This window comes from Thalia democratica, chromosome 5 (genome assembly GCF_965202585.1).
Source record: "Thalia democratica chromosome 5, ktThaDemo2.hap1.1, whole genome shotgun sequence".
NCBI lineage: Eukaryota > Metazoa > Chordata > Thaliacea > Salpida > Salpidae > Thalia > Thalia democratica.
In genome coordinates, this window is record NC_139169.1 from 62,308,529 (window position 1) to 62,369,476 (window position 60,948).

At 23.8% G+C, this 60,948-nt stretch overlaps 4 protein-coding genes and 1 long non-coding RNA gene across 9 annotated transcripts; 3 read left to right on the forward strand and 2 right to left on the reverse strand.

Annotated features, from left to right (window-relative positions):
- Positions 1-10,503: 10,503 nt before the first annotated feature.
- LOC145836209 (uncharacterized) lies at positions 10,504-13,969 on the reverse strand. Its single transcript, XM_082944027.1, has 7 exons — positions 13,784-13,969; positions 13,501-13,683; positions 12,968-13,027; positions 12,670-12,762; positions 11,948-12,076; positions 11,476-11,554; positions 10,504-11,024 (listed from the first exon to the last, which is right to left on the reverse strand). Exons 1-7 carry the CDS (start codon positions 13,922-13,924, stop codon positions 10,852-10,854), a joined length of 858 nt encoding a protein of 285 aa, XP_082800153.1. The 5' UTR covers positions 13,925-13,969; the 3' UTR covers positions 10,504-10,851.
- A 7,479-nt stretch (positions 13,970-21,448) lies between these two features.
- On the reverse strand, positions 21,449-23,093 carry LOC145837198 (uncharacterized). The gene is made up of 4 exons (XM_082944970.1): positions 23,010-23,093; positions 22,670-22,798; positions 21,987-22,065; positions 21,449-21,588 (listed from the first exon to the last, which is right to left on the reverse strand). The coding sequence occupies exons 1-4, from the start codon at positions 23,088-23,090 to the stop codon at positions 21,512-21,514; spliced, it is 366 nt and encodes a 121-aa protein (XP_082801096.1). The 5' UTR covers positions 23,091-23,093; the 3' UTR covers positions 21,449-21,511.
- A 7,255-nt stretch (positions 23,094-30,348) lies between these two features.
- Positions 30,349-37,454, forward strand: LOC145836105 (uncharacterized). 2 transcript variants are annotated; one of them, XM_082943912.1, is made up of 8 exons: positions 30,349-30,462; positions 32,744-32,884; positions 33,146-33,325; positions 34,132-34,191; positions 34,372-34,464; positions 35,445-35,573; positions 36,276-36,360; positions 36,753-37,454. In XM_082943912.1, the coding sequence occupies exons 2-8, from the start codon at positions 32,753-32,755 to the stop codon at positions 37,004-37,006; spliced, it is 933 nt and encodes a 310-aa protein (XP_082800038.1). In that variant the 5' UTR covers positions 30,349-30,462; positions 32,744-32,752; the 3' UTR covers positions 37,007-37,454. The 2 variants fall into 2 exon arrangements, with proteins under 2 accessions (XP_082800038.1, XP_082800037.1); XM_082943911.1 differs by lacking the exon at positions 30,349-30,462 and having other exon boundaries at positions 32,729-32,884.
- Positions 37,455-37,740: 286 nt separating this feature from the next.
- Positions 37,741-45,356, forward strand: LOC145836045 (uncharacterized). 3 transcript variants are annotated; one of them, XM_082943836.1, is made up of 8 exons: positions 37,741-38,079; positions 38,253-38,429; positions 42,836-42,895; positions 43,042-43,134; positions 43,443-43,571; positions 44,056-44,131; positions 44,669-44,885; positions 44,946-45,356. In XM_082943836.1, the coding sequence occupies exons 1-8, from the start codon at positions 37,993-37,995 to the stop codon at positions 45,064-45,066; spliced, it is 960 nt and encodes a 319-aa protein (XP_082799962.1). In that variant the 5' UTR covers positions 37,741-37,992; the 3' UTR covers positions 45,067-45,356. The 3 variants fall into 3 exon arrangements, with proteins under 3 accessions (XP_082799962.1, XP_082799961.1, XP_082799963.1); XM_082943835.1 differs by having other exon boundaries at positions 44,669-45,356; XM_082943837.1 differs by lacking the exon at positions 42,836-42,895 and having other exon boundaries at positions 44,669-45,356.
- Positions 45,357-46,135: 779 nt separating this feature from the next.
- Positions 46,136-50,943, forward strand: LOC145835904 (uncharacterized). 2 transcript variants are annotated; one of them, XR_014369869.1, is made up of 7 exons: positions 46,136-46,321; positions 46,632-46,798; positions 47,659-47,718; positions 47,900-47,992; positions 48,985-49,113; positions 49,447-49,528; positions 50,292-50,943. It is a non-coding gene; the product is annotated as an uncharacterized LOC145835904 (long non-coding RNA). The 2 variants fall into 2 exon arrangements; XR_014369870.1 differs by having other exon boundaries at positions 47,659-47,992.
- The last annotated feature ends 10,005 nt before the right edge of the window (positions 50,944-60,948 follow it).

Here is a 60,948-nt window from a genome sequence, read left to right on the forward strand (position 1 = left end):
AACTTATATTTTATTAAAACAATATTTAACTTAGAAGTAGTTTAATAATTTAGTTTTAAATTCTATAAAACATAATGTATCAAAATCTTAAATAACTAATATAGTTTTTTAGATAGCTAATAGAACTGATTTAGGTAAACAGTCAGTTTTTGTTAGCTTAAAAGTATATTACATGTGTGTTTAAATTGTTACTAAAGTTAATAATGATTGTATCTTTTTAATAGGCAGTAACAAGCTGCTAAATTAACTTTACCGTATTATTTAAATACCACGCAGTACTTTTAATGATGATATTTCAGGAAAAATAAATCAATAGTAAAATATTTATTTAAAACTGAATATAATTACGTTAATCAAGAAGAGGAATGTTAAATCTTTAGATAATTAATTTTTAGTCAAATCTTTAAACATATTAGTTTTGAATTTTTTTAGTTATGTAACTTATGAAAAGTTAAAAACGTATTAATGCCTCCAACAAGTTGTAGTAGTAATTCATACTATTTTAAAATAAATTGTCGTGACTTTTTTTCAGTTTAGTGTAAAATTTATGTTAAAAGAAATTGCTTAATTTTTTTTAAAGTTATATTTGTATTGAGATTTAAACAATAAATTTCTAGAGAGCTTCACACTTAAGAAGCCTTTATTCAATTAAGACAAAAATTATATTGAGCTTATTACTTTACAATTGTTTCACGCTAAAGCGATGATCACAAGTAAACTTACGTGTTTTCTTGTTACTATCGCTTTAGATACTAACAATTGTAAAGTAATAAAATCAATATAACTTTGTTCTTAATTGTAAAGTTATATTTGTACTAAAAAATAATAATTGATCATAACATTTCATCATTGAAACGTAAAAATACAAAATGTAATAAATTTGAAATTTTTGCTATACTATTTGTATAGGGAAATACCTATTTGAAAAGAAAACATACGTATTGTTATTTTTTTTAAATTACTACATAAATACCAACTAATATGTTTTCAAATCCAATAATAATTTCTTTTTTTTTTTTTAATTCAACGCGTTAACAATTTATTCTGAACTAAAATTTTTGCTACAAGAAAAGCTGAAAAGCAGAAAAAAAGTAGTGCTTTTTTTCTTACACTCCAACTATAAGAATTGCTTTCAATTTTACTAAAAAGATAGTTTGTGTATTACTGCTTGAATTTTCAGTTCTAATAAAACTTTTTACCGTTTATGATAAATTTTTTTTAATATAACTTAGTTCGTAAAAATTTTTGATCAATTAATGTAATAACTTTTTTAATGTCTATTATTTCCTTATAAAAAAGATTTTGCGGTGTTTACCAAAAAATATTTTTTCTATATATTAAAAATAACAGAAAATGCAAAATCTTCTTAGTGAATCTACTCGAGAAACATTACCCAACGCTAAAATTCAAATGGCTTCAAATCAAAAAGGTTATGCTACTTCTTCGGTAAAACAAATCAATATGTATTTGAAAAAAACTCTTCATGGTCTTGGGGTGAGAAAAGAATAATATAAATTTGAAACACTTTAAAGCTACCAAGTTTTTTATTCATTTAGATTTTTTACAAAAACTTTTAACATACTATGCAGGTTACAACTATAGTTCTCTCGGTTAATGTGTTTTTTATGAGCATTGCTGAAGTCGTCATTAAAAATTGTGGTGAAGAACGCGAATATGATGGACATGATGATTATTATAGTGGTAAATACTCTGATTATTATGACTCAACAACTCTATGTACTTGTCTTGAGTCTTGGGGGGTTGGTATTTGGTGCTCTGTTCTAGTAAGTTATTTTTAAGTTTTACTGATTTTTAAACGTAATTTAAGACAATATAAAACAACAACAGCAACAGTTTTTTGAACATCAATAAAGTCTATTAGAGTACAGTTTAGAAAATTACCATTTTGGAATCTACAAAAATTCAACCATATAACACACAACAACATTAACTTTGCTCTCTTTTTGACCATTTTAAACTGGGTAAAATAAAAATTTGTTTATAAGACTAGTAAAAAGTTATAACAATGGTTTTTTATTAGGTTTTGAAGAACGTTAGCTCTTTAAAAGTATAATTGGTATATGTTTTAAAGTTTGTTTAAGCATTATAAATATTTTTTTTTTCAAATTAAAGTTACTAAATATCCTAAGAAGTTATATAGATGAAGTTAAAAGTTGTTGCATAGTGATTTTCAAGAGGTTAAAAGTTTTAAGTAAGTATAATATTATTTAAGAAACCTTCATTAATAAATGGACTAAATGATAAAAAACTAAATATGATATGTATAAATAATAATAAATTGAAGTTCAATATTATCTAACGAAGTTTAAAAAAAAAATATATTTAGCCTTTTCTTGCTGGAGTTTTCGGAGTTATTGCTGGGTCTAAGTCATCATCTCACAAAAAAGTAAATTTTCTTAAACTTATTAGTTTTCTTTATTTTTGTTTTTAATCCTGTAATGAAAAAAGGAACAGTGTAATGAAAAGTTTTATTATACAATTTAAACAAATCAAGTTATAACAAAATAAATTTCTAGAATGAATTACTAATGGGATTTAGCATTGCAGGAGTTGTTTTGTCATTCATACTAATTTTTATTCAGTTATACTCGACATTTTATTATCAATGCGTTAGTACTTTGACTAAATTAATAAAAGTAATTAAATAAGCTTTCTACAAAATTCAGTGTTTAAAAAAAATACTTTGTTTTGTGAAGTCATTTTACAGTCAACTTTTACCTATTTATATAAAAGTAACTAATAAATATAATGTATAATAAAGTCAATTTCGTTTTAATAAATTAACTCAAAGTTCTGTAAAATTTTTCAAAAAAGAAAATAATAGTATTTTATATTTTGATTTTAACTATTTTAAAGATTGTAACAGCTTTTGAATTCAATACAATTTTTGCAACAAATAAAACTTGTTTCTGAATAGAATTACCAATCAAATATATAAAATAAATTAAATTATTGTAAAAATTTGAACTTTTTATTTTTTTAGTTTCAAAATAAAAGATAGATAATTTCTAAATCTACACAAAACATTAGATCTAAAACGTATGAAAAGTAAACGCTTGTTTCATGTAAAATATTTTTGCTCTGGTTTCTTTTTTTTTTTAATCGTCTAATTATTAGACTCTAATACAAAATAAGCTTAAACAAGGAAAATACTATTCAAGCTTTTATATAAAAGTTTTTTATGTTATATTCTACAAGTTACTTATTTTTATACTGAATTTAGGTAGTTCATAACTTTTAAATATTATTATATGAATAACTTTTTTAAATAAACTATCAATTTAAATAACTAATAATAACAATAATAAAATAATTTAGTTTCCATCTGAAAAATCGTCAAAATTTAGACTGCAAATAGCAATAGTATGCACAACTGGTATAAGTGTTATTTTATTGATAATTTCTTCTGCTTATAGCTGCTTCCTGTGTAAATCTTTCTTTGGAGAGGTTATTTAAAAAAAAATGTTTTGTTTATTCATCAAATAGAAACATTTTAAAATATTTGATAAAGTAAAGTTGTTCATTTAAAAAAACCAACACAGATTACTAAGTTGATATAGTTTAAAATCTGACAGTACTTTTAGATTTTTCTCGAGTAGAATTACTAGTTTAAATGTTAGTCTTTTCTATTACTTTATTATTATCAACTAGTACAAAAAGTTAAACGTTCTCAAAGTTTTTAATTGTCTTTGTAAATATTTTTTAATATACAGTAATGATTTTTATTGTACAGCTTAGTATAAGTTTCCTGTGTTAAATACTTTCACGTAAATTTAAACCATGGAAATTAAAAAGTTCGAACCCCTTAAACTTTAAAAATAAAAAGCGCTTCAATAAAAGACGATAATTTTTTTACTTTCATGAAAAGGTTATTGAAAATGTTAAGCTTTGTAAATTTTTAATCTTTTTAAAAATAAATGTTGCTCAAGTATCCTTTTTTAAACTACGTTACTTGAGACAACTTTTAGCAAACACGTATTTTAAATGTTGCTTGGGATGCACGTGTGTTTCCTTTTAAATATTCTATTTGATAATACGACAGTGTAACATTTTAAAGTATTTCGACTTTGTGTTTTACTTAAAGACGTTTATAAATAGTTTAATTTTTTTTAAGTTATAAATTTCATTGTAGGTACTTACCTAAAGTGTAAAACATAGTATTAACTGAATATTTGTGAAAATAACTATCTGAAAAAAGTAGTAAGGAATTTATTTAATTTTTGAACAGATAAAGTATTTGATACTTTATTTTTTTCGATTTGCTAGGAAACTAAATAATAAATACTTAGAAATACAGCTGATTAAAAAAACTAAAGAGTTTTTATTACCCAATACATTCAAAAAAAATATACAAATTCCAACAAAAATGTGTAAAACTAAAAACAATTGAACTCGAAGTGAATCTACTATCAAAGTTCAAAGTTAAATAACTTAGATTAATTTGATAAATGCAAAACAAAAATTTGATTATGAAGTTTTACTACTCGATATACTTTAACTTTAAAAAATATCTAAAAGTAAGAATATTATCGATTTATTTCGAAAAAAATGTAAAAGTTATTTGCACCAAAGACTATAAATACGTAAATGTTTTTTTTAACATTTTTAAATGACAGTTTGTTTCCATTTTTATTTTTTAACAATTTTTTGTAACCGCTATTAGTTATATATTACCAGATGTGTAATATATTTATATAAAAATAAAAATTAGTTTGTAATTAATTTTAAACAAGAATATTTCTTATTCTAATTAAAAAATATACGTAAATTAATGAATACAGTCAAGAAATAAAATCAAACAGCGTGTTGTGTATGAAAACAAACGAAGTACAAACAAGTCTGCTCAAGGTATGATGGTTTTGATTGTTTAAGTTGGACTAATTTTTTTTAATCACAGATAGTTACTTTTAAAAGATGTGTAAAGCATAAGCATTTTCAAACGTTTTAATCAAAACGAGTTCATTGATTTTAGTCAAAATATAAAACATTAACTTAATGTTGTTCAGTCGATAAAGGTAAATATTAAGTATTTTAGAGTTTTATATTATGCAACATTTTTGTTTTTGTTTATATTCTTCACGCATGAATAAGTTTTTAAACAACAGTATTATTAACTAACATTGTTATATGCAGTTTCATATTTTATTTTTGCTTGAAAAGGTCGCAATCTCTTGCCACCAAAACCGGTCGCGAATAAAATATACAATTTGCATAAATCTACTTAGAGTTTTATATAAAAATATTTATTGATAAGCATGGCTGTTAAACTTTTGAATTGTTTTTGATATTATTTTAAAACAAAATTTATAAATGTTAAACAAATTATAAGTAAAGTAAGTTAACTTTTTTTTGATCTAAACAATATTATAACATTATTTGTCAATATAAAGCTGTGTGAGCTTAACTAATTGAATTATTCTAATATACGTTTAGTATTACATAACTAGTAAAAACTTTTTGGAAATTTAAAATTGATTAATTTTCAGATAGATATTAATTTCAGGTCCTATTTTTAACCCACAAGGAGACCTCAATTATTAATAAGAATCAGAAACAAGTGTTTATAAAACAAAGTCAGTTTCAGCCAACCAAGTTCACAAAAAAAGAAATATTAAAATAACTTTAAAAATATATTTGTAATTTACTGATATTCAATCACTTTAAATAAGTTAATATAACTCTGCTAATTTAAAAAACTTTAAAGAGCTTCATGTAAACAACTTAGTGATTCTAAATTTATTCTAAAACTAAAGTTCGGCAGTGGTATTACTATCAGTGCTCTTCAGTCAAAATAAACTTGCAAAATCACTACAAACTCCTTTGGAGAATAATTAAAGAAACTCGAAAAACCAGACAAGGAAAAGCCACCTGCAAACTATGTTTTATATAAGCCCTAGCAATTCTAGAGGAGAATATGAGTTGTATCAATAGAAGAAACGAATTCATGAGCACATGTAAACATAAAGCAAAATACCTATCAAAAAACTAGAAAAAGCATTAGCAAAATGCTTTACTTAATTTTCTATATCTTTTGTACTTATTTTTATGTTTTTGTACCAAAAATTTGTTTATGTTATTACGAAATGTAATTTCCGTGAAAGTTTTATAATTAAGTTTTTAACATGAAATTTTGTTTACGTAATCTACTAATCTTTTTTACTTATACCTAATTACAAAAGCAAACTTATTTTCTTTACTTAAAAACAATTAACACGCCCAATTAGTTTTTAGTTTTAAATATATATATATATATATATATATATACAATAAAGCACAAAACAAAACACATAGATGAAAGTTAAAAAATTTAGCATAAAAAGATTATGACACCTTTTTATTTATAAAGCCCTTAAGGTGGGCTCAGTGTGAAAGATTTAATTTATCAAGTTAAATAACTTAATTCTATATATATTACAAGTTTATTTTGACTGAAGAGCATTGGAAGTAAAAACATTGCGAAACTCTAGTTTTAGAAAAAATTAGAATCACTGAGTTGTTCAATTTACTGATATGAATTACTGTTTAGTTGGTGCTAAATAATGTTTGTGTTTGTTAATTAAACTATTAAAGTTTATTGCAAACAAAATACAAATAGAAGTACTTTTCGGACACGCTCTTCAGTATTTTTTCGTGTCAAAACAAGCTGAAATAATGATGTACTGATATAAACTAATAGAACTAAGTATTTAAGAAAACAAATTAAATTTAACACAATAGTAATAATTAACAAATTAAGGCAATCGTTTAATCAGAAATAATATAAATGTAACACAACTTTACTAATCAACTAGTTTAAGTTCAACGAATTAAACAAAATGGTCGAATAAACAAATTTCTTTTGTTTACAGAGATCCGGCTTTAAGCTTAAAATGTATATAGCTTCTAAAGTTTTTAGGTGAAATTCATTACGAGCCACTGATATTATTTTGAAGTTTTCCACTTTATAGTTTTCGACACACTTAGGATTAGTAATCAGGTGTTGGCCAATCGCTGAACTACTATTTAGTTTTTTTAAATCATCAAATTTCTTTTCCTCGTTACATGACTTTATCTTGTTTAAAAGGTTTTTTGGTATATGTTGGTTGATTCTTGAAATCAAATTGTTACTCGTTCTACCCACGTATGTTTTTTTACATAAACATACAAATTTGTAAATTACATTGCTGGTGTTTAGGGTGGGTAATTTATCTTTGTTTTAATCTGAAACAGTTTATTGGTTGAGTATACTATTCGTAAATTAACAGATCTATAGCCATTTTTTACTATTTTCTTCAAATTATTATGCAAAACTGTATTCTGATTGAATGGCAACTTAAGGTATACCGGACACTTTTTTGGACCAAATTTTATTGACTCAAACCTTGTCTTTGTTTTTTGTATTGTGTTCTTTATTATGTCTAGGGGGTAACCTAAAGTCGCAAAGATTCTTTCCACATTTGATAATTCTGTTTCTAAATATTTTTCAGAACAAATTTTCATTGCTCTATATGTAAGGCAACTGATTAGATTTAGTTTTTGTCTCATTGGACTGTATGAATTATAAGGGACATAGTCCCCACTGAAGGTACTTTTTCTAAAAATGTTCGTATAGAACATTTGATTCTCCCTATTGACCATAACATCTAAGAATGCTAATTTGTTTTCAGTTGCCTTTTCCATAGTAAATTCAAGGTTTGCATGCATACTGTTCAATTTTAATAGAAATTCATCTCTGTCTTTATCGTCTGTAAAGATGGCAAACGTGTCATCTACATAACGTTTGTAATAAATGGGAGAGATATCTTTTATGAGTTGTTGTTCATGGAAACCAACAAAAATGTTTGAGAGAATAGGACCAAGTGGCGACCCCATTGATATACCATCAATTTGCTTATACATATGATTATTAAAGCTAAATTCTACTCCACAACATGCTAATGTTAATAATTCTTTGAAGACTGCTGGTTTTAGGTATTTTGGAGCTAATCTGTATTTAAATAGTTCATTCACAACTAAATTAATGCACTCCTTAATCGGTAAGCTGGTAAAAAGAGACTTGATATCGAAGGAACACATACTAATGTTTTCCTGACTGATTTTTAACTGTCTAATATCATCAGCGAAACTGAATGAGTAACACCTGATTACTAATCCTAAGTGTGTCGAAAACTATAAAGTGGAAAACTTCAAAATAATATCAGTGGCTCGAAATGAATTTCACCTAAAAACTTTAGAAGCTATATACATTTTAAGCTTAAAGCCGGATCTCTGTAAACAAAAGAAACTTGTTTATTCGACCATTTTGTTTAATTCGTTGAACTTAAATTAGTTGATTAGTAAAGTTGTGTTACATTTATATTATTTCTGATTAAACGATTGCCTTAATTTGTTAATTATTACTATTGTGTTAAATTTAATTTGTTTTCTTAAATACTTAGTTCTATTAGTTTATATCAGTACATCATTATTTCAGCTTGTTTTGACACGAAAAAATACTGAAGAGCGTGTCCGAAAAGTACTTCTATTTGTATTTTGTTTGCAATAAACTTTAATGTAAAAAATTGTGATTTTTATAATGGAAAAACCATTATTTGAACAAATAAAACTATTGTTAATCATAACAGAATGTTCTTCTAGAAGTACAAAATTATTATTTATATGAGTTCGAATCTAAAAAGTTACATAACTTACATAAAGTTTATTGAAAAATTTAAGATTTTTTTTTCTACACCATTTAAAAATAAAAGAGAAACTTTAAATTTTTCGTGCATAAACGTTAATTATTTAACTAAAACTTTATTTAGCCTTTAATATATCTTAAGTTTATCGACATTTATATTTGCATGCTATATAACAAGTAGTATTTGTTTTGAAAATGTTCTATATTTCAAAAAAATAAAAAGTATTTGATAGATTATAATGTTTTTTTTTTGTAAAAAATAGTAATGCTTTATACAACTTTTAATTTACTGTTTTTTCAAGGTGTATGTTTCGTTATTTATTTAGTTTCTAATTATTTCTTAATTTTTAACAGAAAAATACATGTTATTTTAATTTTGATTTTTAAGTTAACTTCAAATTCCAAATAACAAATTAAATTTATTTTTTATCTTATATCTACAATTTGTGTTTTACTAAACACCTTAGAACGAATACTTCGAAAAAATAGTTTAAATGCCATTTTAAAATGTTACCTATGAACTAAAAAGCAATACGTTGGTTTCACGAGCATAAGTTACTGAACGACACTATAAAAACATACAAGACATCCCCCTAGTTAAAATGAAAAGTCAAATCTATTTGGTGTGCAGAACTTTCAAATACCTATGAAAATTAAAACTAAAAATATGAATTAATAAAAAAAAACTGAATCGAACAAAGAGTTTCAGGACAGTTTAAAGCTTCTGCTCGATAAGTAACCTTAAAAGTCAAGAAAACGCAAACACAGAAAAATCAAATCCTGACATATTGCATTTTGCTTTGTCCTTACTAAAATTCATAAGATTGACATAAACGCAATAAATTGCTGCATCAGTCAACCTAATTGTGCTACAGTACATTAACACTGAAGGGTTCAAGCAAGTGATTAAATCAATTCTCAACTTAAAAAAAAAACTGTTAAATGACAGAAAACAAGACTTTACTCAATACAGCTTTAATTTTCAGTCATACACTTAAAAACAATTTGATTTGTTTTAAGTTAAGCATTTTAAAGTCACCATACGAAAAGTTAAAATGTTAAACAATAAAAAACCTAGTTATTTAAAATATGCTGTAAACTAAAAACTATTTTTTATATTAACCTACCAAAAACCAATTTAAAGAAAATGAATTGGTTAATAAAACTTTATAAAATCATTTAGACTGTTGTAAACTTAAAAAACCAAAGAGATTATAGTTTTTAAAAATGTTAGGAAACAGTTGCATGTGTTAATAACTAACAGTCAAGCTATGATACTTTTTAAATTTTTATTTTTAAGCAGAAAGCTTATAAAAAAATATATAAGTATTTAGTTTTTTAGTTTTAAAACACTTTATAAAGACTGAAAAATATTTTAAGAATAATAATAATAAGTAAATAGTAAAATAAAATAAAAATTTTTAGATGTTTCTTAATTGGGTATTTTAATTGTTTGATTTTAATAGAGTTCAAATTGTATAGCTTGTGTTTTTCTATCTAAATATAAGGTAAGCTTTTAAGAAAGTTTTATTGGTAGCATTAGATTTAACTCGTAAAAAAATTATAACTAGCAATTTCTATTAGCTGAATCATAAATATGTTTAAGTACAATCATATCATTAACTTATCTACTTTTATTAATTACGTCATTTAATAATTGCCACTGTGAACTAAACAGTAATAAAACTCAAGTAATTCTTTTAAATGAACATAGATTTTTTTTTTTGTTATGAAGTTGTAATATTGAAAAACAAAAGCATGCTTTGAAATTAAACATGAAAAGTCACATAAAAAACCATTATAAGCTGTACAAAAAAGCAGTGTTAATTGAAATAATTAAAATGCATAAACTACTGAAAAAATATATTAAAAGTGTTTTTTATCTGTTCTCAGTTATTTTTACTATGTAAGAGTAATTTTTCAACGTGTTATCACAATTGTAGAAAAAAATATAAATTGAAGTCTAAAGCATCTATAAAAAAATTATTATTAACTTTTTTAAACTTTTGTAAAATTTATGTTTATTAATGATACAAAAAATTATTTCAAAAAAAATAATTTTTGTATTGATTTTGTTATTTTTAAGAAACTTATAAGTTCAAACTAAATAATAAAAAAAAAATTCGATGACAATCAAGAATTTCGAAAAAACATCAAACAACAGTTATATATTACATCAATTTCTCGGGATTAAGTTGATTATATTGTGGCTGTACAACATTTGGTGGATTTGTAAAAGTCATAGGTGCTGGAGCTGAAGTTTGTTGGTTTGGTTGAATATTTGTCATTAGTTGTTGCTGATTGGGGAAAACTGTTTGACTTCCTTGAGGAAAACTAATAGTTCCTGTAAATGTTTGAATTGACTTATCACTTTACTGTAATTAAAATTAAGTACAATTAAGCCACCAAACTAACTATGGTATCTTTAAAGTTAATTGATTGTAAGTCAATGTTTTTTTTTTGGTCGAAGCTTTATAGTGACATAATAACACTATGCTTTTTCAGTATCTCACCATCAAAAATATGTTTCAAAACAGTATTCTTGAAGTTATTAAGTATTAATAAACTATATCTTTAAAGTTTTCCTTCAATTAATTTTTAATTATCAATATATATGAAGAGATACAACGCTTAATGTTTTTATTGATTATCTTTTTCTGTAGATTTAATTTATTTGTTATAGTAATCACATTTGTAAAAGTGTTTGCTTTAAAATTTATTTAAACAATGATTTTTGAAAGCAAGTTTATATTAGATAATGAGATATTAAAAAATATAGTTCAATAACATTATACCTTGTGTTGGCTGGTTAAGAACTTGGTGATTTGGATAATAAGGTACATATATAACTCGCTGTTCAAATGGCCTCCTTGACTGTATTTTATATTTCACATGTTCAAGTTTTAGTTAAATATTATATTCCTATTTTTCAACATAAACAAAATAAACACAGCTTAAAAAGCTGTTTTTTGAAATTTTTACAATATTATTTCTTATTAAAATATTATTTCTATCTTCAATATAAGTATGCTTGCACAAAATGTGTTGCACAATTGATAAAATATATTAAAGACTTGTTTGAAAACAATGTTTGCTTTTGAAACGAATAGTAAACTCTGACTATTACATTATCTCTTTAACGATGATTTCTTAATGACGATAAACAAGTATAAACTTCTATAACTGAATGACATTAAAACAACGTAAAAAAACATTTTTGTTTACATTGTTAATAAAATTAAAATTAAACTAATACTGTTAAATAACCTGTCCACAGCAGGAATTACACAGGAAGCAGCTATAAACAGAAGAAATTATCAATAAGACAAAATTTATTCCAGTGGTGCACATTATTGCTATTTGTAATCCATATTTTGCCGGTGTTTCCCAATTTCTCTAACAATATTGTTTTATGGTATAATCAAATCGTAACGTTTTATGACAAAGCTATTTATATAACGAAAATTAGTTTAAAATTGATTTATTGTTTAAATATTTTCCAAAAAAAAAATATTAAAATGATTTTACAAAGATTAATACCTTATTAACTTAATTTTAAATTAACTATTTGAATCAAAAAGTAATAAAATTACTTAAGTAATTAGTTAGCTTGTACATACCGAAGGCTTAAAACCTATTTAAATACTTAATTGGTATTACTACTAATTAATGTATTTTATTTCTTGATGCAGATATAAATAATTTTTCTAAGAAGGTTATGCTAATAATATATTTATGACAGTTTTGTAAAAATTAAATAAGTATTATTACTTTTTAAAAACTGACTTTTGTTTTTAGAAGATTTTATGGAGCTTTTAAAATTATCTTCCAAAAACTTATTAATTAGTTCTTTGTACTATTAAAGCAAAAAAAAAGCTTAATTAAATATAAACAAAACCCTTTAAAAAAAAAAAGCTCTTTTTTTTAAAGAGAAAGATAGTAAAAATTTTAGGCTTAACTTAATTTTTGCCTTATGATAAGCTTCTAACCCATCTCCATCCAGTAGTCAAAATCGATTGAAGTACCATTAAAAGAAATGACATGACAGCTCCTGCAATGCTAAATCCCATTAACAATCCGTTCTAAAAGATTTGTTGTTACATTAATTACGATAAATCTTATATAATGTGCATTTTTCCACAAAAACTTATGATTTATAAACTTTACCACTATAGCAGATTTTTTGCAAAAAACTTAAACAATCTCTCTATACGTTAAAGGTTTTTTATACATTTTTTCTAATAGCATTCAGTTTTTTTTGTATCAATTTTGTATTATCAAACTTACCTTTTTTTGTGATGATGACTTAGACCCAGCAGTAACTCTTAAAATTCCAGCAACAAATGGCTAAAAAGAAAACTAAAAATTGGAAATTAATCATAAAAAAATCATAAGGATTTTCTAAGAAATTGTTGAAATTTAGTCGAGTATTTACTAAAAGTTTTTTTTTTTATGTTAACTTACACATATAGTTTATACCAAACTACTAGTATAATTAATAAAATTTATTATCTTCATAAATCCTTTACTCACTTTTTAATAGCTTTATTGGTAATATAAGATTTTAATTTATTTCACGAATAGCACTAAAAGTTCTAAACTTGCATCTAAGGAGAAATTTACAAGTTTATTGATTTATGAACTTATTTATAAGAAATGTTTTACTCAATTAAAAACAAAAATTATATCCTTTTGTATGATGACTATTTTATTCACAAAAAAATGATACTTTTTAAAAATTTATCTAGTTTTTATTTAAATTTTGTCAAGTGAAGTATCTTATTAATGTATAAAATGTTTTTGTATAAACATTTACTCACTAGAATAGAGCACCAAATTCCAACACCCCAAGAACCATAATAAAAGCATCGTGTAGTTAAATTGTAATGATCATACCAGTTATAAAAACTGTTATCATAAACACGTTCTGTTCTGCATGTTTTAATGGCCACTTCAGCAATGCTCATAAAAAACACAACAACTGATAGAACTATTGTTGTAATCTAAAAAAGTAATATAATTGTTTTTGGTCGAAACTAAGAAAAAGTTAGATACTAGAAATCTCATTAAACTTAGTCTCAGCATATTTTATTTATTTCTAACCCCAAGTCCTTTGACAGTTTTCTTGAAATATTTTGTATTTTTATTTTCTGAAAAAGTAGAACTTTCATTTTGAATTTTAGCCATTTGAACTTGGGCGTCAGGTATGATTTCTTGAGTAGATTCACTAAGATGATTTTTCATTGTCGTTTTTTTTTTATTAAATAAAACTCTCAAACTTTTTTGATAATTACTGTTTGCATAGAAGTTCTACATTTAAACTATACGTACAAACTAAAGCATTGCACATATATAAACGTTTAACAGAAACTAAAGTGTTTATAAAATTAAATAAACCTGTTGACCTTTTTTTTTAAGGAAAATCAATAAGAACTAGTTTTTTAAATAAGGAAGAAGTACTAGATAAATTTTTCTAAAACACTATAATTTTAATGTACAACTAACTACAAACTATGCCTTGTATATATTTTTTTTTACTTTTTCTGAAGCGAAAACTTATGATCAAGTTTGATAAAAAACACAAAAATATTGCACAAGTTGTAAAATTGTGTACAAAGTTGAAAACGTATTGTTATATGCTAATATAATTATTCACATATTTGGTTCAAAATTTATACTACAGTAGTTAAATGCAAGTTTGAATTTTTATGCATATTATCTCTTAACTGAAATAATTATTTTTTTACTGTTTAGTTTTTGTTAGTAGCTATTAATATTAAACTAGAGATTTTTAGGATACCTGTTTTCTATCAAGTTCAAACTTTAAAAATATTTTGCTATTTATAAAATTTATATTTACACTCAACTAAAAAAAATTAAAATATACTGAACTAATCAGCTATAACAACTGTACCCATTTGAACTTTACAATCTCTACAAAAACAGTCTTGATAAAATAATTTTGAAGTTACTTAATATCAGAATAAAAAGTGTTTTTTATTTTCTAAAAGATAAGAATATCAAAGTGCGAAATGTACGTTTGATTATTTTATTTTCTTAAAAAAAAAGATTGAACGCAGTTAAGCAAAAACAATTTTTAAATATCGATCTTTAAGCAAGAATTTGATAAAACGATTTTTTTCTAATGGTTATGTGGTGCTTATTTATACAACTAGAAGTAACTACAATGGAAAAACAATTTCAGCATTTTCATAATTTCTACTCTAAACCATAACATTTAAAAAAAAATTTCTTTCTTACTTTCATTAAAATTAAATTAAAATTTATATTAAAAAACTGAAAACAGTACTACCTACATTTATTCTCTTTATTTTACCTAAATCCGATAATTTTATTCAGGAAAATTTAAAAACACATCATTAAAAACTTTTAGACCCTAAAAGTAAAAACAAGGAGAAGTAGACTACAAAGTTGTTTATGCGTTAGATGTTATTCATACAATCATTGTTTTTTAAACATAATTTTTAAATATATACTTTAAGGCTTAAAAATTGTTAATTTAATCCTTACGTATATACTAAAGACCTTTTTGTTTTGTTTATGTATCAAATTTAGTAATCGATTAGTAAAGGTTTAAAGCTTTTTTTATGATACTACTTTTTATAAAAATATTTTTCTGTTCTTCTCTATAAAGAATTCATACTGAATTATGGAGTATTAGCATTATTAAAGTTTATACTAGGCCTATTTATTGTTACAAGTTATATAAAATTATAAAAAAAACTATTAGAAATTTAATTATCTTTTTAGAAAAAATATAGTGTCTATGTCTTAATAGTAACACTAATAAAAAAGGTTTTCTAAGTTCATGTTCAATTTAGACTCCGAAAGTTTAAAAAGAAGTTAGATAAAACTTAATTTTAACGTATTAATCAAAAAAAATTGAATTTATTTAAATCTAACTAAATCAAAATATAAGTTTTACTAACGTTCAAAACAAAAAATAAGCAGATAAATTAAACTCATGGAACATTTGAACTTAATAAGCAAATTTAAATAAGTGATTATTAGAACACCAAAATAAAGCAAATTACTAACAACTTGCTGTTGCCAATTAAGAAAGTTTAAAGTAAGTTTGTCAAAATTAAAAAAAAAAAAAAAGTTTAAAATAAGTATCGATTTAACTTATAAAATGATAAATTAAACAACATTTTTAAGATGATATGTTTTTAAATCTTAAAGCTAAATATTTAATGACAAAATTTAACTAGGTCTTTTTTTAATCTAACGTACAACAAATAATAGGTTGAACTAAATTAATATTGTCTTTAAAGTTGAAATCATTTTTGTTTTAAAGATAAGGTAAGCAAAACTAAAAATCAAAAAAATAAAAAGTTAGTAAGGTTTTAATTCAAAAATAAAATGTTTATAAGAAAATACAAAAACTGAAATAAACTAAACAACAAACGATTTATACCAACGAACTCAAAAAAATATGTTTTTCTAAGTTTTTTATTTGCGAATTTCAATAAAAGCACTTAGAAAATATAACTTTATCAACTTGTTGATTTTCTAAGCTTTTCTTAAAGTTAAACTAGGTTAAATTTTCTTATATAAGATTAAGTCTCAAAGTAATGAAAACATATACCCTTACTATGACAATGTTTAAAGTTTGCTTATGAATACTTAATAAAATTCTTTTTTCTTACGAAATTTAAGAAATATCTTTTAAATCAATATTTTAACTGAAAACAAAACTATATGAAAAAAATACATTTTATAGAAAACTATTGTTTAAGCTAATTCAGCAAGAATTTTTATAATTTTAACATATGATAAAACAACATTGCTTATTCTGTTCTACTTTGCCTGAAGCAATCGATTTTGGTAAGGAGAATTTAAAAGCACATTGCCGAAAAAATTTCCACAGTCAATTTAACAAAAAGGAGAAGTAATCTACAAAATTTAAAATGGATTAGTTTATTTCTATTTTTGTATTAAAAAAATATTTGTAACTAAAACTGACGTTTTAAAAGTATTTTTTATACATGAAGTTGATAATTTATTGCAAACTTATTTATACCAATTATGATTTAAGTGTTGAGTAGAATATCTTTAGCATAATCACCAAAATGTTTTTCATTGTCGCTTGTTAAATTAATTAGAAATTAATTTTTTTGTAGCAACTATAAAATGAGTTTTTTTAGTTTTTGTAAGTTAAGCCATTTTGTACAAAGTGAATCATTATAATATTTTAAATGTACTTTTTTTTTAGTATATTATTAATAAGAATTACTTTCACTTGTTATGAAGTTTAACTGTGTTTTTATTTGTTCTTTAGAACATTTGATTTTTGTTTTCCACAAAGCTATGGACTTAGGCAACTTTTATATGCCAAAAGAACTTAATACATACTAGAAATTGAACTAGAACTGTAGAAACATTTTTGTAAAGAAAAAACTCATTATCAATTGAAAAGCTAGCAGACTTAATGTTTAAAAACTTAAAACTTTTGATGTGATTTCTTTCTAAATGAAAAATATGTGAAAGTCATTAAAAAAAAATTAACTTCGAAAATAATAAATTAAATTACTTGACTTTAAAAAATTTTGAAGTTTGTGTCTTAAGCTAGCCTGCTAGAATATATTCAACACAGTTTAGATATATTACACGAACATTTTCTGAGAAATTTTGTGCTTATAACTAAAAAAAGAACCTTTTTTTTCATTGAGTAAACTACTTTAATTAACGTTGAAAACAATCTTTATAGTTTTAACTCATAACAGAAAATATTTGCTTAGACTTAATGTTATTGTGTATATTAAAAAGAATCATTAAAAAAAAAATTTAAAAGCAAAAAATAAAAATATTTTTTTTATATAATTGTATACAAAGTTGGAAACAAAAATTGTATTCAATTAACAGATCTTTTAGATTAAAAACTTTTAAAGTAAGTGTTAGGGTCTTAGTTATTTTCATGTATACTTTTAGAAACTCAAAATATAACTTATAACTTTTAAATTTATTATTATTATGTATTAATATTAGAATATAGATGAAAAAAAAATCAATTTTATTACTTCATAATACAACCTTTAAAAAATATCCCTGAATTTTTAAATATAGGAAAGTATATATTATTCCTTTAGCAAAAATTATTTTTGAATTTTCAATTTACTAAAATTTGGGCTAAAGGTTAAAGTGTTCATCTCATTTCATGCACTATTATTATGATAAATAGTACCATGCACTTAACCTTATGCTTACACAAAGAGAAGTTCCAACTTTCTTTTTACTATGAGACTCGTAGAACTGATTTTTTTTACTCTGAATACTTTTTATCCCAAAGTGAATACAAATTTCACTTTCGTTTACGAATTAAAAATATGCTTACATGAATGAAAATGTTTCAGAAAACACTGTACAATGTTTCAAGTATTTAGATTAATTTGTTAGAATAACAAAAATTCAATAATAGAAATTAAGCAATCGTACTTGTAAACTGTTAGAAAAAGTATTCAGGAAAGCGTAACACGTATAAAGAATGAGAAAATTTTTTAAATAGTGTTGCATTTTTTTCAACATTCACAATCTTTAGAAACAACTAAAGTTTTCTTTATGTCCAAAAACCACACTTTTTTTGACATAAAAATGCTTAAAAATGGTTAAAACAAACCATATCATAAATAATTGTCGTAAGTAAAAGTGTATATAGATGACTAAAAATATTTCTTTTAAATTATTTGCTTTTTAAATGACTAAAGTTTACAAAAAGACACATCCTTTGTTTTTATTATACACAACAACTATCTAATATTTTGCTAAGCACAAAATAAAAATTTTAAACTTTTAAAACTACAACAAAGCTTAATATTATAAAATATACTAAAAATTATTTTCTATAGAAAAAAGTATCAACGTTTAAAAACATTATAAACTAAAAATTAGTTAAAATATTCTGATGCTAAACTATTAGATAAAATAAAATTTAGAACTTTATTGTTTTTTACAATATTAAAACTAAACTTATTTGCTACTAAAGTACTATCAGATTAGATGCGACCGAAACGGCACTTAAATTTTTTATTTTCTTCAATAAAATTTCAGGAAACATTTATATTTTCCATAATTATTGGAATTATCATTATAGTTCCAGTAATACTTAAAGAAGCATATTGTAAAGTTTAAAATCGAACTTTATGCTTTACTTTGTATATAAAAATATGATGTATAATATTTTAAATAAAAAGACTTTGTGTGACGTTGCTAAAAATTTATGATAAATCTTATTAAACTAATAATGAATTAATCTTTTTAGTACAATAATGAACAATTTTCAAAAAAAAGATGAATATTTTTATTTGATATTTAGCACATACAGTGCACCACCTACAGTTTAAAGTGTTAAGAAAAATATAAAAAGTTTCGCAATTTTTTTTTAATAAGTTTAAAAACGTTTAAATTGTAAAATATATTTACTTTTTTTTTTAATTAATTTCTCCTAATACTCAAGAGAAGATCTAACTTTCTTTTTGATAACGCGTTTTGTAGAATCGATATTAATTTTTTTTATGAGACAGAATATTTTTTATCTTAAACAAACACAAACGTTACTTAAAGTGATGTTAACTAAAAACTTAAGTATTAAAAAGGAATACACACAATAATACCAGCTTGAGGTTTATTTATAAGCATAACAACAGTTTAACTAAGAAATTATTCAATCGACTTGTAAACCTGTTAATAATGTTTAATTAAAAACGTAACACCGTTATATATAATGAAAATATTTCGTAAAAAAAGGTTTTTGTTTTTAAATTTTATTAATGATATATTAAGATAAACATTGTAAAATTTAAATCGAATAGGTTTGTTTGTTGTAGTACAAACAAATTATGCTTATATTTTTAATAAATAGACTTTAATTCATATTTTTTTAAGTTAAGAACAACCCTTTTAATCAAACAATTAATATTATATTTTTAGTACCAAAGTGAACAATTTTCATTATAATTAGTTTTTGTAAATTATATTATAAATTGAAACTTAGCATACGGTGCACTACCTACAGCTTAAACTACAGTTAAACGGTAGGTATCAGAAAAACAAAATTTTACAAATAAACTACAAAATATTTAAGTTTGGAAAATATCTTTTTAAAGTGTTTGAATTTATATCATGTTTTTATATGATAAAAATTAATAAGTAGTTGTTTTCCAGACCGTTTTCAATACACTTTTTCTGCTAACGAGCCGAAGTTTTTGGACATGCTTAGGGCAGGGTTCAGCAGTCATTTAGTAGCCTAAACTTCAATATAAAACTTTTAGTTTAAGTTAAAACGCCTCCTTTTGAAATCTCCCTTCAATTACACATATGAAATAAGTTTTAATTTGCATGTATAATCCCAGTACAATTATTGTGAGGTTGAAAATTTTTAGAGGCCGCATTTTACTTTTCAAGGGCGGCAGCTTTACCTATTTTTGGACTAAGTGTTGGTCTGTATCAGGCATATTGCTATTTCTATAACTTGAACTGTTATTTTGAATGTTTTGAAAACGCAACTTTATAAAAACTATTCATAATGCAGAGCTTTCCATATTTTTGTAGTATAATAATTTTTAATATTCAAAATCAATCTATTGACAATGGAAAACTAAGTACTTAAAACAAAAACAAATATAGTAGTTTTACTATAATTAACTTTTTTCTTTTCATATTAGTTTTATTTTCTAAGCTTTTAAGATAACAAAACATATTTTTTTTAATTTATAGATTTATGACTAACTTATAGACAATCATCTTTAGCTTGTAATAAAACTATTTATAATAAGTTTTATAATTTTTTCTTAGTTTTCGCACTATATTTAAAAAAAAAATTAAAATAGGATTTTTTTTTTAGTTTAATTTTTTTTAAATGTACTTTTTTATTATAGATTTAATTAGATTTTTTTTAAATGTTGTTTTGACTAACCAAGGAGACTCTAGTTAAAGACTAAAACTAATAAAAAAACAATAATGCCCTCTTTCTTAAAAAGTATTAGGTTTAAATAAAACCAAAGACACTCTCTACTAATGTTAATTTATTAAAGCATGCTCAGAAAAAATAGTATAAATTTAATTGTATTTTAGAAATACGCAACGATGCAAGGACTAAAAAAATAAAATATCCCACTTTTTCTAAAGGCTTTGACACGGAAACAATAAACCAAAACAGAAAAATTATTAATCTATTTTTACATTTAGCTATCAAATTATGTAAAAAAAAACTTTATAAAAAGAAAGCAAAAACCATGTCGAGTTTTGAAATTTTAATTTGTAAAATGACTCGAATTACCCCTTATTTTATATTGATTGTCGTAATTTAGTCTTACTAAAAGTAACCTTTTGTGTCTGTGGTAGAAATTCATAATAAATTTTAACTGCTACTTGTATAAAATTTAATGAAACTTATTTTTGTTATTTTTGGGTTTTTTGTGTGTACATTTAATAAAAGTACTAACACAAATAAAGTTTTTATTACAAATTATTTTTTTTTTTAAAAAACTTGCTTAAAGCTCTTCAAAAATTATGACTTTTTGGTTAGTTATTTAAGTTGCATAATAAAGTTGATAATAAAGAAGTCAAAATAGTATACAGTTTATTTGCTTTAGCACACAAAGCGTTGTTTCTTATAAACAAAGCTATTACTCTTCATAAGTAAGCAGAAAAATTTATTCAGTAAAAAAATAAAAATTTTAAAAACCAAGTTTTGAAAAAAATCTCTATGATAACTTTGCATTAAGTGTACAAAGTGACAGGTATTAAAAAGTATACACTTAATTCGAAATTTGAGTACAATTTTTCAATTTTGTTTATGTCCGTTTATTAGATTCATTCTTGTAAATCTGTCAATACTCGTTGTTGATTGAACAAAATTTCTTCGTTTCCTTGTTGACAAAATAAAGTATCTAAAGTTTATATACCAAGTAACAAAAATTTCGAACTTTGAGTTATTTAAAGAACAATTTTTAGTTTACTAAACAAATTATTCAAAAAATAAAATGTTTTAGTTACTATACAACGACTTTTTTGTATCTAAAGTATAAAAAGTCTATAAAATTTATTTTATTGTATTCATAATTTGTATAAAATATATTTAAAATTTTTTGGTAAGAATAAATTTATATGTAAGAAAGAATAATAAAAAGGTGTTTATATTTTGTTATTTTAACGACTTTAAATAAGCTTAGTTTGATTTTAACAATTTTTAAAAGACTGTGCTTCATAAAAAAACTCTCATACTAATTTGTTATGAACTTAAAAAATAAATGTATAGTTAGCTTTTAAACACACAAAGTCAACATACCTGGCGTAGATTGGGTAGTAATTTGTCGATTTGGATTATAAGGTACATATATAACTCGTTGCTCTACTGACTTTCGTGACTTAGATTATAAAAAAGCTAAGTTATATTAAAATCAACCAAAAAACTATATTAATAAATACGTTTTTATAAAAATTAAACATAAACTTTATAAAAAAATTCTGATTTTTTTTTCTTTAACTTTCAAGCAGTTAAAATTAAATTATCTGTATAGCTTAAATACTATTTAACAAATGAAAAAAATTAAAGAATAATAATTAAGCACTTACACAAAATCACTAGTTAAAGTACAAATTAACTTCATTAGTATTTCTTAAACATTGTTGCTTCAAAAACTGTGTTTTAGTTTTTTAACTTTAAATTTCATACTGTAAAAACTTAATTAAAATAAAATATAGTCATAAAAACGAAGTTTAATATTTTTTTTCAGTAAAACAAAGTTTTAAAAGCTGTTTTATACTTAGAGCTAACTTTTAAAATTTTAATATTAAAATAAAAGAATCAAATCAAATGGTTACACTATTAAAGCACTGTGTTTAAACCTATCAGCTTATCGAAAAGTTTCTAAGTTAGTAGTCAGTACAACTATTATACCTCAATAATGTAAAGTTACTAGTGTAAAAATAATACTTCTGTTAAATAAATTGATAATAAAGTTAGATTACCTGTCCACAGCAGAATTTACACAGGCAGCAGCTATAAGCAGAAGAAATTATCATCAATACGAAATTGATACCAGTCGTGCATAATATTGCTATTTGTAGTCGAAATATAACCGGTGTCTCAAAATTATACTAAATATTTTTTATTATTAAAAATTATAAGTACAATATTATAAAACAAAGCAAAGAAACTAAAACAGTGTTTTAGGATTGTAGTAGTTTAAAGTCTACTTTAGCAAGTTTTAGTGATGAGCGGTAATCAAAAATGTTATTGCCGACCTTTTTATCTATACTTATACAAAATTATTTTTATTCAAAATTAAACTATAATTTGACTACTAACCCATTTCCATCTATCAGTCAAAAGTGATTGAAGAACGATTAATACAAAAGACATACAAGCTCCTGCTATGCTAAATCCCATTAATAATCCATTCTGAAAACATATGTTTTTATTCGTCAAATACAAATGATCATAAATAATAGAAAATACTTGTTATATATCAATTTTGCTTAAGTAAAAAAAAACGATATATTTTTGTGTTTTTTTTTTCTTGTTTTTTTATAATATACGCATAAACAAAACAAAGAAAATAATTTACAGATTCTGGAAACTACCCTATGTTGTGATGATAACTTTGATCCAGCAATAATTCCGAAAACTCCAGTTAGGAAAGGCTTAAAAAATTAGTTCAATTTATAATAAAGTTGTATTTATTTAATAGACTTACGCATAACCACTATATAGTTAAGAAATCAGAATTTTTTATTATAAAAATGTATTTCATTAAATATGGTGAAGTGAAGATTAAAGCTGCAATATAAAAAGACAAATTATTTATTTAAAAACTATAATTTATTTAAATTTTCCATAAAAATTTGAATTATTATTTTATAATTTCTTAAAACTTTTAACTTTCAAAACGTAACTGTCTTCTAAAAAACTTATATTGTTAAATTAATGATGCAAAAAATTACTTTCAAACAAACTCACAATAACAGAGCACCAAATACCAACTCCCAAAGAAATATTATGATAGCATCGAATTACAAATTTATAGTAATCATGATCGCTTAAACTGTAACTTTTATTATCAGGTACTTTTCTGCAAACTTTAATGGCGACTTCGGCAATGCTCATAAAAAACACAACAGCAGAAAGAATTATTGTTGATATCTGAATTTGTTTTGTATTAAACTTAAAAGACTAAAAAATGACTACATAAAAGGAATTTTAAACATAATTACTTTTTTACTTACCCCAAGTCTGCGTACAGTACTTTTAAAATACATGGTGTTTTTATTAACTGAAGAAAATTCCTCTTTTTCAGTCTTATTTAAAGGCATGTGTACTTTTGTGCTTGGTAAAATTTCTTGAGTAGATTCACTGAGATGATTTTCCATTTTTGCCACTTTATAGTGAAAATCAACGCTAAATTTTTACAAATATTCACCATTAGACAGCTTTTTAAAAACAGTTTATGATGCGTTTTATACAGAGTTAAACATTATTTTCTTTTAAATATAGTTTATTTAATATAATTGATTAATAAAATTAACATAAACACGTAAAACTTTTGTTACATTTTTAGTTTTAATCGTGTTTTTCTTTTGTTGATTAGTTGTATAAACTTAATCTGTTAACACTGGTAGTTTATTTTTTATTAATTAGATTTGATTTACTAAGTTAATATATTGTTCAACGTTTTGATAACAATTTATGTATCATGGCAATTGTATACACACTGATGAAAATGTAAAACTTTTCGTGTTATAAAAAACAAAATTCTCTTTTATCAATAGAAAAAAATGCAGACAATACTATGCTGAGCAACTAGAATAACTGTTTTGAAAATATGCTATATAAGAAAAAATATCTTGGAGCAAGTTTTTCAACAAGAAAAATTAAAAGTTTTTATAAGAACAAGAAAGCTTCGAAACTAATAAGTTAAAATATAAACAGGCATTATTATATTTTTTTACTAATATTTAGTTAATCAGATAGTTTAAGCAATTAATATTTTTTTCTTTTGTTTTAAATACTTTTAAACTACATAAATATAAAACCTAACGTATTTTACTCTTATTAAAGCAGGATACTCAATCAATCCTTATTGTTTAAATGTAAAACAATATAAATTGATTTATATTTAACTTATTAGTTTCGAAGTTTTCTTATTCTTATAAAAGCTTTTAATTTTTCTTGATGAGAAATTTCCTCCGAAATATTTTTCTTATATAGCATATTTTCAGAACAGTTCTTCTAGTTGCTCAAAATAGTATAAAAACATACTTGGAAAATTAATTCCTAAAATTGAAATTTAAAGTTGAGAACAAGTTAGAAACAAAGTTAAATGTTTATTGTTAATGTTTTTGTAAATTTTTTTTCAGCTAAACACATTTTATGTATGCATTAAGTTGTTATAGTTTTTACATCCTCGTAAAGATATACTTTTTTTTTTTTACTTGTCTTGTACTTGTATGTATTAAAATAAAATATAGATGCGTAAAATCTTGAATTTTTTCTGAAACTAAATAGTCATCAATAGGTTTTTCTTGTCTGCAGAGTATAAACATAACTAAGATTGCAATAATCGATTTTATAACATAAAATTTAATACCTGAACTATGTCTTTACTAAACTTTATGCTTACCAGAAAACTTTTGTACTCAATTTGTTGACTCTTCTTGTAATAAAACAAGACAATGAACTTTCACCTACTTCTTACGTAAAAGAGAAATCCTATCTCTCTTGGTCATGAAATTCCTAAAATCAATACTTAATACTTCAAACTGAAAATATTTATTATTTCACATTTTTACATACTTCATACAAACTTTCGTTTACACATTATACATAAAAACTACTTACCTATAAAGTTTTTTATATATAAAAGTATTTTAAAAAATGTTTTCTTAATTAAAATTACTAAGAAAAACATAAAAGTTTATTTAAGTTTTTTTTTCGTATTCAAAAAAACTAAAATTTTATTTTAAAAGATACATTAAGTTATTTGTAATGTACCCTAACATTCTAGTAAAACAAAAAAATGAAGTTAAATATTATCTGAAGCAAAAGTGTTATGTATGTATAAAAAGTATACTGGTAAGTGTAGTACTTTTTTTTTGTCAGAACTTAAAAAAATTTACTTGTGAATTTTTTTACTGATTTCGGTATGTATCTGCAAACTCTTTGCAATAAATGACTGTTTTGTGTTTTTCACCTAACATTTAACTATAAAAAAACAACTGTAAAGATATTCAAACTATTTTGTTAACAAAAACAAAAGTATTTACAAGTTAAACGAAATAAAACTTGTTAAAACGCTTTTTTAGTCAAGTGCTAACACTTAATTACTTAGTAAAATAAACTTGAATACTTAAGTTTTTGTACAAAATACCAAAACTAAACTAACAGGTGTAAGTTTAATGTTTGTAAAATATATAAAACTAAAATTTTAGTCAATTAAACGATAACTTGCCAGTCACAAACTGGATTGTTTTCTTTAAAAATAATCTTTTTACGTGAGATGCCACCTTAAGTTTGAAATATTGTAGTATAGTCTGACAGTTTTAATACTTCAACCTAAAAAACTATATTAAAACAGTATCAAAATTAAAGTAAGTCTTTTGAATGGTCTAAACTCCTGATGATTTATTTGTGTTTTATATCAACAAATAATATTCAGCAAAGTTTTAATTTACTGACACAATAACAAAATTTATTATGAATCAAGAATATATATTTAACAAAAAAAAGGAAATCTAACTTTTTTTTTTATAAATAATTTGTTTTAATATCATATTTCTAATGAATTGAAACTTTAAAAAATCCCTTTTAAACCGTTACATTGAAAAATACTATGAAAAAAATCAACAAATAAAAAATTTAAAACAAACTAGACTAAATGTTGTAGAGGAATTTAGAAACTTAGAAAATAAATGCTTTAGTATAATTATAAAATAAGTATTTATAAAGTTTACTTGCATATACCGTAAAGTTAAATAACAGTTTACGAAAAGTATGTGTTATAAATTGTATAACTTAAAACACTGAAGCATAAAAGTTAGATTTTAGTGCAAAGGCAAAATATACTTTACTCATTACATTTGAAATAGTTTTTTTAGTTTCCGTTTTGTAGTAACTTTGACTTTAGAAAACTACACGGTAAAAAATTGTGTATAGTTTAGTTTAGAATTTTCAATGCTCATTTTAAGTTTACTGACGATAACACAAATTATAATAAGATAAAGTAATAAAATAAACTAGTTACACTTTAAATGTATCCTATAAATAAAAAAAATCATCAACAGTTTTAATGTTGTTTTTTTAATATTTAGTTAATATTGTAGTGCGTGTATGTCGTTTTCACTTTAATACCCTTAAAACTATAAAAGACAAAAATCTGCTTGTAAGTGGGTTATACAGTCCACAACTAAACTATTTTTTCATACTTTACTTCAACAAAATTTAAAAAACATACAATTAATCTAAGTTTTGATTGAACAACTTAATTTTATATCTCACTTTCAATTTGTTTTACAGTTTATCTTTCCCTATAAACTTAAGCAGTATACTAAGCTTGCAAAAAACATGTGAAAGCTAGCAAACAAAAAGTATACAGAAAAAATATTACTAAAAAAATTTACACAAGTAATACTATTAAAGTTACTTTAAATATAAAAAAGTCATCGCTTAATCGTTTTGATTTAATATTTTGACTTTTTTTTTACTTTAGCTAAAATGGTTATTTCAATTGTTTTAATCTATACTTGCAACATAAAAAATTAACTTTATGTTTTTAATAATAAAATTAGTTTTACTTAACGAAAACTTATTAAACTAATTAACGAAAACTATTTAAATATCGTAATATAAGCAAAAATTCATTTTTAATTAAAAAAGAAAAGTTTTAGTGCTTTATATTTTATTTGAAACAAATTAAAGTTTGCTTAGTAAAAATTAAGATTTGCCTGTGTTTTATTTATTGTCAAGTGGCTCAGAAGACAGTATAAAACTTTTTAGTATTTTTATTTAAATCGTAGAAACTATTCATTTTTTAAAGTACTTTTGAAATTTTATCAAATTATTATTGACTGCTGTATAGATAAATACCGATCATTCAACAAAAAATTTTTTTTCACTAAACTGTATATTAAAATCAAATATATTTTGACAAAATAAGTGCTTATATTTCATAAAAAATTCATACAAGTTGAAGCTACGAGCTGCGTAAATGAGAGCCGGAGGAAAGAAAGTATTGATTGAATACTGCCTCAGTAGAATTTCAAATTTTCTCTCAAGCTAGTAATAGGTCATAGTAAAATGTATAGTATTGTTTTAAACTGCTTCAATACATTGAGTAAAGCAGTGTGTCAACTTTATAGGTAGTCGATGTTTAGAATATGTTTTATTTTAGATTAGTAAATTTATGATTGATTTTTGTCTTTTTTTGTACTTTGACAGACAAAGTATTGACTAAATTTTAACGTACCAATATATAAATGTAAATGTAGCAGCATCATCGTTAAAATATATAACTTGACAAAACATTATTCAAAACAAGCATCTACTTTTTATCATTAAAGTATATTAGATGAATTACTACAAAAAATTATCAACTATATCAATTGAGCAAAAAAAAAATGTTTATTGTAAAAACCGTTTTTTGTAGTAGAAACAAGTTATTAAAAGTCTCTTTTTCTTTATAAAATATTAATAAAAATGTAATAATATTATTAGTATGTAAATTACACACAAAATATATGAAACTAGTAACATTTTCAAACAAAGTCAACCAGTACACTCTTAAAAAATCGTTCCACTTTTGTTTCTCTATATAATCTCAAAATTCAGCTATAGTTATAGTTATAGAAAAAAAATACTCTTCATTCAAAAAAGAAATTTATTAAACAACCGGTTTACATTTTTTTATCGTTATGTGGCTCAAAGCTAAAGAAAAAATTATATACTAATTTAATGTATACAAGTTATTCATTTTCTAACAAATATTTGTTGTATTATTTACTGCTGTAAAAATATTTTGGCCTGTCGTTCAGAAATAACTGAATATTTTCTATTACAACTAAATATATTTTGACAAAAACCAGTAGGACTTTTTATGGGTACCATTTTATGAGCACTATTATGTGATATAACTTGTTTTTTAATTACGAAATTACACAAAAAATATACAAACACACGTAACGCTGAATAGTAAATTGAACAGTTTTAATATTTTCTTTTTCTTTTCTAATGCTACATTGAACTATTTTTGTCAACTGCAGTTTTTGTTAAATTTAGAAAATAAACTTTTAGCTGAGTTTGTCTATTTTTATTATTGACCATACAGTTAAGAGTAAATTATGGTAACATACTTAACTGCAGATTCTAAAAAATCACGATTCATTTTAGAATTTTTTTTTGTTGATTTCTTTATAATTTTCAAGTAATATTTATACCAATAACTAAAAGTTGCTTATTTTTGAATGCTTGTAATAATATCTGTAACTAGGATTAGTTAATTCTATTTATTTTTGCTACAAAAAAAGTGTATGTTTTAAGCTTGTATACCTGTTTGTACTTCTTTTCTGTTTGACAAATTTTAAAAATGAATTTTTTGTTTTTATATTTAAAAGTTTAAGTTTGAAAAGTATAATAATAAATTTTTCTGCCAAAAACTGTTTTTTTTTCTTAATATATTTAGTTTGTTTTATATACTAAGAAAATTTTATATTATTTTTTATGATAAAGCATGAATCTTATATCTTTAGGTATATATAACGAAAATTTCTTTTAAGTGTAGTGTAGGTGAATAAATAACATAATTTGAAATAATACACTAAAAAATACAAAGTAGTGTTTTATTTATTTGTTTATTTGAAAAAATTGTAGGAGGTATATAGTTTTGTAATAACTATAATTGAAAAATTTTATAGTTTTTCTTAAGCTTTCAAACAACAGCAAATACAAATTTTAGTAAAAAAAAAGTTTTAGAAACCTTATGGCTGGTTTTAGTATAAACAATATAAGCATAATAAACTGCTTACAACAACTTAAAAGTTTACTAAGTTTTTGTTTTTAAACACAATGCGAATAACCTCTTTAAATTTAGTTTAAAACTAAATTATTCAAATATTCCTTATTTCAGTTTACCTAAACAAATATATGCCTTTAATCTATTTATTAAACGGTCAAATATGTTTTAACATGAAAATCATAATATAGATACATTAAATTGTACTTCTTTAAAAGAAACTCAAAAACAAAGTGTATTTCTTATAAACCGAGACGCTATATCTTGTATGTTTACAAAAATAAAGCTCCATAAACTAGCAGTAGAAAATGAAAATTAGAAAAGAAATAGAAAATTTGTAAAATTGTTCAAATTACTATTCAGCATGACGTATTTTTGTAATCGTTTTGAGTATTTTTTTAAATACAAAATAATGACGTCACGTCAAATTAAGGAAAGATTTGATTGCAGCAATTCTACCCAAAAAATATTGCCCATAAAATAGTACTTATAAAAAGTCCTACCCGATAAAAACATGTGCCTTTAATTCGTAAAAATTCCGTACGAGCTACGGAAATGAGAGAGGGAGGAAAGAAAGTACTGCCTCAGTAGTATGGTGTTGTTAGAATTTCAAGTTCTCTCTCAAGTTTGTAGTAGGTCACATAAGAATGTATAGCATTGTTTTAAAGAGCTTCATTAAGTATAGTGACAACATAATAGTTAGTGGATATTTAGTTCATGTTTCACTTTACACTTACACATTTGAGGTTGATTTCTTAGGTTTGTTAAAATTTTTATAGACAAAGTTTTGATTAGTCTTATAACATATAAGCAATAGATAATATATAAACCATGATTATTTATAAAAACAATTTAAAATTAGAATTTTTTAACATCAAAGTATATATAAGCATATAAGTAGAAGAATTAATTTAGTAAAGTAATAAACTAATTAAAACAAGCAAAATGAATAAAAAATTTGTGGTAAAAACTGTTAATTTAGTAAAAACAAAGTTTTAAAATTCTTTTTGTTTAGTTCATTTAGTTTTGTAAAAATGTAATCTAACTAATAGTATATAAAATAAAAACAAAATGTATGAGACTAGTAATACTTTCAGTTAACCTGTATACTTCTAAAGAACCTTTTTTAATTTTGTTTTTCATTGAGATCTCTAAATTTATAAATAATTCAATGGCAAAATGCTTGTTGCAATGTAAATAAGATTAAAATCAAGTAGAAAAAAATTAAAGAACAGCTTGTCATCATAATACATCTTACAAAGTATCATTTTTAATCATATCTTTCACTTAAGAACGTATGTGTTTCTATTACACTATCTTCAAGTTTTAAAAGAATAAATAAATTATTAATAAACAGCAAAACTTGTTGTTTAGTTTCAAGTTTATCGGAGTTTAATCTGATTACTTTATACTAAGTTGTTTTCCAAATGTACTTTCATATTTAATTATGTGGGTTTAAAAGCACAGTCAATAAGCGAGTTTAATCAAGCAAAAAACTGTTTTAATTAAAGCTTACTGTTCTACTATAATATTTTTTGATTTAAGTGTAACATAATCGTTTAGGTTTTTACAAAAACACCAGTCGTTTTTTTTTTTAATAATCAGTTGATAAAGTTTTTCTGTATCAAAAATATTACTTTTTTATTTAGGAAAAGTATTTTAGAAATAAAATTTTAATTTTAGTTTAATAGGCTGAAAAAGAGATTATTTATTGTTACTGTTAGTATTTTTTAGTTAAGTTTTTACTAGTGCAGTAACTTTTCCATAAATAAGCATTCGAATGCATTCCAAACACTTAAACAGTACGCTTCATTAACTTTGAACTTGTAAACTATTTCCTAGAAAAAGCTCTGTACTAACTACACTTTTTTACTTTTATAATTTTACAGATTGATAGCTTTGATGCTTAAAAGCTTCATTTCTATCATTTTTGCAAAAGTTAGATTTAACTTTTAAAAAAATGTTGTTCATAAAATTTAAATAATAATGAAGCCTTCTACAAATAATTAAAATGCTTTCTAGGTAAAATTGTATGAATAAAACGTCAATTTGATGTTTTAGGATACATTAGTTAACAAAGTATGATTGATAGTTTTAACAATATTTTTAAGCGTCGAGTTAGTATTTTCTTATTTCAAGCAAATAAAGCTGGTAGTAATATACTTTAATAGCTAATTTTACAATAAGCACTTATTTACTATTTATTAGCAGCATTTTCTGACTTGTAATGTATATAATATTTTTCATTAGTTTATTTTATTGAGATTACTAAACTGACGAATTGAATCTTACTGAGAGTAACATTAAAGATAGTTTATTTTTGCTTGGTTTTTGCAAAAAAATGCGTGATGTACATTTTTTTTTCTTTTGCTTAAATACATAGTAATGAAATACAAAATAATTTAAATTTTAATGATTTTGCCACCTTTAAAACATTAACTCTCTATGTCTACACGTTAAAACCTACATTTAATAATTGCAACCTAAAATAATGATTATATAAATAGAAAATTATACATTTTCATTTTTTTACACGTTTTTAAATACTTTGCTGAGGAATTTTGTAAATTTAAATTCTAATTCTCCTTACCAAAAGAAGTTACTGTAGGCAAAGTAGAGCAAAGAAAATTTTAAGCAACTACTTTAAATAAAACTGTTATGCTTATGTTGCAATTTTTTTTTTAATTGGAAGTTAATTACAAAATATCAAAGTTTAATCTATATATAAAAATCTAGATATAAAAAAAAACTAAGTTTTTTAGTCATTTGACATCTAACTGACATTTTTTATGTTTTATTAGTAGAAGTTAAAGTCGGTGTGCTTTATTCGAGCTTAGTGTTTTTCATTTTAGCTAAAACTTCTAAAACAATAATTTTTAATAAATAATTATCTATTACATACATTTTTTCAAGCATATGTTTTTAGGAACAACACGTATACAAATATAAACTTAATAATTAACTTTTTTTGTTGAAATGTTATTTTAATGATAACTGACTGTTGGTTACTAAACTGAATAGCTTTTTTGTTTAATTAAAGATAACGAAAATGCAAACTCAAGTAATTCAATCTACTCAACAAAGCTTACCAACAACCCAACTTCAAATACCTACGAATCAAAGCGAAGAAGCAGAAAATAAAATTACAAAGTCTAGAAAAAAAACAATCTTAAACCTTGGGGTAAGTAGTAAAAATAAGAGTGTTTTGTAAAAATTTTTAAATATTGTTTTTTAGATTTGACGAAATTAGTCTGATTATTTTAAAGAAAACTAAAACAGCTTCCTCTGTTGTTGTGTTTATTAAGAATATGTTATCATGATGAGTTTATTTGTGTAATTAAGAGGAAATAAATAACTGTAACTTAACTAACTCTAAGCTGTATATATTCGCATCTTTTTACTTATAAATAAAGATAAAAGTCTAAAATTAAATTAATTACAGAAAATAACTATACTTCTTTCTACCGTCGTTTTTATCTTGAGCATTGTAGAATTCCTCATCAAAGCGTGCAGAAAAAACAAGCATGTGGAATACGACTGGTTCAGCTATAATACCAGTTATTACTACACTACCGAGTGTTTAACTACTTCTTGGGGTGTCGGTATTTGGTGTTCTGTACTTGTAAGTTTATAATAATTTGAATTTTCATAATAATTTGAAAAAAAAATTATATACTGTTTATTTTATGGTCCTTGTTTTTTAACAATATTTTTTAAGTCTTTGATTATTTATCAAACAACAAAAAAGCTTGGTCTATGGACATGGTGGACAAAATTACTTTTTGCTTACTCGTCCAAATTCCACGTATGCAGTTTAATGTCCTGTCCAGGACTTTTAATCAACAGTATGTATAATTGTAAGAGCATACTTTCTTATTTAACATAACAGTTTTTGTAATAAGCAGTATAAACCAATGGAACACTTATAAATTCTAGTCCAAAATATTATTTGGTACAAAGATGATATAATATACGCAAACCAATAAGTTTAATTTCGGTTTATAAAATATTACAAAAAGGATCACTTGTATGAAAAATTAATATCTTAATCAATACTTAGCCGTAGTTTTAATTACCTTTAACATTAGCAGTTTTAGAAAAACTTTGTAATACCTTTGTAGAGATTTGTTCCTAAAATATACATTTTATTTAGTTTTTTTTTTCTTTTTCTAGGTTCTGTATTATGTGATCAATTACAATTTTTTAGCTACATTTACCGCTTTGTATTCAAATGTATAACATTAAATAAATGTTTGATAAACATACTTATTGAATTAGTAAAAAACTTATTTTAGTCATTAAAACTATTTAAGCCTAACTTGAAGTTGTTTTCAAACGGTTTTTTTACAAATAATATTCATAATATTATAGTTTGTTTTAATTATTTATTATTTTTTTCAATAAATAACCTGTAAATCTATCTTTAAGCCTTTCATTGCTGGAATATTAGGGGTGAAAGCCGGTTCAAAATCTTCATCTCAAAAAAAGGTGAGCAGTGAGAAAATTTTAAATCTTTTACCTTTTCAGTTTACTCACACATAAAAAAGTAACAAACTTTACATGAAATCAGTAAAACAAAAGTTTTGATTTAAGTTTAGCTACAGTAGCAGTATCTTCAAGAAAATAATATTTTGTGTTTTATGTATAAAAAGAAATATAATGTTATAGAACGGGTTATTAATGGGATTTAGCATCGCAGGAGCTTTCATGTCGTTTGTTTTAATTGTTATTCAATCTTTTCTAACCCAATCATGGATTTATGTTAGTAGTTTAACTTTTTAAATTATATAACTTTTCGTTTAAAGTTCAAAGTAATTTTTTATAAGTAAAGTGTGAGTTATGTTTGTTTTTAACGTTTTTAAACTTTAAACTTGTTAAATTTTTTAAAACAATTTAACAATTTTTTTAACAGTTAAAGTTTTTATACTGACCTTATAGATTTTGTAGTATAAAACTTATAGTTTATTGTTTTTTAAAGTATCCGAACTAAACGTTTCTTTAGTATAAATGCAGGTCATAGTAAAAAAAAATATTTTGTTAGTTAAGCAGGGTAAAATAATTTCATATGTTAAAGTACTTTTAAAGTTAAAGTATAAGATACACAATATAGTAAACTTAAGTATTAAAGTTCTATTAAATAAAACCGTTTATAATACTTTCTGCTCAGATTTTTGGGAGGTATTAATGTAAATTATACATACAAACAAAAATAAAATATAACATTTCCTTATTAAAAATAGGCTGACTATTTAAACAAAATACTTTTAAGTAAATTAAGTTTTGACCTGTATTATTATTCTAAAAATGATTTTTTTTCTGAAATATATTTTTGATGTAATCAAATAGTGTGAAAACTTTAAAGCTTAGTATTATGAGCTATCTTCTAGTTCTTGAATATATCTTGAACAAAGTGTTTTGAATAATTTAAAATAGTAACTGTTTATTAGTATTTTATACATAAAAAATCGGTAAACAATTGTATATACTAGTTTTAAGCGCTTGGTATATATACAAATTTTCGGCTTAAAATCAACTAATACTAAGTTTAACAGTTTTTTTTGTACTCGATTTTCTTTACAAAAGTGTTATTTTTTAGTATTAATTTCTTTATTTGTAGTTGTCTCTATTTTTCAGATAAAACATTATATTAAGAATAAATATATAAAAACCCTTGTTTAACAATGTTTTATTATATTAAAAAGAATTCTAAAAATTTATTATTATTTTTGAAAACTTTTTAGTACACTTATGAAACGCCTGGAAAATATGGACTGCAAATAGCAATATTGTGCTTTGCTGGTATTAATTTTATTTTATTAGTAACTTCTTCTGCTTATAGTTGCTGCCTCTGTAATTCCTGCTGTGAACAGGTAGTTAAACTTTTGTTTTAATTTTTAGCAACAATACTTGATAATACTATCTTTTTGTTTTTACTTAAATACTGTATACTAACTTTCAAAACTGTAAAAGCAAATAATACTTACTGCAATTATTATTTTTTCTTTAATACTTATTGTAAATACGAGCGTTAACTTAGCTCGATTAGCATTTTTTACAATTTTTAAAAATGTCCAAACTTTTGATCCGATTATTTCTCTTATTTTTAAAGCTAACCAAGATTTTTTTTGTTTTATTTAAGAGAATGCTCCTTTGCCTTTAATTTGAAAAATAAATCTATTGGATTGAGGTTTGACTTTTTGAGTGTGTCCCCTTAGAAAAAAGTTTATTTTTGACTATTTTAATCCAACCTGTGTTTTATACAGAAAATAATTTTTTTTATTCTCTCTTTGCCGTGTTTTCAAAGTCGGTGGTTTTATTTTCGAAATTCCTAATTGATTAATAATATATAAAAATATGCCCGATTGTAAATTTCAAAGACCTCAGTTTTCCCATGGTCACTAAAGCAAAAAAATCGTTTTTTGTTAATTTTTTCTATTACCCTTAATTATGACTATTTTAAATGGTCCACTTGACCATCACGTTGAAAAAATATTGCAAAAAACGCTAATCGAGCAAAGTTAACGATCGTATTGTAAATTGTAAACTTCATTTAATGTGAACAACAAAAACAGCCAAGTAATACGGTTGAGGAGCGAGTTGTATACACATATGCGCCTTGTAACCCGAATCAGCCCGTTCCAAACCATCCTTTACAAGGTATGTATACTTTTTGTGTTTATATTCAGACTAAACTTGTATTAAAAAAAATTTTTTTTTAATATTTATAGATTTTTAGTTATCGACGAACATCGTGACAAAATTAAAATTTAAAATGTAGAGAAAAATGCAAAAAAAAATATTTTAGTCTGACATTTGAATTAAACCCTTTGAAAAAGTCTATAAACTGTATTAGATCTTAGCACAATCGTAAAACAAATTACATTTGATTACAAGGTAATACTTTTAACAAAGTTATAAATAATTAGAAAATAAAAAGCATAACATCAGTATAAATACTTTTATTTACTTAAAGAACAATATGTGCTAAATACTTTTTCAGAAGGTTGACTTTTTCACAGAGAAATATTTAAATAAACTTAACATTACAGGTAATTTGAATTGTCCTCAAGAAAACCAAACACTTCTTTTTAACCAACAACAACAACAACAACAACAACAACAACAACAACAAGTAATGGCAAGTTTTCAACCAAACCAACAAGTGATGACAAATTTCCACCCAAACCAGCAATTAATGACAAATATACAACAAACTCCTACTGCACCTCCCATAACTTACACAACTCAACCGAACATTCCACCACCTCAATATGATCAAGTGGTTTTAAAAGAAGCGATGTAACTTTTTGGACATTTTAATCCGTTTTGTTTTAGACCGATAAAAAATGTTTTTTTTTTGATGTAGCCTTACATACAAATTTTTGATAACAGCTTGAATTATAAAATTAAAAGTATTTTAAGAAATTTAAAGTAAAAGTTTAATTGTAGTTAATTAAAAAAAATATATAAAAGATGTAGTAGTTAAATTAACTTTAGAAAGGTTTTTGTTAAAGTTATTATAAAAAAATGTATTAACTAATAATTTTTGTACTGGTTATATAAAAAAACACATAAAAAAAAATTTTAAATTGTTTATTTTCAATTGTTGTTAAAAAAAAACGAAACTTGATTTGTTAACAATTTCAAATTTTTAAGAATGTCACTTAAACAAAATTGTGTATTTTTTCTGATAAACAACTCTTTTTTTCAATACACAACCTATTTAGTTAAATAATGTGTACCATTTTAGGTTGACCGAATCATGAAATATAAAATTTAACGTAAGAAATAATAAGCTTTTAGTTTTTTTCATTTAGAATAAATTTTCTTTTCTTCTTATTTGGTTTTAGAAGAGTACGTCTTGACAACTTTTACTAGCTAGAAACTTAATATTTTTCATTGTTAAAACTAATAAATCTATTAAAATTAAAACTTTTATTATGCTTCAAATTTTTTAACTTCTAAATTAAAAAATCACAACCTATCATTTTTTTGGGTTATATATTGTTACAACACATCTTAACTTCAATAAGTTCACATTAGAAAAAAATGTTTTTGTGACAAAAAAAGCATTTATTTGTTTCTTATTTTTGATTGTAATTTTTAACTATTAAACAAAAAAGTTAGTGGTTTACAAAATAGTTTAGTTATACTAAATGTAAAAAGTATATATCTTAAACTGATTAATTTATAGATATATAGGTTTTTTGCTTATTAAAGTATTTAGCAACAGTGCTAACCTAGCTAACTCAGTTTGCTCAAGAAAGTTTACCATTTACTTAACTTCAAATGCTTCAAAGCGAAAACGAAGATGCTAACGGTTCTTCAAGACATAAACATAAAAAGTTTTTGAAGAAAACAGTGCGAGTTCTCGGGGTTAGAAATTATTTTACTAGAATTCAAAGAACTTTGAATCTTTTTGTTTTTTATCAAGATAGTACTTGCTATACATAAATCATATCATTTATTTTTATTTAACTTTTGTTTTTTAAAAAACATTGAAGCTAATAACATTTTATTATAGTTTTATTTATTTTTCAATTTCACAGAAAACAACAATATTTCTGTCTGTTGTTATATTTTTCATGAGTATTGCCGAGGTTGCCATCGTAGCTTGCAGGCAGGAACCGTCATACCGTCACATTACTTACTGGTATTATTACAACGCAACAACTATATGTTATCCTTATATTTCATGGGGTGTCGGCATTTGGTGCTCTATCATTGTGAGTTAAATGTTTTTTTACTAAAATAATTATCTTTAAACCATGTGAGATACTTCAAAACAAAGAACAGAAAAAAATGTTTTGCGTAATTTATGAAACAGCTTATGTGTCTTGAATTGTTTTATTTAAAAAAGCTCAGTTTTAGACTTCGTTACAGCAATAAACAAATGATTATGACCTACTCGGTGGGTTAGATTTGGCAGTATTTTATAAGCTACAAAAATATAGATATTATCGCAACCAAAGTTTTGCAATTAGAAATAAATTGTATTGTTTTTCCACTAGAGCAGGGGTCGGCAGGCAGTTGGTACTCACGGGCCAATTTTCAAGTTTCCAAAATCTTCGCGGGCCGCAGTTTTAGTTTTAGTGACACTAATAAAAAACTTTTTTCTTATTCAGTTTATTATTTTTAATTACTTTTAGCTACACATAGAATACCTATTAAAATTATACACATTTAATTGATGAATATTTTCATAGACTAATGTACTCAAGACTTAACAAACTATGTACTGTCTTTAAAAGTTAATAAGAATAACTTGATATGTTTCTTATTTTACTTAAAACCTAACTCTCTATAAAAACCAAGCTTGAAAACCATCTATAAGTCACTTTTATGTATTGTTTATAATGTCAACCACTTTTTCATATTTAAATAAAAATAAACTCTTAAAAATAGTTTTTGAATTTTAAATAATTTGCATTTTTAAAAAAGTTCAGTAAATAGTTTTAATTTAATAAATTTAGAACTTATATGTTATGTAAAGAAGTATTAAAAATATTTAACGCAATTAATGCTTAAATACTTCAGTAAAATACCTAATAAAAATTAATTTGTTTTTTACATGGTTGTCACTTTAAAAGCAAAAAGTCTGAATTACATAAAACCAGCCTGAGTTTATTAAAAGTTAAAAAAGCCAAAAACTTGGTTAGAAAAAACAAAAGCTTTAATACTTAACTAAAGTATCATCATACAAAAGTAGAAAATATTCAAAACGACAAGTAAAAAATTATAGTTAATCAACTTCCATACAGTCATAAACCCTATTCTGAGAATTCAAAATGTTTTAAATAAAAATTGTACACTTGCACCTAAGTTTTCTTAAATGTTTGAATAGGTTTAACCAAGTGTGAGTTTTTAAAATAGTTTGTTTTGCAACCCTGTTTTAAATAAAGCTCACGAAATAACGAAGTTTTTTGACAGCGAAATAAATCTATACAGCAAAAAAAATATTGTTGTAAGTCAGCTTGAATAGACAGTTAATTTTCTTAAATATTGTTGACAAAAGTAAAAATTTATTAAGCTATAAATGAAGTAGAAAAACTTATTTTTTATTAATAATTGTAGCAATTATTTATTGATTTATCTGCAATGAAAATATTGCTTACAAAAAAGAGTAAATTAAAAATATAAGACGATTTATAAGAATCACAAAACGCTAATTAGTAGTTGTTGCGAAAACCGAAAAAAACAAATCGCTCAAGTCAGTTTTAAGAAAACACATGATTATCTTCAGTAACTACATACTAAAGAGAAAAAATTGTCAAGGTAAGTTATTAAGAAGCAAAAGTAAATACTTAAAAGGAGACACAGTTCAGATTTTAAAACTTTTTTAAAGAACTTGTGTTGGTGGTAGTAAAAGTATTTTGTTAATTTCTTCAGTGACAAAAAAAAAACGTTTTTAGGCAATTTCTGATATTTCAAAGTCAAATAAATCAAATTGGGACTTTAATCGATCTATTAAGATGAAAGCAAAACCAAATGCTGCTCATCTGAGAATATTTATTTCTGGTATTTTTACTAAGTCAGGTCCTATTTAAAATTGTGGTTTAAAAATAAGCATCTCTTTACAATGGTGTGGTTAGAAATAAACTTAAAATACACAGAAAACTTCTAAAAAAATCAAAACGTGTGAAACCAAAATGAAATAAACACTATTACTTATTGTTGTTTTATTCTAAATATTTTTGTGTACACTCAAATATAACAAGTAGTGTTAAAACATTTATAACTACATGTCAAACAAAATACTATGGTAATTTCTGTATAAGGTTTACATATCTTTATTAAGAAGGTTAAGAACATTATACTGCGAAATCATATGAATCTGATTACTTACAAGGGGTGTTAAAGATAAGAAAATTGAAACAGTTGGTCATTATACTTAAAATTACCATTATAACATATTTTGTAAAAAAACGTTTTATTATGTTGTTTACAAATTACATATGTCAAACATAAAATATTTGTGCTATTTTTAACTTTTAGAAAGAATGTAAACAGTTTCAGGGTTGCCAAAGGTTTTTAAGATTTCTTTTCCAGGTTTTCTGAATTTCTTCTACCTTTTGAAAAGTGCAAGTTTTGTAATCTAATTTTAGTATGAAATTAAGTTTAAAGTAAAAAAAACTGTCTAAAATAGTACAGCAACATTGAAAAAATACTGTTAGGCGATTTTAAATGTGTTTTTTAATAAATTAAATTGTAAAGAAATCTTTTGTATAAAGTCGAAGTTTCATTACTTTACATGTAAAAATTGTTTAAAACTCAAGGTGTTTTCGAAAATTCTCAAGTTCCAGATTTTTTTGCCTAAACTTTCAAATTTGTTTCAAAATTCAAGACTTTTGGGCAACAATGACTGTTTACATTTATATGTAAATAATAATAAAAATAAAGCTTTCATTTATAGCAGCTGCAAGACTTAAAACTTAACATAAATCATAATTAAAACCAAAAATGTGAAATGAACAAAACATACATCATAAGTTTACTTTGCCAGTCTTCAAAGCAAAAAATCCTGCCTGAGTGATCAAAAAACTATCCTTACATTTAAAAATAAAACAAACAATTTAAGTCAAAAACTGAAATATGTCTAAACTAGCCTGATGTTTGAAAAATTTATAAACTAGTCTGACTTAGTCTGAGTGTGTGGCAATGTTTTGTTTATTTGAATTTAGCTTAAATTTAAACTATTTTGATTGATAATAAACAGACTCAACAAATTTATTATCCCTAAATCTCGTTTGAATTAAATAGTTAAGTCTAAAAAAGAACATCTGTGTATATAAGTTTGCAATGCAAAGAAATTAACTTAAGTTTCCAAAAAGCTTTGTTTGTAAAATAAAAATGTATACTGAACAAAAATAATGTGATTATGTTATATTAATTGTCTTAAATGTGTCTGACACTTTTAGATATTTTATGTAAAAACAATTATAATCGAAAATTATGCTTAAATTGAACTAAATCTAACTTAAATAATGTTTTCAAAGTGGTTTAAAAATGAACTTATCTGTACATTGGTGTGAATAGGAATTAACTTAAAGTACACAGAGAACTTATACAACATTCAAAATGTTTAAAATTTAAATAAAACAAACCTTTTTTTTATTATATTACTTTTAATGTTTTTTTGTACACTTAAATACAGTGATAAAATGTAATAGGTATAAGTTACATATTAAACGATATGTATAAACTTTCAAGAAATGACATTTTTGTCAGTTACTGTGCATTACTTTTGTAAACAAGGGAAAACATTTGCATTTTGTTCACTTACTTAATAAGTGTTATATAAATAACTGAGTCCAAAAATTTTTAAGACTGTTTTTTCACATCATAATTGTTATGGCAAGAAGAAAGTTATTATAAAACACAGCTCGTAGGCTAATCTTTCTTTTTTACTTGTTTAATCCAAAGGAGTGAAGCCTTTTAATTGTTTCAAAACGTTATACAGGGAGTTTAAATGAAACTAATCAAATCTAAACAAACTACAGCATTTTTACTATAAAAAATTATACTTAGAATATATTTTTGCTCAGCGGGCCACATTTACATGCTCGCGGGCCACAGAATTTTCTTTCGCGGGCCGCATCCCATTCAAAAAATAAACGTGCTCGCGGGCCGCAGATATACTCTTCAAGGGCCGCAATTGGCCCGCGGCCCGCAGTTTGCCGACCCCTGCACTAGAGTAAGGTATCTTATAATACCTTGGTTTTATAAAATTAAATAAATTACTTGATAGATACGCTTGATACTTTTGTAAATATTTTTTTGTGCAGTGTATTTTTTATTATACCATATTTATAAATTTAACCGTCAGCGTTAAAATAAAATTTGAAAAGATAAAGTATAAATACTTATACAGTAAATGTTTAAAAAAACAACAATGTTCACTAAAAATATTTTATCTGGTCAAAACATTATAGTCATATATAATCGGTTTAGTTTTGAAAGTTTAAGAAAATTGAGTAACCTTCAACGCCTTTTAAAATCATTGAAAAAAATAGCGAGCTATTAATTAAAATATTTTTAAAAATATTTACATGAGTAATCAGACTTAAATAAAACTGATTATTTAATAACTCGACTAATTTGTGCTAATCTTAAAAAAACAATTTTTTTTTAGCCTTTCTTTGCTGGAATTTTCGGAGTCATGGCTGGATCGGATTCTTCATCACAGAAAAAGGCAAAAGTTTTATTTTAATTTCGCTAACTATCATAAACAAAAAAAAAGTTTTTTGTAAAGCATGTGGATAAGATCGATTCTTAATTATAGCTAGAAAAAATAAATTGTGTTTATTATTTTTTGATAAACAACAAATAATTTTGCAGACTGGATTATTAATGGGATTTAGTATACTGGGAGTTGTTATGTCGTTTGTTTTACTGGTAATTCAATCATTTTTGACCACTATCTATGATTGGGTTAGCAGTTTAATTTTAGACAAAGAATAAAGTTTAACTTTTTTATCTTAAAATTGAAGTACCTGTATTTTCATAAAACAAATTGTTATCAATATCTACATAAAAAGCATAGATTAAAAATACCAACGTTTTCAATTTTGAAAAATAATATTATAGTTTTTCTCTAAGAGCTAGGTTAAAACGATCATTACTCTTACACTAAATAAAAATTGTACTTCTATTTTTTTAAACTGCATTTTAACAAAGAATAGAGTTTTTTAACTTGTTTAAAATTGTTTTTAAAAAAATTTGATTATATTTTTTGTTAGGAAACTCTGGAAACTCCACCAAAGTATAGACTGCAAGTAGCAATATTATGTGCAACTGGTGTAAACATGATTATATTAATAACATCTATTGCTTATAGCGGCTGTTTATGTGAATCTTGCTGTGCACAGGTTATTTAACAGAAAACTTAAACATTTTTAAGAATGTTTTTAAGGTTATTATTTTAGCTAAAGAATATTGATTTGTATAAACTTAATGTCAGCTTTAAGGAGTATTGTTTCTTGTGTTATCGAAAACTATATTATATATACATGGTTCGAAAATCAAAAATGGTTTTTAAATCTTACAAAAGTAGTTTATAAAATTCTACAGTACATTTATATTTCAGAGAAGTTACAGTAAAGAGTATGAACATTAATTAAAATTAATTAAATTTCTACTGTTTAAAAACAATGATTTTTCAACCAGGAGTTACTAACCTATATGTGCAATTCTTTGTTGTTGAAATTTTGAAATTTTAGTTCAATAAACTCAAAATAACTTTTTTTGTTTATTAGCAAGGTTTTGCTAAATGTATGCTAAAATTGCTTTCGCAAAAAATCAATATAGCTTAAATACTTTCAAGTAATTTTTTTGTGGAATATTTCAAAACAGTCAAGAAGACCGGTTGGACAGAGAGTTGTATATAAGTGTGTTCCTCATGATACAAATCAACAGGTTTCTAACCAAGGTATAAAAAACTTTTAGTTTATAAAATCGATTTTAAATCTATCTTTATAAATGATTTGCAACTTTATAAAACAAAATAGACAAAATACTATATTTATTGTTTATAAAATGTAAATAAAAAAAGCAAATCACTTTATACCCACTTATGCGTTAATGAATTTTGTTTAATTATAGCATACTTTTTAATTAAATAACTTATTAAGGATAAACATATAGAATTTGAAACATTCTCAGACTCAAAAATTTACACAAAAACGTATAACTATTTGATTTTGTTATAAAGGCTTATTAACTGAAAAGTAAACTTTTAGTAGATAAAACTAAGCTGTTCATCTCTAATAAAATAAATTTGGAAAACAATCGTTTATGTAGTTAATTTTCTACTCAAGGTGAAAACTGTAGGTAATTCTTAATATTATACTCTGTTATTTAAAAATTAAACTTGTTATAAATATCAGTTAACAGTTTCATCGCTGCTTAATAGTAATAATATAAAGTTATTTTGTAGTATTTTTTTTAGACAAATCAAATATTCTAGGTACTTCAAACTACCGACAAGGAAACCAAACAGTTTTCCCACTAATGACAAGTTTACAACCGAATCAGCAACTAATGACAAAGTTACAGCCGAATCAACAAGTAATCACATATGCTCAACCAAATCAAGAACAAGTGATGTCAAATATATACCCATATCAACAAGCAGTAACGAGTCTGCAATCAATTCATAAAGAAGTAATGACAGCTTTGAATCCAAACCAACAAGTAACGACAAATTTCCAACCAAGTCAACAAGCAACGACAAATTTGCAACAAAACCAACAAGTAACGACAAATATACAACAAACTCCTACTGCACCTCCTATAAATTATACAAATCAACCAAATGTTCCACCACCTAAATATGATCAAGTTGTTTTCAATGAAAAAATATAATTATTTGGATATTTTATATTCCATTTGTTGTAGATCAATAGAAAAGTGTTTGTTATTTAGATGTAAACATTTGTTTTGATGGTAGCATGAGTATAAAAAACGTTTTTAAATAATTTAAAATAGTTAAAAAGCATTAGTTTTTTATTTTCTATTATGTATAAACTTGGTTAAAAAACTAATGATCAAGTTTTTTAATTGATGATTTTGTTCTACTATAAAAAGTTTTCTATATAAATATGTATAATAAAATACAATAGCTTTTTTTCTAATTTATTTTAGAAAAAAATAATTTAAAGTTTATTTTTATATAGTACTTCATATTAAAAACATTGTCTTCATTGTTATTTAACTATAAAAGTTTCCGTTTAAAAGTTTATTTAAATTTTTAAGAACTTTAACAAAACTGAGTTTATTTTAGTTTTTATTACTATATTTTCTAACCAATTCAAAGGATTCATCAATTGCTTTTACACTTCTATGTTTTACAAAATATGTTTTTTCTAATATTAACTTAACTATTAAAGTTATTTTAATCAACATTTAATGTAATTAATAACATAGGAATTTTATAAACAACTTTTTAAGTTCCATTTTTTTAAAGTTAATAATATTGGACATTTAAAAACTTTATTTACTTCTGCCCTCAAAACAAAAAAAGTCCTATTTTTTACCTACATCATACTTGTCTAGTATTCTTTTTAGTTATTTTTTAATTAATGTTATAAAATATTTTGTACTGCTTTCGATTTATAAATTTTGTCAACTTTGCTTAACTTAAAATACCACTATTTTTTTAAACGTTTAACCTAAGAAAGCATGTTGATACATTTTTTAAATTCAAGTATATACCACTTGAGCCTTGACTTTTTTTATACTTTAACTTAGTTTTTTAATAACTGTTTTGGTATATAATAAAAAAAAATTAGTTTGTTGACTTGAATGTAGATTCAATTTTTAAATTTTACACTTGATGTTTTTTTTTGTTAAAATTTATAAAAAAACGAAGTTAAATATCTTACTCTTACGAAAATATTCAGTATTTAAAAATTACACTTTATGTCTAGTTATTACCACTAGAGTATAGTTAAACTTAAAAAAGAATTAGGGTGAAATGCAAACCCAACTAAATCAACACACTCAAAAAAGTTCACCAACCACTCAAATCCAATTGCCTGCAAATCAAAATGAACATGCCGACGATCAATCAGAAAACATAAATACAGAAAACTTGAAAAGTACAGTGCGAAATCTAGGGGTACGTAGTACATTTGTTATAGTTCATCAAGTTTTAAATTGTTTTGAAAGTATACATCGTTTTTTATGATTTGTCAAAACTAATTATCATATAAACTAGTTATCTATATAAAGTGTTTATCCATTGCTACTTGTTAGTTTATTTGCTTGTGATCATCGCATAAGCAAGAAACTGTTGTAAAGCAATAAACTCAATAAAACTTTAGTTTAAACTATAGTTAAGCTAGTTATCATCTAGATTACAATAGTGTATTTATTTTCAAAGTGTTATTATTACTTATTACCATTTCTCGACTAAACTAATCATGCAGATTGCTACTATAACCCTTTCTACTGCTGTGTTTATTATGAGCATCGCTGAGTTTTCCATCAAAGCTTGTAGGAAGGGAGCCAATTAATTTAGAACTTACTTTCCCGAGGATACGTACGATCCGGTGTCGGGACTTCCTTCGGAGTCGGTATCTGGTGCTCCGTCCTGGTGAGTTTTTCTAATTTATACAACATGCAAAATGTTTAAGAAAAATGTTCCTTTAGAAAAATCATCTTATATCACGAAGTAGACATACACGATTAACGGCTTTTTATTAAGTTTGCCCTTCTCAAAAAAGCTTAGACTTTAAGTTATTCACTAAACAAATCTAAACTTAGTAGAAATCTGTGCAATTACTCTAGTCGTTGGGCAAAATGTGAAGTCTTATATTGGACTTAACAGGTCAGATTTGTTATACACTGGTTTTGTTGACCATCAGAGCTTTTATACTTCCAATAATAAATAATGAACTTTGCCGCACGATCATTAACAACAGCGTTCAAAACGGCCTACGACAAGTTTTAATCTTAACTTTGTTAATGATGACCCAAAACATCTTAACTTTGTTAATAATTACCGAGATAAAAACTGTTAATTTTTTTTTTGTGTGACGTTACGATCCGATTCTGACCAACGGGTTGTACGTTTATCAATTCCGCCTTTTTTATAATTTTTTTTAATAAGCTTGAACCACTTTAATTCTCACTAAATTTGAAGAGCAGTACGTTCAACTTACGTTTTAAGTAGATATAGAGATGATCGTTTAACGATTATACCTAATTTTACTAGTTTGTAATTATTAAATAAAAAAGGTTAAGAAGCCATATAGCAATGTTTTAAACTTACTTATCATTTTTAATTGTAATTTTATAAGATATATTCTGATAAAAAAGAGAGTATAAAGATGATTTCTACAGCGAACTACTTTAGTTTAAAATCGACTCAATTGTTTCAATTTCTACTCTAGACCAAAACTTTGGTTTATACTGTCTTTTCTTTGTATAAAAATATTTTTTCTTTTTTTACAGCCTTTTATTGCTGGAGTTTTTGGAGTTATTGCTGGATCAAAACAATCTTCACAGAATACAGTAAGTCTGCACCAATATATTATCATTTGAATTGTTCCTTTATAAATCATACATAGTTTTTAAAATAAGAAAAATTCAATTAATCATGTACCTAAACTAATTTATTAAATAAACATAAAAATTATATGATTAAATCTTTTTTTTTTTTGTAATTAAGTTAGTTTTAATATAACAACAATAGAACAGATTATTAAAGATACTCAGCATCGCAGGAATTCTTTCGTCTCTTGTACTGATTTCATTTATATCATTTATGACACATGCTTGGAAATGGGTAAGCAGTTTATTTTTACAAATCAGCAAGTTTTATTTAAATTCTTAACGCATACTTTTACCAAAAATAAAAACTTAGAGTTTTTGTTATAGTTTTTGGTATTTTTTTATTTGTTTAACTTTTTAAGCTGTTTAGTGAACTTTTTTAGTTTAAAAATTGAAACTGTAATAAAGTTTTAAAACATGAGTGAGCCAAAAGGTTGTGCCTGTAGTCAATGTCATGCACACATGTTTTAATGTGCACAGAAAGCCATTAATTTAATTAAAATACTTGGAAAAATAAAATTTATACACCTATTTTTTCATATCTGTCTGTAGACTTTACAATTTTGTATCTCAATAAAAAAAATAAACATGTAATGGTACTTTTAAGTAAGATAACTATTAAAACTCTCTTTAACTTATATATTTTTTATAAGGGAATTATTTAAATATTCACAATAACGGTTGACTTTTGTTTGTTAAAGATAAGATGAAGCTAATATAGATATCTTGATATAATAAATAAAAAGTTATTTAAAAGAACAATCTGTGCAAAAGTTTCAATCCGTACAAAACTGATCCTTTGTGCACAGCTGTCTTCGTGCAAAAATGCCTCTTCGTGCAAAAATGTCTTCGTGTAAAACTGTCTTCGTGCTAATTTCTTTGCTCATTAAGCCACCTACTTATTCTATAAACGTTATGATGTGTGCAGTTTTTCTAAAGTATAAAAACACTTGTCTACACTACATATGTGAACTTGATATATTTTCTGTCAATTTTCTTGTCGTTTTTCCTGTAAAAAACCGTTTGTTGATCGGTTAATTTTAACATTTTACTAGAGTTGTTTTAAATCTGTATTTTATTTTTAAATATTTGGAATATTCATGTGAAGTAATTTAAAATACTTAACAAAAATAGGCGACAAGTCTAAACTAGTTTTCCACAAATAATTTTTATAAACTAGTTTATTACTTTAAAAAGTATTTTTAAAAATTATCAAAAATTTTTTAGGAAACTATTGAAACGCCGTCAAAATATGGGTTTCAAATAGCAATATTGTGCACCACTAGTATCAATTTTGTTATATTGACAATTTCTTTTTGCAAAAGCTGTCATTCGTCTAACTCTTGCTATGAACCGGTAATTTGAATGTTTAATAAAAAAAACATTGACCACAATATTAACATTATAAAATGTTCAATAACTTCAATGTTATTAGCTCAATTTTGTTAATTATAATTTATTATTAACCTACATCTCCTTATTTTTTGGGTGACTAAACAAGACAGTCCTTAATAAAACCTAAGTTTTAAAAACAAAACAATTTAAATCAAAACATATTTAAACTTTTTTATTATAATCAAAATAGCGAAAAAATTACTTCTTATGCAACAAAACATTAAAATTTGTTTAATTTTTGTCTGCTTAAATGTTTCAAACCAAACATAATTATATTTTTTTAAATAAATACAGGAAAAAACGTCAGTAATATATACAGATGTATCTACTGATTGTAGGCTGATTAATGATCAAAATCCTAACACGTCTACACGAGGTATGTCAATACTTTATATTTCACACTTGAAATAAACAATTTATTTTAGTAATAATCACGTAAAATTTTAATAATTTGTTTTGTTCCTTTGAATATTTATTTTTTATAAATAATTACAGCAGAGTAGTTTCAGCTGTTAGCTAAACTTTTTTTTTTTTAATGAATATTTAATCAGTGTACTTTTTCATGCAACACATACCTGTTAAGATTGCAAAAACAAAAGTATACACAATGTTATGGAATTTTTACAAAAAATATTAGAACTAAACTTAGAATTTAGGTTTTTGTTATTTAATTTTATATTGGTAATAAAAACCATTTAAATATAGCTAGTTATTTTTACTATATAATTTTACTTTTAGTAATCTAGTTAATGCTATTATATCAGTGTTAAAAGTTTATTTTTAGTTGTTATTTATGTAAAAAATAATGTTTCAAACACATAACAGTTTGTATCTTCCCATGAGAATTTATTATTATGCTAAGAATCTATGCTATTTAAACCACATAAATGTCTTAAAACACGTGACTTAAAACAACGAATGTAATCAATAAAAACTTTATCTACTTTTTTTTTTTAAGTTTAAAAAATAAGACATAACGTACAAGTCTACACTTTTACTAGTAAACCTTTATCAAACGTAGGAGTACACTTTTAATATCTATTAGTCAATAATTATTATAAACTGTTTTAGATAGTTTTTACTATCTAAGTTAGAAACAAAAAATTGTATTAAGTACTAAGAAGTATAAAGCATTTCAGGTACTGTTATTTGACATCATTGAGGTTAACCTCGTTTCTTCAATTATAAACGGAAAACTACAACAAATGTTAAACGAAAAATTATAAAAATTCTGCAAATGTTTGCATCTACCCTTTAATTTCATGCAAATCCAACAAAATTTCATCTTTAGAGTTTAGTACCCAGGACAACTATGTGACTTTTCGGATATCTAACAGTCGAGTTTTTGTGAACAATTGCAAAATATCTGTTATGTCATTTTACACGTTATTTTCATTTAAATAATAGCTCGAACGCACATGAAGTTATAAAATTTAAAAAGTGTTTAAATCATTAATTTTCATTAAAATATAAACGAAAATGTTTTTGATTATAGAGAAAACTATTTGAGGTATGGTGCTTTAAATAAAAAAATTATTTAAACTTATATTAAACAACTTATATACTCCTTAGGCTTTAAATTTCAATTTCTGGTATTCTAATTTTTAATTTTAATATTAAATTACTTATTTATTTTTACTACTTTATCTGCTAAAATGCTAGATCAGATAATTTCTTTAATAAAATAAACATAATTCTTTTTTGTTGATAATAACTTTAAAAAAAGTATAACTTTGCAATACAACCTGTTTTTTTTTTACTTTCTACTCTTAAAGCTTTGTTTTTCGAACTTGTTGTGAAATATAAAATTTTATTAAAACTGAATTATGCTTTTACATTCTAAACTTTGTGCTTTTTATTTATTTCAGTAAAATAAATGCTAATTAGTAACATAGATCAAAAAGCTTTTGAAAATCGTTTTTTTTTACGTTGATCAATTTGAGAACTTGATTAGAGTACATGAGTTTGTTTAAGTAACTTTATATTTAAACTAATTATATAAATTTAAACAGTTTTGTGTTTAATGTTTTGACAAATACTATAGATACTTTTGACTAAGAGTTTTTCAATAAAAACCGTTTTAAACTAAGTAATAATAAAATTAAAGAAAAGAGTAAACAATTTTACTTTATAAATTTAAGCAATAATAACGATAGTAATTTTACAAGTAAAGTTTTTTGTAATAACTTAACTCTTTAAGATTTTAAGTTTAAATGTTTTTAAGTAAAAACTAAAAAAATTGTCTCTTACGGATGATTCAAAGCATTTAAAGTTTTAGTTCAAGTTCAACTTCATTTGATAAAAACTTGGTCAAATAAACATTTTTAATACTTCATGTGATCATTGCTGAAGCTTATGCATTGATATTTTATCTATAATTTATAGTTTTTTAATTTTTAAGTTTTGAAATTTTAAAAAACGATAAACTAAAGTTTTGTTTTGCACTCATGGTTACAAAACTATGTTTGTATATAAAACTTAACAGTTATAAATGTAATCTTAAGCTTTTTAAAGTTTGGCTTACTTAAGTCTGTAAAACCCTGATTTTCAGACTTCGATGTATGCTACTTGATTTTTTCTTAAAAAATATACAATTTAGTTTTACAGCTTTATTTTATAGTTTAGTTTTACAACTTTTTTTTATAAATTAGTTTTACAACTTTGTTTTAAATTTAGTTTTACAACTTTGTTTTATAGTTAGTTATACCGAAACGTCTTACGCTAATAAACTTAAACTTATAAAATAATTTTTAGAACAAATTCTACTGTCTATAAGTAGTTTAGCTAGTCTTACTAGCTTGATTATTTTTGTAATTGGAAAGTAGCGTAAATAAATTCGAAAAAGTTTCTTGCTGTTTTAAAGGTATTCAGTAAATACTTAAAAAATAATAATTTTATTAAAAAAAAAAACTAATTTAAAGAGTGTTATAAAGATGATACTAGCAGAACTATAGCAAACTTTAAAAGATAATAATTTTCATGTTAAGTTGATACATTCTTCGAAATTTATTTAAAAGTCCAAATCTTTTACAGCCTTTTTTAGGAGTTATTTCCGGGTTAAAATCATCATCACAAAGAAAAGAAAATTTGTAAAATAAAAGTATTTTGTAAATTATTTGTTACGAAAAATAATAAGGCTTGTTTTACAAAAGCTTGTTGCTAACTAAGAATAATTGTTTAAATTTAATTTATCACCGACCACTGGTATGATACATACGTTTGGTCTTTAAATAAAACTAATTCATTTGGTCGGATTATTGTTGGGATTTAGTATCATAATCCGACCCATCACGGGAGCTGTCATGTCACACGTTTAAAGCCAAATTCAATCTGGTTTAACTATTGCTTGGAGTGGCGTTAGTATTTTATATTGAAAAAAATATTATATCTTGCCTTAAATTTGTTCAATTTTTTATATGAGTAAGTTATACAATTTTTTATTTGTCAAACTTGATCACTTCATATATTTCATTTAAGTTGAGATTTTAGTTTGTAAACTGAGTAAAGCATATTTTTTTAAGGAATATTTCCCACAAAATAAAACAATGATTTATTGTTTTTGATTTCATTAAGATTTACTAAGGACTATGCTTTTACTTATTTGACAAGGAAACTAGTTTAGTTTTGAAAAGCTTTGTGAAATAAAATACAAAATAAATTAAGTAATCTCTATATACTAAGTTGCAAATGGTTTATAAATACGTTTTAAAACCTTTCTATATCAGTACATTATTTATTTAGTTTTAATGTATAGTTAAATTGGTACAAAATTTAGAAAACTTTTGGTTAATTTTTTCAAGTTTTTTATGCTTAACGAAGTTAAAGGAAAAATATTGCGAAATTGTTTATAAGTACTAATAGACAAGTATTAGTTTTTTCTTAAATTAAGAAAAAAATCGTGCGGTTTATTTTTCAAAAAGTAAAAAAATTTAAAAAACCTTTTCAAAAATTTAGATATTTTACAAACAAAAAATTTAAACTTCATAGAATGTTTAACTAATCTTTAACTAAAATTGTATAAATAATTTTACAGAGTTAAAACATTATAAAGTTTTAGATTTAACAAAGTCTTACTTTTTATATAGTACATTATTAATTAATAGTAATAGATTAAAATTTATTTGTTTAGTTTTATTCTAATATTTTCAAACAAACTTTGTAACTTTGATTAAATTATCAAAAATTATTTAAAAGTAAATGTTTTAAAAAAGATTCGAGTTTTAATTGAACTCTCTCCCAGTTTACACTTGAATCACTAATAACTAAAATGTGTTATGCTACTTACAGGTATTAAAGCAATTAAATGCGTTAAAGTAATAAAATAATGTAAAAGAGTTATTTTTTAAGTCATCAGTAGTTATGTTACAAAAAAGTTAATGCCTTTTTATACAACTTTTAATTAAACATTTAAAAGTAAATATTATGTAAATATTATAATAAAATAACAAATATTTGATGACTTTCAATAAAAACCAAAAGCAAATGACATCGAGCATCATTTGAAAGATTAAAAATTTAGCATTATGTTGAAGCTTCTGTTTTTGACTAAAAACTTGATTAATATTTTATCTCTTCTGTCAACCTCTTTTTTTTACATTTACAAAGATTTTACATTAACCAACTAAAGCTTTAATATAAAATCTAGCATTCTTTTGCAATGATAGTCGAAAATTATTAGATAGATAAAAAGCTTTTTAATTTTATTATTTTTTTCTAAAATTTTCCTTTTTCAAAAAGCTACAAAGTTAAAAAATCATTTACATTGATACATACTTTTAAATAAAACTGAACATGTAGTAACTATTTACCTTTTTTAAAAAAATCATTCATTAATAAATGAAGTTTTAACTCAAGTTTAAAATTATAAAAATTATTTTAAATGTTTATAAGTTCTTTTAAATAGACTGCCTTAATCAAAATGCTTATATAAAAGCGAAACTTGCGATTAACCTAAACCAATTAACTATTTTAATGTCTAAAAAGTTTATTTAAGCAATAACCGTGTATTCCTATAAATAAAGTTACAATTAAAAAATATATTAAATTAAAAAAAAAACTCAAACAACACGTAAATAAAAACAATTTCTGTGTTTAAGTAAGATTAACAAATTATATTGATTTATATTTCTGAAATTGCTGTATAATTATAACAAAAAAAATTCGAATAATTTTTAGCTTAGAACTAAACTGTAATGACCATCATACTTGATATTCTGCGACTTGATTTCGTTCTCGTAACACTCATCAGGCAGACCTAGTAACGGTAAACAACAGTGTCAGTTACACAAAGCGTAGTAATTAGTACATTTACACTAAATTAACCTTTTGTATGTAAACCAAGAATAATTTACATAACTAAATGATCATTACTCAACGTCTCTTTTGACCTTGAAATCTATGTGATAGCTTGAGTTTCTAAACTTTTCAGAACGTAAAAATCTTTAAAGAAAACTTATAAGTTTTTGGTAACAAAGTGTTTATAATGGTAGTAAAAATAACAGCTAAAGTTTGTTATTATTATTCTTTTAAAAATATTTGAGTTCAACATAGTTTAAAATATATAGCTTAAATAAGCTTAAACTAATTTGATTTAAACTAACTTTTCAAATAAAATCTTTAACTTAATTATTTTACTAAAACTATTAACCAACTGTAACTGAATATGTGTATTGTTCAAATGATATATTTCACATAAACTTCATAATAAAAATTCTTGTACTCTGATTTTTTTCTTTTTTCATTGGTACCATAAAGCTTGTACAAAGCTTTAAAAAAATTATAGTGAATAAAATACTCAATTTCTTTCTTTGAATAAAGTATACAAATTGATTTCCTGTTTTATAATCATTAAACAACTATACTTATTTTAATCAAATTATAAACATGCTTTAAAATAAATTTACTATTGATAACATTATTAGAAAATGAAATTGACTTTTGTAATTTTTAGTAAAACACTTTGTCTACAATTTTTTAAAGTAATAAAAAATTTAGGAGAGATTATTTTGAAGCGTCTAGAAACAAACATTAAAATCAATAAAAGGCTACAGCATGCGTTTTTAACTACTAAAAGAACAAATCCTTTTAGATTAAATAATTAGAATTTTAAATCTTTATGTTTTTAGAAATTATTTTGAGACACATGTAAAACGTTTATTGATTCAAGCTAAAAAATGATTCGTGCGACTTCGACAATCAAACATTTTGTAAAGACTCATAACGTATGTTTTAATATCTAGTTACAATGGTGTCTTTGAATCAATTAAATTATATTGGGGAGGGTCAGGATTCAGTTGGTTTGTCATTGATGATGAGCTTGAAACTTGTTGACTTGATTGAATATTTGTCATAAGTTGTTGTTGATTTGGTTGAAAGTTTGTCATTAGCTGTTGTTGATTTGGTTGATAGTTTGTCATCAGTTGTTGTTGATTTTGTTGATAATTCGTCAATAGTTGTTGTTGTTGCTGGTTGAGAAAAACTGGTTGGTTTCCTTGCTGGTAATCAAAAGTACCTGCAATAGTAAAATCGTTAAGAAATCTTAGTTTATAAAAAACCAAAAAATCATTGGTTGTTGTCAAGTGAATACCAACTATTTATCAAACAAGATAAAACTTTTAATTATGAAAGCATTAAGTTTTTTTTTAAATAATGCAAACAAAATCAGTTCTGAATTATTAACAACACAAAAAATTATACCTTGTATTGGTTGGTTAGTAAATTGGTGATTTTGGTTGTAAGGTACAGATTTGTACACAATTCGCTGTTCAACTGCTTTTGTCGACTAATTTATATTGTGCTACTTAATATTTAACGTATAACTAAAAAAAATTATTATTAAAATATAAAAAACATGCTGCTTAAACATATGGAGTTTATTAAGTATTTTTTTTTTGTTATAGTTTGAAAGTTTGTATTTAAATAAATTAAAAAACTAAAATTAAAATTTCTGATAAATAAAAAGTAGTTTTGGTATGTAAAACATTTAAATATGAATAAATATATTTATTGTTTTAACAGTTAAATACTTTACACACCATATGAATTTCTCAAACAAGTTTTGTGAATACTCCCTATTATACAACTATACATTAGCTACTTAAAAAAAAACATAACTATAGTAGATATATAAACATGGAGCTTTACTAAAGTTTTAATTTTTTTTAAGTTTAAAGATATCTGTTTGTTTCTTAATATTTACTAAAGTGCATATTTTTTAACACAATTAATATGTTTGACAGCTAATATGTACTTTAAAAACTTTGTTAACAATGAAATCTTTTTAAACATTGCAGTTTGTATTATGATTAATAAGTTGAGATGTATCTAGGTTTTAACTTTAAAATATAAAAAACTAAATATTTAAACTTAAAATATTGAAAACAATTTATTATACAGTATCGTTAAATGTTTGAATTGTGTATAATATAGATTACTTTAATTTTAAAACTCACTGAAATAAAGTATAGAGCTAAATTTTAGAAAATTTAGTTATAATAGCTTGATTCAAAAATGCTTATTTATTATTATAAAATCAAAATATGCTTAAATTTTAACATTTGTACAATTTTTAGCAAACTATGAAAATTAAATGGTTAGTTTACCTTTCCACAACAGCATTTACACATACAGCAGCTATAAGCAGATAAAACTATCAACAGAATAAAATTTATACCAGCGAAGCACATTATTGCTATTTGCATTCTGTATTTTGAACTTTCTCCATCAAAATACTGATAAAAATGTTTTTTTTTTGTAGAAATAAAAACTTTTAAAACTAATTGAAAAGAAATACACATTAATTATTAACGTTTAATTATTAATTTACGGTAAAAACGTCACACACCAAAGTTAACACGAATAAACGGTAGTTTCAGTATTTATACTGTATTTGTAGTATAAACACTTTCTTAAAAAAAAACATTTGTTAGAAAATGAGAATTAAATACACAACAGTAAAAGCTACTATTAAAAATTATTCATCTGTTTACATAATAAGTTTTTATATTTTAATAAAGTATACGGTTATATATCAACAGAATAATGCTTTTAAACTTAATAACGTTTTAAACTTACTCTGAACCACATAAAGCATAGTCCGTAGTAAATTTTAATGAAATCAAAAACTATAAATCACTGTTTTTTTTTTTGTGGAAATGATCGTTAAAACTTACGAACTAAAAAACTCAGTCTACGAACTAAAAAATCTCAAATAGTACTTATAAAAGTTTTACGAAGGGTTTTTAGTTTGACAAAAAAGATTGACCAACTTACTCATATAAAAAAAAAATTAGCAAAGTTAAGGCAAATATGTTATTGTTTCTAATATGAAATGCTAACCCAACTCCAGGCAATAGTTAAACCAGATTGAATTTGAATTAAAAGGTACGACATGAAAGCTCCTGCGATGCTAAATCCCATTAATAATCCGACCTAATAAATTAGTTTTATTTAGTTACCAAACGTATTTATTATACCAATGGTTTATGCTTAATTAAATAAAATAACTATTCTTAGTTACCAATAAGCTTTCGTAAAGCAAGCCTTATATTTTTTCCCAACCAATAGTTTACAAAACACTTTTATTTTACAGATTTACCTTTTTTTGTGATGATGATTTTGATCCAGCAATAACTCCGAAAATTCCAGCTAGAAAAGGCTGTAAAAAATTTGGAATTTTGAATAATTTCAAATAATATATCAACTTAACAGGAAAGTTATTATCTTTGAAAGTTTGCAATAGTTTTGTTAGTATCATCTTTATAACCCTCTTTAAATTATTATTTTTTAATAGATTTATATTTTTTAAGTATATACTGAATACATTTAAAACAACAAGCAACTTTTTCAAGTTCATTTACGCTACTTTTCAATTACAAAAATCAAGTAGGTAATACTAGCTAAATTCTGTTAACATATAATTATCTTTATACATACGAATTAACAATGTAACTTCCTAATTTAATATACAAGATTATTGTAATTTTATTAAAAAACAATGTAATTTGCATAAACTATTCCACATTGTACTATAGCATCCAAATTTTTTATGTGTTTAAACTTAAGAAACACAAAAAGTAACTTTATATATATTTTGCTTAAGATACAAAATGTTTGTAATAAGTAAAACAATTGACTGACGAAAACAGAACACCAGATGCCGACTCCCCAGGACCCTTTGTAATAGCATAGAGTCACATATTTCCAATTGGAGTAGTAACCGTAATGATGGTAATTTTTGCAAGCTTTAGTGAGGACCTCAGCGATGCTCATACAGCACACAATAACAGAAATAACAATTGTTGTATACTAATAAAAATAATGTTTTTTTAATAAAAAATAATACTGAACACGACTGCTTAAACCTTTAATTCGAATTTATTTAAAAATTGCTCGTATTTGTTAACAGACAACAGCAAAGAGAACTATAGTTGTAGACTGCAAAAAATAAATACAAAATATAACTTAAAAACAAATCAAGCTTTTAAAACATATTTAAATTAATACTACTTAAACTAATTTCTTACCCCAAGGCCACGGACTACTTTTTTGTAATACTTAGTTTTATTTTCCTCAGCTAAAATTGTAGCACCTTCATTTTGATTTAGTGGTATTTGTACTTGGGTTACTGGTGAAGGGGCTTGGGTAGGTTGATTCAGTTGGGTTTGCATTATCAATATTTTAAACAAGCAAAATGCTTAAAGTTTTCGATTAATCAGTATATTAATGAAAATGTTTCAGTTTAAAATATAATTAATTTAGGATTCAATAAACCAGTCCTGTAAAATTAGTTTTTCAACCAAACGCTTATAATTAAATAATCTATTACAAAACTAAAACAATTTTATTAAACATTCTTAAAAAATCACTAAACTTAAACAAATTAACTTTGTAAGTTTAACAACAGTTTGCCAGTATTTTTAGCCATAAGAAAACTGCTTGCAAGCGAAATTTATTCTTCGACTGAGTTTTAACTTTAATAATTCATAAACAGTTTGAGCCATCTTCTGTTTAGAATATTTTCAGTTAAAAATAAGATTTTACGTGGTTCAGGATTATTCCGATAATATTTTTGAATATTTTAAAGTCTAAAAAAATACGATAGGTTGCTCAACATTTTGCACTAATAACTGTGACTTGTACAGTGTTTTACCTCTTTGCGCATAAACTTATATCTTTTTAGTTGTTAACGATTGTTGTTGAAAATAGTTATTTTTACATTGCTTTTGTTTAGAGTCCTTAGGAATGGTAAGTATTTAAAACTGTTGTATACTGTATTTTCAATTTACTTATACATATATATGTATATATACATATTGAAATGTATAAGACCAAAGTCAGTAGTACTACTTAGTTTAGGTAGCTGTAAAATTTTCACAAGCGTACAAAATTGCACGAAGAAAAAATTGCACGAATATACTTATGCACAAACAGACAATTTTGCACGGGTTGAATTTTTTTATGTTTTTTTATGATATTTTTATTGATATTATTTTTTAAACTATTGCTCTTACTCCTAACCGTTACCCTTGGTCGGTAAGTTATTATCATTGTTATTTTTTTTAATCATCATTGTTGTCCCTAAATCTTACCCTCGGTTGGTAACTTTTTTTTAATTTTTTTTTTGTTTAATAGTATTTTTTATTGGTTATTTTTTATTTCTACTTTTACTGTTACCTCTTACCCTTACCCTTGGTCAATAACTTTTTTCTTTCTTTTCATTAATTTACCTTCTTTTTTTTTTATCTGATTTTTTTACTCTCGTGCAAAAATGTAACTCGTGCAAAACTGTCTTCGTCCAATCTTGTTTCTTCGTGCAATTTTAGTCCCCTCGTGCAATTTAGTAAACTCGTGCAATTTTGTCATTGTGCAGTTTTGACCCGTTCCAAATTAGTGCATATTTTGTATATACATTTTATTAAAGTATTTTTTTATAACCGCACATCATTTGAAAACTTGCTTGTTAAACAAAACAAATTATACTGATGTAAGTATAATACACCAACTTTATTGTTTAAAAATATGATACAGTACCATTTGGAATTCTAAACATAAGCGCTAAATTTTTTTTTTTATTTGAAATTAATTTATACAAACTGTTTTGTTGAACAGCACTTTTAAGAACTTTGTTTTTTTGTAATAAAACCAATAGAAGTTAAGTTGTGATTTTTATTTTAATACTGTTTCTCTATTTTTTCTAATATTAAATAAATAAAAATAGCAAGTTTTCAACTTGTAGAGTTTAGTATAAAAATTAAAAGATATATGAAATTACACAATGTGCAAACTAACTGTTATATGTTTGTTTATGCTTACTTTAAAAGGCATTATTGTTTTTAAGTTAACAAAACAATAAACTTAAGTAATTTTATTCTTAAAGCATTTAGTCCATTCTTTAGAAATTTATGTACATATAAAATCTTGAAAAAAAAATCTTATAAACGACTGAAAGACAAAAATAAAATTTAACAACGGTTTTACAAACATTTCTTTTTTTTTAGTTTTACATAAATTACTTTTTTTTGATTTAATGTTTAATAAACACTAAATTTAACTTGAGCAATGTTTATTATTTATATCTAGTCAAACTTTTTAATTTAAGATTAAATTAAAATATTCTTAAACTATATAGTTAATTAAAAAATTCAGACTCTCTGAAATTTGCTCAAGAAACGGAACTTCCGAAAACTTCAAAAAATTTCGACTTCATTCAAAGCATCCCAACCCCTCAGTACAGTCACGTGATTTCCGTTTCAGTATGAACAAATGAACGGGTATAACTACTCATTACTCGATTTG

Excerpts from the sequence above, each read along its gene's own strand:
- LOC145836209 (XM_082944027.1), bottom strand. The coding sequence starts at position 13,924 with ATGAAAAATCATCTTAGTGAATCTACTCAAGAAATCATACCTGACGCC. Across the intron at positions 12,077-12,669 it reads TGACTACTGGATGGAGATGG|AGAAATTGGGAAACACCGGC; the intron begins GTTAGAAGCTTA and ends CAATATTGTTAG. Across the intron at positions 11,555-11,947 it reads GTAATTCCTGCTGTGGACAG|TCAAGGAGGCCATTTGAACA; the intron begins GTTATTTAACAG and ends TATAAAATACAG.
- LOC145837198 (XM_082944970.1), bottom strand. The coding sequence starts at position 23,090 with ATGGGATTTAGCATAGCAGGAGCTTGTATGTCTTTTGTATTAATCGTT. Across the intron at positions 22,799-23,009 it reads TGACTGATAGATGGAAATGG|TATAATTTTGAGACACCGGT; the intron begins GTTAGTAGTCAA and ends AAAAATATTTAG. Across the intron at positions 21,589-21,986 it reads TACTACCCAATCTACGCCAG|ATACTTTATTTTGTCAACAA; the intron begins GTATGTTGACTT and ends TATAAACTTTAG.
- LOC145836105 (XM_082943912.1), top strand. The coding sequence starts at position 32,753 with ATGCAAACTCAAGTAATTCAATCTACTCAACAAAGCTTACCAACAACC. Across the intron at positions 34,192-34,371 it reads AATCTTCATCTCAAAAAAAG|AACGGGTTATTAATGGGATT; the intron begins GTGAGCAGTGAG and ends ATAATGTTATAG. Across the intron at positions 36,361-36,752 it reads TCCAAACCATCCTTTACAAG|GTAATTTGAATTGTCCTCAA; the intron begins GTATGTATACTT and ends TTAACATTACAG.
- LOC145836045 (XM_082943835.1), top strand. The coding sequence starts at position 37,993 with ATGCTTCAAAGCGAAAACGAAGATGCTAACGGTTCTTCAAGACATAAA. Across the intron at positions 38,430-42,835 it reads GCATTTGGTGCTCTATCATT|CCTTTCTTTGCTGGAATTTT; the intron begins GTGAGTTAAATG and ends ATTTTTTTTTAG. Across the intron at positions 43,135-43,442 it reads TGACCACTATCTATGATTGG|GAAACTCTGGAAACTCCACC; the intron begins GTTAGCAGTTTA and ends ATTTTTTGTTAG.